Raw genomic sequence first — 70,014 nt, 5'->3', positions numbered from 1 at the left:
ACTGTGGAATTTATTGATTGGATTCCCGTTGAAACACAAATGCCTTCTCATAACCCAGGAGTAGATAATGGCTTGGCAAACAAGTACGTACTGAGTGCACTTGGCTGGAGGTATTTATGTTTTGTCCCAGGGAACTGAATGGAGAGGGAAAGGTGAGGACCCTTTTCGCTCTCCAAGGATGCCCTCTCGTCTGAAGGGGGTGGGCGCATTCCTGGGGGCAACGAGCTGCTCCCCGGTGGGTGTCCCCGTGAGGCAGGACCTCTGTGGCAAAGCCTGCCTGCTCCCAAAGCCCGGGCAGCAGCTTTGGTGGGGACGCTTGGGTTTGAGTTCAGCATCCCCATCAAGCACAAGTCAAGTGCGTCTCTGCTGAATTACTGCTGGTCCTTCTCATTGAAGGGGAGGTGGGAGAATGGCCGAGAGGAGGGAGCTGGGGAGAGGAGCTGCCTATTAGCAGGACTGGTTTCGCTTGTTTTCCTTCCGTCCTTCCAGCACGCGTTTCTGGGGAGGGGGGGGTCTGAGCTTCCGGAGCACGTGGTACCTTGCTCTCCTGTCAGCCAGCATCTCTGCTCTTAGTTCTCTATCGTGAGGGTGTAACAGAAAAACTGGCAATTTTCTTTGAAAAGCCAGCAACTCATGAATCCCATATGGCGGAAAAAAGCTCTATTTATTGGACAAAATTTAGAACTACTTTTTTTTTTTCCAAATGAAAATAATTTCTAGATAGGGAGAGGGGTTTTCCCCCATTTCTGTCTTCTTTTCTGACCGTCCCAGCAAAGTCCCTGGCTCTTGGCAATTTTATATCACTTTCTGCCCAGATTTCCTTGATACGGAGAAGAAAGCATCCATCCAAGAGCGTCCTGAGGCTTCCTGATCCCCCTGGTGCATCTCTGCTGGCCCTCTGGTACTCCAGTTTAAACCAGTTAGCAACTGGAGGAAGCACAGCCGGGAACAGCACTTTTGCTGTTGATTGCCAAGGTTGAGGGCAATGACTTTGTTAGCAAGCGTACAGAGGCACAACGCCAGGCTGGGTGAATTTTCAGGTAAAGCAAGCTTTGCATGCAATGCATGCATCCAAAGGGATTTCCCCCAAAAGTTGCAAGATGGCTGGCTCCTGGGTGTCTGCCTTTCAGGCATGTTCACCCTTTCTCCCCCTCCTTATCTCCATAGAGACACCACTGTCTGCTCATGCCTGCTGCAAGCTATTTTCTTTTTTTTCTTCTCTTTTTTTCTTTTATTTTCTTTTATTTTCTTTATTTTCTTTTTTTTCCCCTCTCCAGTCCGTGCGCTTGCATGCAAATCACCCAAATCTCTGTCTCATTAACACCACCTCTCTAATAGTGGGCAGACCTGGGGCTAGTCGAGAGCATCCCGATGGAAACGCCGCACCCAACATAAACGCATTGGCCGCTCCCAGCTGCCACCAGCAAACCGAGCTGGTCCATGGGAGCAGGTGGAGCCCGGCTCTCCCTGCTGGGCTCTGCCCTCCTGCTTCCCGGGGGCAAACCTCTTCCCATGCCCGCTCCTGGGATGATTCCCACCCTTTGCCAGGAGGTTTTGCAACCCCTTGCCTGCCTTTTGTACAGGCAGGGCTCTCAGGACAGGTGCAGGCAGAACTGGGGGGGGGGGAATAAAGGAGGCAAGACTGACCTTTAAAGTTTTGTTCCAGCTATGTCTTCCTGCTGAAAGCATACTGGCTTACACAAATAACTTTTGACCTCCGGCCCCCTCGCTTGTGTCGCAGCATTGTGCCAGGAGCATTTGTCTCGGGGCTGTGACACATGGCCTTTTTGTCTGGGGGTGCGAGTGAAGGCTGAGGCATTGCGACTGCCTAGGTAGTGAGTTATTAGCATGCCGGCTTCTCCTTTAGCAGACCCTGTGTGGGGATGCAGGAGTAGACAACGGAGAATGCAGCTGTAAGGGAAAGAATTAAAGGGTTATTAAAAAAAAAAGAAGGAAAAAAAAAAAGTTGCATTGCAATTTTTCAGTTCTGGTTGCAGGCAGAGGTCTGGGAGGCGTCCCTGTGGCTGTCCGGTGGCAGAGTTAATGCTTTCATCCCACGGAGTGGGTTTTCAGCAGGGGTAAATTAGTGGGGATGCGGTGACATCCATAGGGGTATGCTGAGTTACACCATTTTACGAGCTGACCCGGGGCCCCGAGGGGGAGCGGTGCCAATTTACACCAGCTGAGGGTCTGCCCTTTCAGCATCGCCGCCGTGAGAGACACCACAAATCAACGTCTAGTGCCTGCACGTCGGGCTCGTCTTATCGAAACACTTGATTTGCCTTGGAAAACATTCCTGGCGTTCGCCGGCATCCTGCATGCAAGCAGCCCATGCCGGGGCGGCTGCTGCAGACAGGAGTTATAGGGCCAATCTCGGTGGGCTGCTGTGATTCATGCCCACCCAGGAGGCGGCTGGAGGCATCCTTGCACAAGAGGAATGTGCCTGTTTTCAAGACAAATACAGTCTTCATAACTCAGGGGGTGTAATAAGATGCTATCGGAGCAGCAGCGGTGTGATTCGGGGGCTGCATCCCCTCCTAAATCCCTAAGCGGGCAGGTGCTGTAGCTACGAAGGAGGAATAAAGGTGCTTGGGAAGCTGATGGGGGAAAGCTGCCTTTCACAGCACGTCCCTTAGGAATGCAAAGGGCTGGGATAAGGCCAGTGTTCTGGAGGGCACATTTCAGCCCTTCAGAAGCGGCAGGAGACGCCGTCTCTCCTCTTGGCTTGCTGAAAGCCGCAGGCATCTCCAAAGGGCTGGAGGAATAGGGGTTTACAGGATTATCCCTAAGCACCTGCAGACCTTTGTGAGCCCGGTCCGTGGCTCAAAATGGTATGATTCATCTGTAACTTACACCCCAATTAGTCGCCAAGTGCTTCTGGTTTTAGCAACAGGGTGGTGGCGTGGCTTCTGGCTTGCACCGCCGGGGACCACAATGCGACTGGGGCACGTGGTCAGCTCGCCTTCGCTCTGCCCCAAGGCAACCCTGCCGCGCGGTGGGTTCCCAGCTCTGCTTCCAGCTGCCCCTCCGCTTGCCTTATCAGACAGACCTTCCTACCTGCTTTTCCCAGGCTGTGCATTATATTTGCTGTTATTTTGCCCTGTCCCTCCTTTCCCGTCTCTTTCCAAAATGAAACGCCACCATCATTTTCAGCCTCTTTATATCAGGGCCCTAATAAGATAACATCAGCTTTAATTTTCCCTGTTCTTCCTTCAGACTCAATATATTCCTCAAGAACCGAACCCACTCTTTCTGAGACCTCCAGGCACTCCGCTGTTGATATAATACTGCCTTTATGAGTTGCTGTGATACATACAGTACCAACCTTACAACATAAGCACATAAGCCTCCTGTTATTTCTCTTTTTTATCCTTCTAAAAGGATTATTTCAAAGCCAATTTTTATAATTGCATCCCAGATAAAGAACATGTCCCCCAGGGGTGTTTAGTGAGGGGAGCGAGGGAAGTATGGCAAGTATCACATGCTCACTCGCCATGGCATTCGGAGCACCCCGCAGCTCTCCCTGCCAGCTTAATAGCCGAGATGATGCCCTGCATTTCCAAAGGCCACCTCCTGCTTCTTGGGATGGCGTCTTGCTAGGTGGTACTTTTGGCCATCTGAAATCCAGAGGAACCCTGCTGCGCAACAGTAAGCAAACATTTCGTTTGAAGGTGTTCCCCCCCCAAAACTCTGAGCCATCGCAGGCCACTGCTTGCATGATGAAGGAAAATAAAGATTATTTCATAAAAGTCAGGCCCGTTTAATTTTATAGCATTTAAGTCAGCGAAAATGCATCGGACAATTATATTGCACTTAATACTTGGATAATGGAACAATGAAAGATGTATGTTTGCATTTTGTAAAATTAAACTGTATGCAGTTATTTATCTTTTACCTTAATTGTTTGAGCTTGTTTCTAATGTAAACTGTTGTAATTTTAAATAAATATAATAGAAAAAACTTTCCTAGGTATCGGAAATCCAGAGTAAATTTACTTTGCAAATAGGCTTTGTTAGGTATGTTTTATGCTGAGGATCTTGAACTGACACTTTCATTCAAAAATATTTTGAATACTTCAGCGGAGGCTCTATCATTCCTGGTAGGCTGTGGAGAGCTTCAGAAGAGGAGAGGACCTGGCTGGGTAAAGGACTGCAGGTGAGATGGACCCCACAGCAGGTCCGGCATGGTCATTGACCGGGAAAGTGCAAAGTGGTGCCGGATCCTGCAAACAGGGAGCCCCGTGCCCGAGGAGGCTGAAGTGAGCTCCTGCAGATGTCTGTAACCCTGATGGTCCTGGGTGCTCCAGCTCTTGACTTATTGACCTTCGCATGGCTCTTCTACAGGAGACGCACAAAAATAGGACCGAGGCATGGTGGGGCCTGTTTTACGGGTCCATGTCATATGGGGTTTGGGTGGTTGAAAGCTAAGGACTCCAGGTCTTTCATCTTCCGTTGCACCACAGCCAAATATTAATGGTTTGGAAAACATGCCCAAGCGCATCTTCGTGATGCCATCGGGTATCCGAACGCTTGCTTCAGTTTGGGCAATGACTTTAGGACTCCCAGCAGCAAGCAATGATGTTAGGATAAGTTTTTCAATGAAGTCTATCATCGTGCCATGTAAAATCCCAATTATCTGTACTGGGAAAGTACAGTTACTGCTTTGTAGCTCTTTGAGGAGTTTTAGAGATGATCTTGGTTAAGCCCAAGATGTTGATTAAGGAGGTGAATGCAACTGTTGACTTAGCCCTAAGGGGTTATTATAAATGTGTCTGTTTGTTTTTCCAGTACCTCGAGGGAAGGCTCCAACAAAGGAAACGCGCTGGGTTGAAAGGTAACTCAAGTGATTAATGACATATACATTCAGCATGACGTCTTTATCACGGGGTGGTCTTATTGATTTCGAGTTGAGCAACCTGGGAAGTGGAAAAAGAGGTTGTAAAAGTGAAAGCCTGGTGAAAATTAATTAATTGCCGAAACAAAAGTGTCAGCCTTCCTCACGTATCTGGAATTCGGCGGGCAGTCCCATCTTGCAGCGTTCTTGCGGTGGCTCTGTAAATCATGACTGATGTTTCTTTTATAGCGTGCAGTGAGTCAAAAAAGGTAAAATAGGAATGCTGGGGTTGGTTTGGGCTTGTTAGTTGCATATGCCAAGAGGATTTTTTTGATGACTGCAGCCCTCTTGACAAAGAGAATTCATGAGGGGGAGTTTAAGCTGGGTCAGAGCACCAGCAGATGTGCCCATGGGTTGACTTGGACTGGTTAGCTCAAAAGCTTTTCTGTGGAGGTCCTGGTTCCCAGTTCCTACACTGTAAGCATCCCTGGTGCTCCAACGAGGATACCGGGGCAGGACTGAGATTGTACCCATTGGGTAGGGGCACTTTCAAAACCTGATCCCAAAGACCTGCATTAAGTCCTCTAGGATCACGACAACTCGGCTTTGGGGTGGATGGCCCTGCTTTGATTGGATCAAGGATCCCAGAGAGTCAGATGTTACCCTTGATTTCCCTGGTATCAGCTATGTACATGATGAAAACGAGAAGGTGCTAGGAGGAAAATACCCTTGAAGGGTATTCCCTTTCTAGGCAATAGGCAAATTCTATGCAAATGACAGCCCCCTTATCTCTAAGGTGGCATGAAACCATCAAACACCCATCAGAAACTTCCTCTGGAAGCTGGGGCCCTGCTGCTGAGCCACCTCACAGCAGCTAAAATGATGCCACCAATCCCTCTGCACCCCCTCGGCAGCAGCTGCTGCTCTTCTTTGCCTTTGGTTCCTTTAGATGGCACCATCCTCCTGCGCTGGTGCTGCGCTGGAGCCCGTCTCAATTAGTATTCACACTGCAAAAAGAGGAAAATTCCTTCATTATGGGGCTGCGGGTAGCACGGCGGTAATTGAGGTGGTGTCAGCAACTCCATTATAAGCCCTGGTTTCCACTGGGGGGGAAGGTTCACGCTTGCGATGCCAAAAGCCCAGAGCAACAGCCTCCCTCCCTTTTATAAGTATCACTGGGCAGGAGGAGGATGCTTCAGATACGACCTTCCTGTATGGTGTGAGCAGCCTACGGGACCGGTCCTGGTTTGGGGAGATCAGTATGAGGTGTGAAAGCCGGTGGGATTATGCTGGCTACAGAGCTGAGCTTTTGGCTGGGAAGAAATGGGAATGGGCAGTGAAGGGCATCCTGGACAGTGGGACCCCATCCGGAGCCCACCGAGGTGCTGGGGGATGTGGTGAGCTGGGCGGTGGGTGCCGGGGGCTTCAGTGAGATGTACCCACCTGCAAGAGGTTGCACCAGGCAGGTTTTGGCAGTGCTCGCCGGCCCCAACCCTTAGATGAGCAAAAGGCTGGATGAGTACCTGGGAGGAGAAGGAGAAGCAGGAGAGAAGGAGGTTTTTGGGCGGCTGGTAAATGCATGTATCCCTCTGCAGAGGCTGGGAACCCACCGTGGCCTGACAGGGTGCTCCAGGGTGGCTTTGGTGTCCTCTGGGGCAGCCCCGAGGGGTGAGGAACACACGGTCTCACGTACACCATGTTCTGGGTGCTCTCTAGAGAGCTGAGGTTTGGCTGGTTCTTCCTCTAGCCGGCTGCTTTGGCGGCAGGCTTTGGGAAAGCCACCTGGGAGTGAGAGGATTAAAGCGGAAGATTTGGACCATCGTGGATGTGGTTGGTCTATAGGGAGCATCCTCACCGGAATTAATGGGCCTTTCTTTGTCAGGCGTCCTCCTGATTCCTGCCCTGGATCTGAACGTCAGCAAAGTCCAAATCCCATCTCATGCTTTGCATTCTGGGAAACAGGGTCTTGCCTTTCCCACTGGGAAAGTAACTCATCTCCGAAGAGCACCTGTAACATCATCATCGCGAGGGCCCGTCTGGCAGAGCCCTCGCTCATACCTTGTCAGATTAAAGCGCAGAAATAGCAGGTATGACATTTTGCCAAGAGGAGAGAGCCATGACGAGTCACCTTCATGAGCCAAGGGGTTCAAAAGGAGGGGAAGCCAAACCTGGGCAGGTTTTGCCCAGGTCACTCAGGCTCAGAGAGAGAGCAACTGAGCGAGCATTGCGCCGAGGTGATTGCCCATCCGAGGAAATCCAGGAAAGAGCTGTGGGTGCTGGTACCTGCATTACTGCAACCTCAAGAAAGCACAGGACCAGCTGTGCCAAGGGAAGAAGAGGAAAGTCAGAGTTTTAGTTCTTTCAAAAACTTCTTTTATCTCTCTTGCGAACAAAAAAAAAATCATAATTTTGAAAACATGAAGAAATAATCTCATTTGTGATTCAAAATTTAGGAAAAATGTGGCCAGCACCAGAGCAGGGAACCCTGGGTCTTTCTCCCTGTAACTTTTTCCCTGTCCTGGGATTTTTTAATTGAAATACATCAGAATCGACAACACGTGACTATTTCTACCCAGCAAAATATGATTTTCCCCAGCTAGGGACGATGCATCCCCTCCTTCCCCCGAAAGGCAAAGTGCCCCCTTCTTGCTAATTCTTGGCTGCCCTGAAACAATGCAGCAGCGGGGAATTCCCGGGGTCAGCCCAAATCCCTTGTTCTCCCAGCCTGCTCCCGGCCCCCAGGAGCTGCAGCCTTGTTCAGGCTTTTAGAAGTGCAAATAATCTCTATAAATGGGGGGAACAGATCAAGCGATGGGGCAGGAGCTCTCCCCGTGCAGCCTGGGAGTGCGCGGGGCTGTCCCGGAGAAGAGCTACCTCTCCCTGCTTTTTCATCTGCTTTGGTTTATTTTTCCTGCTTTTTCTTTTTTTTTTTTTTTTTTCCCTTCTGTTTTCTATCGAGGGGTTAGGCTGACAGCTCTGAAGCAAGCGGTGCATCAGGGCTGTAGCTCCGTACGGTCTCTCTCCCCTATACATCAGGGGTCAAACCCAGGCTGACGGGTCTTGGGGCTCTGCCTCCACACCCGTCCCTGCTCCGTGGCTCCCCGAGGGGGATTGGAACCCTCCCCACATTAGCATCGCAAAGGCTTTTTGGCTTTGCAAGGTTCCCTCCTTAAATCGATGCTCAGCAATTTAAAAAGGGTCCTAAATGCGTTCTGGGCCCAGGTGAATGGTAACTGCAAAATGTTACCGTTACGGCCGTGGTTTGGGCTGTCGTTAAAGCAGGAATCAGCCCCAAATATGTGGTGGGGCTGCCAGAGTCTGGGGGAACTGGTACGCCACCCAGACTTGGCATGTTTTACCCATGTTTACACCGTCTGAGAGCGAAAGGTCCACTCACTTGTGGAGCAGCACCAACCGGAGAACAGTTCCCGCCATCCGGCCCCTGGAAACGCAATTTCTAGGCAGTCAAAATAAGCATTAAAATACAGATATTTTTCCTAACAAATAACCAAGCCCCACTAACAACCCCATCTGCAGCAAGACCAGCGACCCCGCACGAGTCGCCTTTATTTCCCTCTGCCTTTTGTTCCCCTCCAGCCTTTGTCTCTGCCGAGCCCACGCTGCTCCCGGGGCCGACCGGGGCTGCCGACGGAGCAGCCGGTGCCCGGGCTCTGCCAGGAGCAGCCGCCGGCGGTGCTGCCGCCGGGGTACCGAGGATGCTCTGCCCTCCCTGCCTTCCCCAGGCCGGGGGTCCCTCCAGCCTTTACCTTGCCTTTACCTTGCCCGCAGTGGCTACCGAGCCAAATCACCCCCCCTGCTCGCTGCCTGCTCATTTCGGCTCGGTCCTGTGCCTTCCAGGCAGCTCTGCCTTTGGGGAGACAGCCCACAGCATCGTTGGAATCGCCAATTTATTTAGTTACCTGGAAAAATAGATTATGCTTCCTCTTGCCTCTGTGTGTCAGTTCCGATGACTTTCTTATTTATTTGTTCAGTCATTTTCCCTCGTCTCTCTGTTAAATACACAAAGTCATTCATTAAGCATCGCGCTCCGCGTTTTGACCCTTTATTAGGCATCGCCTAGCTGACAGCGGGAGAAAACCTCCGCTGCTTTCTACGTTTATTTTCCTTTTGGATGATTTGATGGAGCAGGGGGGAAAAAAATGCTCAGTGTAGTTTAAATAGCCTGGAAGTATTCCTGTGCCGTGGAAGAATCCCCATTAACCATTAAAGTTTCATATTTCTTCCCTGCAACTACAAACCCCAGGGCAGCAGGAAAGGAAGAAAGGGCTGTTGAATTATGTGTGCAACCTGAAGTGCAGTTATTTGTAGGTGATGTTGAGTAAAGGACGAGTGTAAACTTAAGGAGAGTGAAAGAATAACAGCCAGAAGGTTAAAAAAAATTGTTGAAAAAATCAAAATACCGAATGAAGCATTTTAACATGATTTTGCACAAATAGATTTGCCCTCCCCGCACTAATGACCCCTGCCTGCTGCATCACGGAGTTTGCAACTCCTCGGATTTTCCCTCGAGCTTGCGGCTGGAAGGAGCCGTGATTTAGGGAATGGCCTCAGTGGAGGAAGCTCCTTCCCTTTCCCACCCGCTTGCCGGCTACAAAGCCACGGAGATTTTCATTTCGGAGGCGATCGGAACAATTTTGTCTCGGCGACCCTGCTGTCTAACCCTGTTTGCTGAGTTACGCCGGGTTTGCTGACAACTTCTACTTGAGTAAATTGTATTTAGACAACAATATATTTCATTCAGGTCTTTTGCAATGTCTGGACCAAGGTCAGTTTTATATTCTACTGAAATCATAAAGTGACACTTGAGATAAACAGAATGTTTACTCTCTCCATGTGAGCTGAAGCTGATATGTAAATTTATCCTTATTCTGTCATCAAATTTGCATTTACCCTCTTAGTCAAACACTACAGGGCTCCAAATCAAACAGCTTTAATGGTGGTCAACCCTTTATGACCGATTGCCATATCAGAGAGAAAGAAACGGCAATTTAGATTAAAATGAAAAGAGTAACACAACATAACGAGCGTCATCCGGTTTGCCATAATTGGATAAACTTTTCATACGAGTGCCTGTGTTTGGATGCTTGGCTGCCCGGAAAGCAATCGCCGTATTCTCCCGGTGTTATTCTAGTCCCTTTATCTGCCCCACACAGACCGTACTCACCTGTCATTATTTTTTCCTTCTGATCAAACAAGCCAAGTGCCACTAAACAAATTCTGGCGTGGGTTTTTTTCCCCTTACATTTACATAAAAGAAGGGGACTTGATTCACTGCAACAAGCCATCGGGTTTCCTTCTATCTTTAAGGTTCAGGTCAGGATGGAATAAAACGGGCAGGCTTGGCAGGGCAAATAGGAAACCCGAACGTGGGCTTTCAGGTTCAGTTGCTTTTTAATGAAGGATTACATTATGTTGGTAGGCAGCTCGTTTCCAGGAATCGCAAGCCGTGTGGCGCGAACACGGCCTGACGCCATGGGCATGGGCTGGGGGTAAGGGCCTTGGGCAAGAACTTCTGCAAAGTCTGACCATAAAATAACAGACGGAAAAACACAACCAAGGATGCAGGATGACAATAGAAATCCTCCAGAAAAAAAAAAAAAAGGAAGATACTTAGCACCTGAGCTAAATATGCACATAAATATGGGGTTTATGAACCAAGGACGATGGTTTCTGTGCCCTGAATGCCCCATGGTGCTAAGCTGAGACCCCACAACTTCTTTCACGTGTGACTTGGACCCACACTTTCAGAGGAGGAGGATCACTACTTTATTAAGCCCGAACCCAAAGAAAAAAGGGTTGGTATTTTTTGTCGCAGCTAACATTTTGGAGGGTCCTAATACTTTGGCTGGTCTGAGGAATGAAAGAGCAAAGGGGTTTGAAGCCAACACCCGCGCCGCGGCAGCCTGGACAATGCCACAAGAGTGCCGTCCCCGAAAGGCGCTCCCGGGATCTGCCTCCCGTGCCTGGCAGGAAGAGAAAGAAAGGAAGAAAAGAAAACAGAGGCATGTTCGGCCACAGCTTTCGCTAGGTAACGGCAGGTTTGGTGCCTGGAATGCCGAAGCCGCCGCTGCCGAACGGCTTCATCCAACACCGCTGCCGCACCGGCGCAGGCTGTGCCCAGCTGCAGCCCTCCCCTCCCTCAAACAAAACAACCAGCAAAAAACCCCCCCACAACTAAGGCAAAGAAAGAGGAGAGAGAGAAAAAGAGAAGGGCTAAAAAAAAAAAAAAAAAAGACTAAAAAATTTTCAAGAAAAAAAGCAGGAGGAGAAGGGGGAAAAAAAAAAGTAGAGAGAATTTTCCTTTTCAGCGTGGCTGTCAAATGGATATCTTATAGTGGGAGGGCTGGGAGGGAACAGATATCTGCCTCTCTCCGGAGCCTGCAAGTATTTCTGCCATTCATGAAGCCAAGGGATGCCACACACATTCTGTTTGTTCAACATAAGCAAACAGATTGTAAACTGGCTGATAATTTTTGTACTGACAATGTCATTTACAGCTGTCAGCCTTTTGTCTGTCATGTTTGCTTTATTCAAATATGAACCAAGTGGACCTCCCTTCCACCGCTTTCTTCTGCATTAAAATCACATCAATTCCGTTCCATTCTGTCTTATCTAAAATTCATTGGAGGCCAATCACTTGGATGAATGCTTTGGGGTTTCCATGGAGGCAAGAAGTCTAGTGTGGACTTCAGGGGATTAGGAAGTTTCAGATTTAAAGCCTTGAAGTGCACGTTTCTTTCAGTTCTTTCTTTTGATTGCAGAGGAAGGGGAAGGGGAAAGAAAAAAAGAAAAAAAAAAATCAGGAAATTTCAAGATAATTTTATTTTTCTAAAGCGCCCCAGCACGAAGCAATCCCCCCTTTTGGTGCATGTGCCTGCGTGTCTGGACGCGCTCAGCTGCTGAGCTTTTGCTTAAGCCCAATTTATGGCCATGATCTTTCCAGCTGAGCTAAAAGGAGTATACTGTACCGGCATCTATTCCCCCCCCAGCATCCTCAACAGGATGCTTGCCACCGGCTCCTATAATAAATTCAGGCCCGTCTTCAATTAGATTGATTTGGATCCAGCTGCTTCCCATGGTGCTGCCCGCAGGTCTGGAAGCATCTCCCTTTGTTAATAGAGGTCATGGCACTTTGTGTTAAATAATTCACATCAGACTATCTGTCTGTCTGTCTGTCTGTCTGGGGGCAGCTGCAGATGTTGCCCATTTGTGCAGAGGCTGCAAGCCCCACACTCGCCCACGCACGCACCTGTATAATAGATAGTCAGACGCAGAGGATATTTATTTTATATTTGTTGCTCAAGCGCTGAGCTGATCTAAATCAGGAGGGAGCCAGTGCAAGCGGGATGGATTTATGTTGACTTGTCTTGTTTTTATCTTTGAGCCTTCTGACGTTCTTTTTGGTTTGCGGGTTTGATTTTTGGTGCTGGGCACCATTTTGGAGCTGGTTTTCCTGGGCTGTTTGGGAGCCAGACCCCTGCTGCCAGTCTCGGGTTAAGATAGCCAACAGTGGAAGTAGCCAAATCACAAACTGTGCATAAATAACTTGTTTTTACATATTGTGGGCAGAGAGGGAAAGGAGCTGTTTGCCCAAGGAAAGCCGGGGCTGGGGAGCTCCCCTCCTGGGTGCACCCCCCTTCCTGGCTGTCCCACCAGGGAGAGGACGCAGGTGACAATTAAAGTCATCTTTTTCCCATCTTGCCTCATCTTCCTTTCCCTATGCCCAGTGATTAAGAACCTCGAGTCAAACCTCAAAGAAAAAAAAGCCCCAGACTGGTTTGGTAAGTATGAAATCTTAAAAAAATGTGCCTTTTATTTACCTTCTGGGTCCTGAAACTCGATAAGCGCTCTTGAAGCACAGCTTGGAGCCCCCGCTGCCGCGGCAGGGGTGCGAGCAGCCGGGCTGGGAGGCAGAGCCGAGCTTAGCCACACAGCACTTGTCCCTCGGAGCGGAGGCAATGTGCCTGCCGAGCCGCCCCAGCTCTCCTGGCGCTCCTACGGCAATGGGGCTGGCGACGGTGATGGCGATGGCAATGGCGACAGCAATGGCAATGGCAATGGCTCTAGCGATGGTGACGGCGAAGGTGATGGCGCTGACAAGGATTGTCTCGGGCAGCCCCACAGCTGCTCCCAGCAGCAGAGGTTCCCCTGTGAGCCGGCCCATCACCTGTGTCCTACCCCTTCTCCCAACAGCCCATGGGACAAGACTTGTCAGGTCAATCTGGTGGCGGTTCTGGCCAGGTTTTGGGGAAAGCTGAAGGGTTTCCCTCTGCCAGCCCTGTGCCTGTGGCTTCCTCGAAGCTCCACAAAATACATCTCAGTCAAAACTAATATTGCAGTGACCCTCCTCGCTGATGCAGATTGAGCGGAGAATGTAAATACCATATCTATCAATCCAGCCAGCTTGCTTCTCTTCCTCGATGCCTTCCTATAACCCCACTTATGCGTCAACTTAGCGTTCGGTCAATAAAGCCTACACACACCTACAAATACACAACACACATCAACAAACAAACAAGCCCAAGCAAACAGGCAAACAAAAACTAATCAAGACTTTTCTCCCAGCATCCGGGAAGGAAAGGAAAGACTAGTGTTGCATTTATGATTTCTGCTTGTAAGTACTGCTGAGCGACTCACATACCAGGCGGTGGGATGTGCCCTGGCCAATACTAAAGGTCCTTTCTGGGATTTCTCATGGCCCTTGCCTTCAGCAGCTCCGTGCTCCACCATCCAGCTCTGTGCAGAGGTGATGCATGAGCTGTGGTGGGATCAGACGCTCTTCCCCATCACATTTACAGTTTGCTTATTAATAAACATATTCAGCTAAGATTTATGAAATGACCCAGGAGGGTGAGGCGGTGGGTGTCAAACCCACCTACCCATGCAAATACCCCTCTGTGCTGAAATTTCCAGGCAGCAGCCACACTCAGAGGTGATGCACCACATCAAGGGTAGGTCATGCAAAACCAGGATGGGAGCTCTGGCACTCACACCATCAGGGGTTGCTTCAAGAGGACCAGCTTACAGCAGCAGCAGAAACTTTAGAAGAGGTTGGAACAAATCAGCACTGCAAGGGGAGGCTTCACGGAAAAGTTCCCTGAGACTTACTAGATATTTACAAACTGCTTCTGGTTGGAGAGGTCATTCCTGAAGGCTCGAGGAATATTTGGGAAGGGAACCTCACGTGCTCACCCTCCTCTTCCCGCTGGCGCTGGAGCATCTGCCTCGGGTTGCTGTTGCAGGCGGGGCAGGCTGGGAGGGACCTTAGGTGCGATGCTCGTGGCACCCACCGGGTCTCTCACCCCATGCTGCAGGGAAGGGAGCTGGTAGAGGGGCGGATTTTAGGTGCCTGGGTGTTTTGACAACTTCAAGCTCTTTGGGGCTATTAATGGGGAAGGTAGGGGTAGCAATGAAGTCCTTGTAAAGCTCCTGGTAAATTCATGCCCATCTCGGATCAGATCAAGGTTACTCAGTTGTCAGGCTCCGTTCCAGGTCAAGAGCATGAATAACTGGGCTGAGGGGCTCGGGGACGCAGGGCCCCCGTGAGATCGGGGATCGGCTCATCTCCAGGGGAGCAGCTGCAGAGACCGAGGCAGCACACGCCTTCCTCTGAATGAATTGTCCTAAGAATGAATCTGAAGTTCGAGTCTAAATTCACTTTTCGCATTTGATGCTTCATATTCAGGAATTGTCATTATTTCCCCCTTTTTCTTCCCTTTGCCTCTTTTCCTTTCCACAGCTCCTCAAGCTCAGGGAAACTTTGGAAATGACAGAGATTGTTCCATTGTAACCCTGGTGCATTTAAAGGTTTTAAAATCCCAGTGATGGAGTTGCTGATGGTTTTTGTTCCCTTGCTGCTCTGGCTCATCTTCCTTTCAAGTTGGGGTCTTTTTTCAAAATTACAAAAGGAAAAAAAAGAAAAGGAAAAAGTGGGAAGGAGCTTTTCCCCATCATTTGTCTTGCTGCATATAATAGCAGAAAAGAATGGGGGGAGAGGAGAGGAAACTTTTCCTTTGTTTCAGTAATGTCTCATTTCAATTTGAAACAAAACTCAATATGCGTGTGTGCTGCTTTATAAACTCCAAACCTAAGAGAAAATAACAGAATGGAAATGTCACCCTCTGTGGATGCTAGCTTGAGAAAAGGGCTTTAAACTGGTTCAGTCTGAGCATATAGGTTTGAAGACGATGACTGAGGTATTTCTCCAAGCACGCATTGCTCTGTTTTACCCCAGAACAAGTCAGAAGTCCCAGAAATCATGAAATTCTGTTGCTTCAGTCCAACTCACTGCTCAAATACTGTCTCTTTGGAAAATTCTATTTTGTACCAATTGTACCATTTTGTTTATAATCTTTGTTTCCAGGTACCGCCAAGCTGTTTGGATGTCATGTAATTGGGCAGAGCAGCGCTAGGCACTGGTGTCTGTGCCTCTGGGACCTCCTCGTCTCCATCTTCTGCTCACAGTCTGCCGGGATGCTGCTGCTCTAGCATGCTGGATGCGGTGGCCGTGGTGGGAGCCGCTCCGCTGATGCTCCATGGTCACTGAGGCCAGAAACAGGCCAATAATGTCAATGGGATTCAGGACTGCTGGGGGATGCCATGTGGTCTAACATGCCCCAAAACCTGGCCCCAAAGGCTCTTGTAACCAGCAGGACCCTGCCCGGCGCTTGGTAAGACCCTGCCCTGGCTTTGATGGGCTTTAGGTCAAGACTTCACTCTGATAACGCTTCTCACCATCCTGCCTGCCCAGATTTAAAAGCCTGTCCTCCACTTCAGGTCTTGAAAAGCCTTGGCTTCACTGCTGCAGCAGCTCAGCCTTGGGGAGGGGAATAGATATCTCTGAGCCTTTAAGAAAACCACTGGTTGATTGACGGCTTTCAGCCGGCTGGGTCCTTGATGGCCATGAGTGATCCCACAACCGCAAAGAGTTACAAAATCAACCAAAAATAAAGTTTACTCTTTTTTAAAAATTTTTTTCCTTTCTTTCTTATTTCTTTCTTTTCCAAACAAAACCGCAGCAAACCCTGCTTGGCCGCTGGGACGGGCTGAGGGCTCAGCCACATGCCGTACAATACCGCCCGTACAATCCAGCCCCACAATTCCTGTCCACTCCTGGGATATTTACGACATATCCCACAGTTGTCATGTCAACACGACAAGCAAGGGCGGCCTTAAATCAAGCTGTCAAGGGGCCAGAACAGTACCGCTATGCAAAATAATGCTGCTGACTGACACCAGGCATTGCATCTGTCATTTCGGGAGGTTTGCGGCTGCTCCCTTGCTACGTTTGGGTTGGTCCTTTGGCAGAGGAGTAGGGCAGGGGAAGAATATCAATGAGATGGTGAAGATGGCCTCTTTTTTTTTAGAAAAAAAAAAAGAGGAAAATTAGAGTTTGTTGGCATATCAGGTGGTTATTTTCCTTCGGGTAGGATTTGTTATGTGTAAGCTGTGTGCTGCATGTCTCCCAGAAGTGGTGCAGCCACATCAATAACTCTGCTATCGAGGCTGGAAGATATTTGCCTATAGGTACCACAACTTCACTCAGCCTACGCTCCTTGGACAGCTGCAGTAGGAAGCTCGTCTTCGCCCTCACCCTGCCCAAAGCAATCTTCCTCCCTCACGCCCGAATTTCGTCAAGCGTGTGGGGCAGCAGTTATGAAAGAGCACATTTTTATTGTAGCCAGCTGGCTTCCCTGAGGAAATGGAGCAAATACGCTGATTCGCAGGGCGGCTGCCCATCGGTCCCTGTAATAACTCTGGAGGCAGTAGGGCTCTTGCATAGATCGTTCTCCTTCGAGTTTTGTGCAAATACATTAGCGGGCTGGAGGAGGGGTTTGCCGGGGAGCAGCGGAGAAGCTGCACCGGGGAGAGCATCCCCATCATGAGAGGAGCCGGGAGTCGGTTCCAGGGAGAAGACTGCTTTTCTGTACATTCGTACAGTTTATTCTTAATTTTTTTTCTAAGAAGAAGAAATCCCATCTGCATTTCAAGTCCCCTGCCCCAAAAGAAAAGGCTATCTGGGCAGAATATTTCATTAATGCTTCTGAAGCACAAAGATTAAGGAGGAGCTTGCGAGTTTGCTAAATACATGGGGACATATAAAACCCTTCTGCATTCACCTAGCATGGGAGGTGCTGTATTTTTCGATGCTGGAAATCTACAGTCAGGCTAAGCTTGAAAGTTTGAAAACAGATTTTTTCTGATACATGTAAAAGTACCTGCATAAGTGATGTTTACATTAACTGTGACTGTATTTCTTTCCATTCTATTCATCTTAATGTAATTTCACTCGGAGGGTACTCATACCCTTAAACACTTTATCATACGCTTGAGACTGGCACATGCCCAGGTGCCATGCCGGATCATGGCACCAACCTACACCTAAACCTCTACTTCAGTACACGGGTTTCCTAGACCGGCTGATTATTCCACATCTGCCCATCAGAGTTCCATATATTTTCATATATTTTGCCCTGCAGCATCACTAGGGAAGCGGATGGCGACCCAGGTGGGTAGGAGTTTTGCCTTCGCCAGTGCTATGACCTCTTGCAAGCTCGTCGCTGCTTTGCAGGCAACGCTCACCCCCTTCCCCACAGCTTTGCATTCGCTTATTAAATCGTGGGCAAGCCGAGGAAATCAGCCTGGGCGGTAATTTGCACCATTAGCAGAGGTGATAAACTGAGCAGGGGGGCGAGGGGGGGACAGACAGAAAGGTGTAAAGCAATTAGCGATCTTGTCAGGAGCCCTCTTCCTTATGTTTGTTCCAGGGGAAGGCTTCTCCAGCTGCTGCAGAGGGGAGCAGAGGTCCGAGCACTGCTGCAGCCCCTTGCAGCCCCAAGAGCGAGCAAGGACAGAAGTTGGTCGCCAGCACTTGGGTCAGTCTTCGTGTCGTGCCTGTTTTGGCTTTTGCTGCTGTACTGCCGATAAACAGATGGCTTCATAGGCCATTACAGCTTTGGGTGACTATTTTGCGAGCATGCAAATGGTATTGCTGTGTTGCATAGCGTGGTTATTTACTGCTAATTGCTAAGCTGTCGATCATTATTATATTCTGTGGTGACAGGGTTTGTATTTGCATAGTTTAAGCTATCCATCCTATCTAAAATTAGCATGTGGCTTTTTTTTTTAAAAAAAAAGTTATCAGTGCTAAAAGAAACCATCATGGAATTGACTGGGGTAAAATATCTCGGGGCTTTTTTGTATGCATACACCAACACTTATCTGCGAGGAGGATGAAAACCAGCACGATCTGACTGTGAAGTTTGCAAACAACGTCCCACCCCAGGGTCTGCATCGCATTTCCCTTTGTGTCCTGGCTAAGGGCACGGAGAGGATCACAGACCCCATCCTCGCGCTGTTTACTTTGGGAACAATCAGTAATGTATGAATAATAATGCCACCCTCTGACCATGACTAATTGAATTGCAGCATGCTGCGGAGGCAGGCAGAAAGCTTTGCTCCCCGCTAGTCTATCAGCGTTGTTTTTCAAGTAGCAGCAGACAATGATTGATGCTGATGTGCTTTCAAACAAGTCGCCTTAAACACCTAATGCTAGCACGTATGGACCTGCAGCTTGAGCCCCTATTAAAGGCGAGCCTGGATTTATCCATTTATTTATTTATTCCGTTAAAGGTCCTTCTGGAGGCCGACTTTTCCCCTTGGACAAGGTCCCCTTTGCAGCAGCCTCCCGGTGCAGAGCAGCCCCGGAGCAGTTGGGGTTCACCCCAGCGCTCCCTGCTAGACGGCCCCGTTAGCGTAACAAAGCCCGGGCAGTCAGGCCTGGCTTTCCGTGGGGATATGAGGAAAGGCAGGATGGCACAGCTGCCCCTTCCCAATGGAGAGCAGTCCGGCAGGGCCAGCTCCGGGCATCCTTCAGCTGCGGTGGGAGCAGGGGGAAAGGGAAGGGCTGTGAATTTTGCTTTAATAGCTCCCTGTCTGTCTATCCGAGAGAGGCTGAGAAAACAGTTATCTCGGAAATACAGAGGCGAAACCAGGACTGATGGAAAAAGCCAACCCCAGCCGTTACAGCCACTTAGCACAAAAGGAGCTATCCAGGACTCTAACCTTTCAGCTCAGCACCGAGGGGACCCCGGACTCTAATCTTTCAGCTCAGCACCGAGGGGACCCCGAGAGCGATGCTACCTGTGGCCTCTCTGCTCTGGGAACCCACAAAAAAGTGCCCAGGAGAGCGCAGGAGAGGAGCTCTGCATGGAGCATCGCTGTGCTGGAGGTGGCGTTTTCCCCCTCAGCTCCAAAAAATCCTCATTTCTCCGCCCTCGGCTGGCTCCGTAACAACACACACATAATGCCAAGAGCAGCAAGGCAAGCAATAGCAAACCCCATCTCCCGAGGGCAGCACGGCTCCCCAGGCAGCAGCAGCAGAGGACACGGGTGGGACGTGCATTGCGGCGGCCGTGGTCCCCAGCCTCTCAGTTCTGGGTCCTGCCCCAGGCCCATGGGGCCTGAAAAATGAGGATTTGAGCCCAGGGCGGCTGGCCCCGGGGTTTTATCTGGCTCCCCCCAGCACACACTCTGAGTTGGCTCCCTCGCCGCGCTGGCGAGGCAAATGTCCAGGCTCGGCCCCATGCGGGCAGGATATTTTATTTGATTAAAAGAAGGACGAGAAGTCCATTAAATCCTTTCTTTAGCAATACGATTAAGTGAAACGTTGGTGATTTATTTTCTCCTTCTGTATTTGGGTTCTGAGGGCCCGGGTGCCAGCCACTGGGGTCGGCTCCAAATCTCGAGCGCTGGCCTTGTTTAGGAGTCAACAAAAGCCGTGTTTAGCAACCGAAAGCCAAACGGAAATCTGTACTTTGGACGAAGTCTAATGATTGCTCCTCGACGGGATAACAAGTCTTGTGTCAAAACCTTTCGCTAAGCTTCACCTCGAAGCTTTTTCCAACTGTTTTTTTGGCCGTTGCCATGCAGAAAGCATTGCGTGGCAGCCGGCGGCACGGGCGCAACCACTCACCCCCAGCCCCACCGCGGCATTACCCGCTCAGCATCCTGCCGATGACACCCCCTTGCCTTACACCTTGAGGCACCCCGCCAATGGACCAGCTCCGTGCAGGCTCCTGCATGCAGCCGGGGCAAAACCCTGGGAGAAAAGAGCTTTATTTCCCTCCTGGAGAAGGGGGATGTGGTAAAGTTGCTCTAACTGGGATGTGGAAGATAAGTTCAGTCAGTTGCTGGAGCCCGGTCCGGGAGCATCGCGGTGCAGGAGCATCCTGGGGCCAGGTCCCTGATGCCTCGGGGGAGCCAGGGATGCAGCAGAGCATCTCCATCCCAACCGGGCTTAGCCAAGATCTGCTGTTTGCATTGGAATAATTCGGCTTTAACCCCCCTCCCCGAGAAGGCGTCGCATTTCGGGCTGCAGTGAGCGGCACCCGGGCAGGGGGCTTGGTCCCCAAAGCAGCATCCCTGCCGGCACGGCCCCGCGAAACTCGGCGCAGCGGGGCCCTCGCATCGCCCGCACTATATGTACACTTGGTCAGGCTGTGTAAACTTTGACATGTGGATGTCAATCTTTCTCATATTTGCAGATGGCTTTATCAGAGCGTGATTAGTTTCTAGAACAAATTTGAGCAAAAGAAAACATTACCTACAGTATGTAAGCCAACAGACCAGCTAGTTTTCAGATTTGTCTATTTACATGGGCACTGGGTGTTTTGCTAAGGCTCTCTAAAAGTGATGGTAATTGAACAGTGCCAGTGTGTTAGTAGAAGCTGATGAGTTGTAAAGGTTTTATAAACAACCACGGTGGATTTGGCTATAGCCTTTCGAGTAATGTTTGTTAATCTCGCTGAGCAAGTGTGCACCTAACACAATGTAAATACTCCCGAATTTGGAGGTGTCAATAGTGTAACTTTTACTGTTTGTAAAATCATTCTCTGATATCATCAGTAAGTTTACCAAACGTCCCATGGCCAAATATAATAAAAGCTTAAGTAAGCGCTTGTAGAGGAATAGGGGAAAACATGTTTGCTGTTTTTATTTCCGCTGCCTGTTTGTTAAAGGATCGCAAAGAAAATAGGGTGCTGACGGATAAATACAGTCATTATCCCTATATCTTTGGAGGTATCCGTGGGGCTTCCCGGTCACTTAACAGAGATGGCAGTGCGTTTGGGTAGCTTGGGCTCTGGAGTGGGTGACGTGCCAGACCGGCTCCCGCTTTTCCGGGGGAATCCCTGGGCAAGGCGGGCTCCTGATGAAGCCGTCTCTGCCGTTTTCTTTCTACTCGCTTGCTCAGCAATCACATTATCCAAACACAGTCCAGGCTTTGCCAGGAGGAAGCCACAGCCGCGCACACCGCCACGACCGCAGCACCAGGGAAATGCGGAAATTTCATCCAAAAATGGCATTAACCACTAGAGGGCCCAAAAATTGTCCAGAGCAACACGCCTGCGGCGGGGAGATGGGCTTTTGGGAGGTCTTCTCCCTCTGTGGGGAAGTAACTCTATTTTTCCTTTTTTGCTAATAAAAAGGTGTCTGGAAAGGAGAAGCGCGGTGCGCGTGCGAGGAGCCGACGCTGGCGCCGGGGGTTAATAAACAGCCCCCGTGGCTGGAAGTATTGATGGCAGAGGGAGATGAAATGGCTGTGACATTTAAAGGAGGAATTTGTGAACCACAAATATGAGCATGACTGACACAGCATGGCAGCACATAAAATCAATACAAATAACCTAAACCTTAATACCTTGATCCTGAAGAAGAGCATTGCATTACCAGCGACTCGGAAGAGCGGCAGCCGCCCTGGATGTGCCTGCTGGGTGCTATCGACTGTCTCGCGTGGGGGCAATGACAATTAGGATGCTCTTTAGGAGGGAGGCTTTCCCTTCGCTTTCCCCCCAGTCTTCGGGGTGAAACATGAAAAAGGAGACAGCAGCAGCGGAGCCCAAGGGCTCCCTTTGCTTTTCCTTTTCCCCAAATGCAGGGCTCGCTATTCAGTTCAATATTTAAGGGCAGATTTTCAAAGATCAGCTCCCACTTCATTCCTTAAGCAGTGGGGCCTGGGCAAAGATGAGTGGTTTGTCTTCGGGAAGGAGAGGCTTGATCTCCCTCCAGGTGTTAGAAACACCCAGCCACGAGGACAGCTGTTAAGCCGTGGAAAATCAGACCTCAAGCTGCACCCGAGGCTTTCCACATCTGTTGGTAGCAGTCGTGGCTTCTGCCGAAGCACAATGATGCTGGATGCAGGCATAGCCAGGGCGAGCTGTCTGTCCGTCCGCCTGTGGGTCCAGCCCTCTTGTGTCACCGTGACCATCTGCCTGCAACCCACCCAGCTGCTCTGCAGCCAAGGGTGCAGCACGGGCCAGGGAAGTCTCTGCCCAGCCGCTCAGTTCACGCTCCTCGTCCTTACCGCAGAGCAAACCCGAGCAGCACGTGGCTGACTGCAAGGTCCAAAACCTGCCAAGCAAGCGGGGAAAGGACCCTGCACCGCTCCGTGCTCTGCCGCGGGGTTCCTGTGCATGCTGCCAGCTCTTCAGCTCACCCTGCGTAAACTCTTCTTGACTTTTCTGGACCCGGAGGGACAAAAACCTCCGAGGACGTGTTGACCCCAGGGCTGTGCTCCCCAAGGAGGCTCAACAGGCGGGCGAGAGGTGGCTGGAAGGAGGAGCACTGGCAGCAAGAGCCCTCGGCAACGCAGCCTCCCCGGTGCCGGGAGCCACCGATAACCACCACAATGCCCGGGTAGAAGACGGAGGCAGTGAAAAGGTGAAAGCAGCCATCATCATCATCTGAGCTGTGTTTGTTAATGTGTGTACAGAGGAACTCTGTTTGTTTGTAGGTCCTTAGTAGAAGTGTGTCTAATGTTGACTTTTTGAGTCTAATATTGTTTGAATTTTCTATCACGAGCCGAAGCCACGCTACCCGAGTGCTCTTTCCCTCCCATGTTTGTACGTTCATTACCTTTTAAAAACGTCCTGGAGTAGCAAAGAGACAAGCAGGTCTCCCGGCCACTCCCCGGCATTGGTGGGCTCACCACCCCAGCATGGGTTCGGCTTGCGCTAGCCACCGCTCCTGCAGCCTTTGCCACCCCCCCCCCGAAAGCAGGGGCTCCTGCCAGGTTTAACCTGCACCCGGCTGCAGGCAGGGACCCTGCCCGCGCGCTGCCGGCGTGGGGCTCGTCCCCCCATCAGGTTCAGCCCGGGCCAGGGCCATGCTTGTTTTCACAGTCAACAGAAAACACGCTGTTCTAGCCAATTCTTCACTAATCTTAAAGTAAATAAAAAGCTCGGGCACATCTCTTATCCATCCCCACAGCTCTTTTAAGGTAAAAGTTTACTGTGCCCCCTGATATCTCTATGGCTGGGGGAATATTCCAGCCCTCAAGCCTGGCACGGTGCAACTCTTCAGCTCTGCAGTACTTCTGCGAAATTAGAAATCCCAGCCTCATACGGTGGCAAAACTTCTAACCGCTGTGAAAAAGCTGCCGGGTGCAGGGGGACCCTTCTGCTGGGCACCCACCACCCTGTCCTGCTCCTGAGAGTTGAATTTGCTTTGGAAATGCTTTGCTGCTAACAACCAGTGTTCAGAAAGGACTCCACGAAACTAATACCCAGTGATGGAATGACCTTTAAAAGGACATAATTAAAAAAATCCTGGGTGGGTGTCATTTTTACTTCCCTCCTGGGTTTTGGGTCTGTAAAAAAAAGGGGAAGGGGGGGAATAAATCTTACTTTTCTTCAGGTGAAAGTGAGAGGCTCGCTGTAGAATGACATGACTCTAGAAACCGGCATTTTAAAATAAACAAAGTATGCAAAAAACTGAGCACTGCAATAATTTCTATAGTCACGAGAGCTCCTGCAACTCTTGCACCTCGCATTGATGAACTGAACACCGCGGGGGCCCAAAGAAAAACCACTGCCAGATTTGCACCGTCTTTCATTGCAGGGGAGAAAACACCTATTGGAAAAAAAAAAAAGGGGAGCAAGGAACCCGCGGGGGAGGACGCAGCAGGATAAGGCGGTGAGGGCAGACACGGTTACCAGCTGTACTATGGACTCGCCGGTGCCGGACCCCCCTCCCACCCCGCACCGGGGCAGCACCTGGTGCCCGGAGGCCACCGGCCCCAGGGCCATAAACGTGCCTGGCGCAGGTGGTGCTGCAGGCACGGGTGCCAGGCGAAGCTGTGTGCCCGCATGTAAACATCTATAGGGGAAAAAAAAATAGGGACAGTGCAGGTCCCAAATATGCAATTCTGTTTTCCAAAAAGAAAATGCAGCTTTTTGTGCAAAAGCAGAAAATCAGCACTTTTAGCTCCCAGCACTTAAAGCTGTGTCCATCCCTCCACCTCGCCACTGCCATCCCATATTTAGCTGGCCAAACGATGCCTAGGCAGGAACATTTAAAGCCGAGAGATAGCTGGTATTGCAGGGTCCATCCCCCCAGGGTGGGGGACCTGCAGCTCCTGCATCCCCCAAGCTACTGCCCCCAGCCCCACACGCGTCCTGGCTCTGAAAAACCTGGCTACCCAGAAAGCAAATGCCAGCTGCTCCTGAGGAAGGAGTAGGGGTGTTATTTTTACGCGTCCCTTTGCGGTCTGTGGTCCGGCATCAGGACCGTAACAACGTTAAAATGTCTCACCGGGTTGGTGACAAAGCACAGTCAATAATATATCCCGTGCAAGGAACGGAAGGGGAAAAAACCAAGACAATAGGAATACAGGGATATTTCTTTTTTTGTGTGTCATGCAACAAAAGCTGCTGCCGGTAAATTACTGTTGTGAATAAGAGCCTAAAGCAGGTGCTTAGAGAGCAGCTGTCACATAAAAGCCAATATTTAAAGCCATTATGTTTACATTACAATTATATTTACCTTTAACATCTTCTGGGAGTTATTAATTTCCTCCATTATTGCCCAGTTTAATGTTTTATTTTACATAACGAGACTTTTACCCCACACAGGGTCCCTAAGTGCTCCCCACCACCCCCTCGGTGGGGAAGGTGCAGGAGCAGGCACCCGGGAAGGCATTTTCCCGGGGGCTCCATCACTCCTGGGACAGCGGGATGCAGCGATGCCGGCATTGCAGACCCAGACTGCCCACACACATGGGTCACTGCAGCAAGACAGCAAGGGCCAGCCATGTCCAGGTTTTTGGCCAGGAAACCCTTCGAAGCTGCCGGGAGCCTATATTGAAGCTGATGGGAACCCACCAGGTCTCACCCCAGCCCCTGCACCCACGCACCCGTGGGCTGCCGGAGCCCAAAACTGCAAGTGCCTTGATCCCACTTATGCCGCAGTTGCAGTGCAGGAATAGATAAAAGCATCTGTGCACACGCATGCACAAAAAAAAAAAAAAAAAAAAAAGCAGGCTGAAATGTTTTTGGTCATTGAAGGCGAGTTTTACAAGGGAAAGAAAGCGCTTTGTTAGCCCCCGTCTTTCATAGGCAGAGGGCTGTTTGGTTAAGCACCGCAGACACCTGTGGTACAGCACGCAGGGCTGAGGCAAGAGGGTTTTGTTAGGGTTTGGGTTTTTTTTCTTTAACTGTAGTCTTTCATCTTTCAAGCAGAGAATTTATTGGCTTGCTCTGCCATCCCAGATTATTGAAAACCCCAGCGGTTTGGTGTTTTTTTTCCATGGGAAGAACAATCCTTGGTGAAGGGGAAAGTATCTTAGGAACAAGCCAAGTGGGTAGTTTTGAAAGGAGGAAAAAACACCTCTCCCAAGCTGATGCAAGTCACAATCCAGGTCCCCCAGCCCGGCACGAAGCCACCGGCAGCCCCTGGAGCAGGACTTTGTAGCGACATTTTGCAGAGGGGCATTTTCCCTGTCCTTCCCAGGAGTGCGGGGCCTTTGGGACCTCATCCAGCAGTGCATTTACCCGTGCACACACCATTTAGCTGCTGGGTAATCCCATTAACCTCCTAAAGAAGGGCCCGGAGGGGAAGGTGACCAGTGTCTGGCTGCTGAGTGGGATGGAGCAGGACCGGGCTCTGCAGGGCTGCCTCCCCTCTGCCGGGACGGGACGGGGCGAGTGCTGGGGGTGTGAGAGAAGAGGGGGCTCATAACCCCCCACGATGCCGACATGTCTGAGCTCAGTCCCACAGCGGGCTCGGACGAGGGGTCCCAGCCCCTGGAGAGGAGGCAGCAACGCCTGGCTCCCCCTGCTGCACCAGGCTGCAGGGGCAGGATAGGGAAAATCAGCACCCCAATGAAAAAACATGCCCTAAAACCCTGCGCTCAGGCAAACCCAGGCAGAAACCCCACACGGGCATTAAACAGCCTCAAAGCACCAAAATCTGCTGTTTTCTGATGGCAGGCCAAGCCCGCTGCAGCCAGCTTCACGTGAAACGCCGGCTCGGCCAGGACCAGGGGCCCCGCAGGACCATCCAGCCGCCTCTAAATGCACAATGTAAGTACAGTATATCTCCGTTAAATTATGGGCACTCAGATTAGCATGTCCTTGTCCTTGCTCTGATAAAGGAGCCCAGGGGCTGGGTTAAATTATAGGAGCAAATCAAGCCTTCTTTTGATTCTGACCCTATAGACACAAGAGTCCCAGAGGGTCCCAGTTTTCTTCTGCCCACTTGCCTTTATTTATTGCTAATTTCCCCTACTACAATAAACACGTCCAGGGTCATCTGATCCCCATACTGTTGGCGTTTTGTAGACGACATAAACCATGATCGGCCGGCGGCATTCCTGCTCCCCGGTTGCTGCGAACCAACAGAAAGTCCTTTATGAACTGGATGGGGAGACAGAGGGTGTCAGAAGGAGCAGGGGCTGCTGAATGGATGGCATTTCTTTCTCCCTTTTCAGAGGCCTCCCTGAATAGATTTGTTATGGGACAGCTCGGACTGGGAACAGGGCAGGACAGAGCCAGGAGCGGTATGAAAATACCCGGCAAGAGGCCGGCTAGCCTTATATGTCTGAAAAAACCATGTGTGTTTGGAAACCGGGGGCTTCCAGGCAGCTGGCGTGGTTGTATTTAATCGGGTGGGAGAAACTGCCCTGGGAAGGTTTTTATCGCGGCAGGTGGGGAGGCGGGGATGGGATACCTGCGAGCCAGGGCACACCGGCTCGTGGCACGCAAACCCTGCTGCAGGGCAAAGCACCAACCACCCCCCTTGGTATGCTTCGTACCCCGCCATCCCCTTCGTTTCGGGGCTGGAGTTATTTCAGCTACAGAAGAAAAGTTAGTGTTTGTATCCTTTTCCCCCTTCTACAGGCTGAGGAGGCTCGAAAATGATTGCACGGGACCACCTCCGAAACAGCCTTCTTGAAAAATAACCATGCAGTGACTCTTCCTCTCAAAATGTTGTTCAAAACAACCCTAAACTAGTTTTCCCTTCCCCAAACAGCAAGTAAATCAACTTTCAATCAAAAAACCCCACCTCAAACAAATGGGGCTCTACTTTGAGCTCCACATTGACGTTTTCAGCCCACCTAAATGACTTAGGAGCATAAGTCCTGGTGACTTTCAAGACTCCTAGGGAACCAATTTTAAAAGATATTTACATGCCGAGACGGCCAGTGTCCAGGGAGCATTTCCAGAATACCCTGGCACTGCTGCAGACCCCACTAAAACTCGAGACGCCCTTTAAAAACCTGGCCCCTCACTCACTTTTTAGAATAAAACCTGGGTGCCCAGAAGAATCTGGGTATGTTTTTGACATTTTCTCCTGCGATAACTTAAGGTGGGGTTTTTTGTTTGCTTTGGGGGTTGGTTTTTTTTAAATAAAAAGCCTCTTGGTTTAGCAAATAGCTCCTGCCTGAAACACTGGGAGATTTGGAAAAAACGGGAGACTGGGAGGGAATTGAAAAAAACATTTAAAAAATAGTAGCCTGTTTCCCGTGAAGGTGCTTCAGTACAGCTTCATCTGCTCAGTTGTGGTTTCCCTTTGCCTTTGAGACCAACAAACTCATCGGTAACACATTTCTAGCTGTTGCATGGGTCTCTGCAAGCAATATTCGGGTCACTCCTTGCTCTCCTCTCTGCAGCTCAGGTCCCACTGGGACTGAATTGCCAAGCCTGGTTTGGAGCCCCAGCACCCCAGGCCACCCGGGAGGATGCTCAGGAGGATGTTTGGGATCCAGGTGCTAGCGGTAGAGGCGCATTTATGCAGCCACATCTCAAATTCACTCAAACATTGACCAGGAGGGTCAAAAGTTCACCCAACCAACGCCAACACCATTGAGTTTTGTTGCCTGGTCGGGAAAGCGGGTGAAGGAAGGAACCGAGGAGAAACAAGAAAGAAGAGAGAAATCCAATAAACGCAGGGGTGAGAAGGGAGAGGGGCAGGCGGTGAGAAAAGCAAACAAGGGCTTGCAACAAAAGGAAGAGAAAGGGAACGAGAACCACGGAAAGCAAGAGGACGACAGGTTAGGAGGAGCCGGAGGGGCAGACAAGGGGCACGGGGCTGCTTGCACAAGCATCTGAAAAGCGGCAGCCCCGTATGTGGCAACAACGTCGCGGCGTTTAAGTGTTTGCTGACACTTCCGTCATCGTGAGCCTGTTTTCAGCAGGTGTGACCATGGGCTCTGCTGACCTCCGGGGTGGCCAGCGCAGACCTGAGTCCCCAGCCCCGGGGACACAGCAGGGCGCAGACCCAATTCCCCAGCCCTGGGATGCTGGGGACAGGCCCGTTCACCTTCCTCGGGGTTTTTCGGTTTTCCCATGCGGCAGCTGTTAAGGAACCCGATGTGCAAACGGAAAGGGGTGACCTTACGGGGACAGTCTTGTTACTTTTTGCATGAAATACTGACCTCATCGCTTCCCACTACCCACGTCCTCCCTGCTCCTCCCACCCATGGCCATGCAGGCTGGACCCCTGCAAGGTGTGGGACACCTACCCCCTCCTCTCCATCCACAGGAAGACTTTGCAGCAGCACATCCATGTTCCCAGCATCGCTGGGGGAAGCTCCATGCTTCCTCCCTGGCCCCCCGCCAGCAAGGTGTCCCTTTTTGTACCTCTTCTTGGCACAGCCGCCAGCTGCTCCTCGGGTTTACTGGGACAGGATGGTTCACAAGAGGAGGAGAGCATGCCCCGGCATGCGTGCTGGCTTTAACGAGGCGCTGGTACGTGGGCATGTGCACCTTGGAGGTGGAACAAAGGCTTTACGGCTCTCGCACCGCACACGGCAGAGCCCTGCCGGTGGCCTTCCCCGTGCTCTCCAGTGACCTTGGATCTTTATTGTTTCTGAGAATGGACCCTTTATAGGCTCCAGATGGAAAGTGTAAAATTAATAACCCCTGGTTGGCAAACGCCCATATGTTTTCCACCTTCTCCCGAGATACAAGTTGTTTATAGTGACATTTATTTAATGCAAATTAACATATAAATGAAGATACATGGCTCTTCCTAGAGACTTGCAGAAACTGCTTCGCACTGTGTTGTTAAAGCCCATCATGTATAATGATATAACCGAGGGGAGGGGACTATAAAAGAAATCAAAATATTTTGCTGGGCTGAGTCCCTGGGCTGCCATTCCCAAGCCCCTCCTGCCACCCACTCCAAACCTGCCCGGGGCAGCAGCCCGCTGGCCCAGAAGGTGCACCAGGACCACGCCACAGGGAAGCAAATGAAAGATGTGATTTTTTTTTTTTTTTTTGAGCTTATTAGTGACTTTTCTTCCATTGTCAAGAGGTGACAACAACTTGTTTACCAAAACCTGACTCCTGGCCTAAAGCTGCAAGAAAATAGGGTTTTGTTGCCTGATTCTCAGAAAAAACCCAGCATCTCCAAATCTGTAGGAAAGGTTTCCTTTGAAATAACCTCCGCCTTTTTTTTTTATTCTTTCCAGCCAGGAGGAATTTCACCAGCCTCCTGCGAGGGACCTTTTCTTTAACAATATATACCAAGCCAGCCTGGGAGGTGCTAATTGCTCTTTATCTAAATGGACTGTTTCTCCTCATGCCACCACTGCTTTTGGTGGTGGAAGGAATACAATACATTATCAGGGAGTGAGATACATGTGTACAAAGGGTATTTACTCGTAGGAGGTTAAAGATACCGCACAAAGAAAGCCAGCAGTGCAAGGGTACCCTGTTAACTAGTGATGGATGAACCACCAAAAGAAGAAAGGTCTGAAAGCGGTGAGCCGATAACACCTTCCAGGCCTTATCTGAGCCCATGGGTACCTCCTGGAGGTGCAACCACCAGGACTTGCCAGCAGAGCAGTGGGTTTCTGAGGTCTCAGCACAAAGCAGAAGGCTTGGTGCAACTAGTGATGACCACCCGGGATTGGGGTGGCACCAGGTCCGCCTGCACCTCTTGGGCTGCCATACAAACCAAAGTGCCCGCATGGGTTTGTGACCACTCCAAGGCAGTGATGAACATGGTCTCTGCAAGTCATTTGGGTGCCTTGGGACATTTTAGTCCTCTGCTGTCTGCCTGTGGTGATGTCCTCCTCTCAAACCAGCAAGAAAAGGGCTTGGAGAAAGGCAGGGGACCAGCCTGCATGGTGGGAGCAGAGGGACAGGCTGGGATGAGCCTGACACAGCAACTTCTTAATAAAAAAAAAACCCAAACCACAGTTATATCCCATTTGTCCACCAATGACCTTAGTTAAACCAGTGCAAGTTTCTTAATTCAGAGGCAGCCTAAGCCTTTAAAAACTGTTGACTTTCCAGAAAAGCAGGAAGCGGGTAAACACAGCAATTGGCTGCTCTTTCTACTGCCCACATGTCACCATAAGGCAGGGGAAAAAAAATTCTATTAGGCTTTTATTTAACATGAATTTGAATGTATTCCAGGTCACTGATCACATAAGCAATCATGATATGGGTAATAAAGAAGTTCCTACCATACCTTTATTTGCTTTCTACCTGTAATAAATCTTTATCACACACCGTGCTGATTGCAAGAGTATCACTTCCTTCCCCCCCCCCCCGGTCTTTTTTTACAGAGCAGCAAAAAAATAACTCGATACATCTGCAAGCACACCCCAAACCCTCTGCTTTGCCACGCTGCTGAATAGCTCAGGCTAGGAGAGCACCCTGGGTCACGGTTATTTCCCAAAAGGCTGCTGACGAGGCCGGGGCGGGTGGGGATGTTGCAACACCCAGGGTGACTTTCCCCAGGTCCTTCAGCTGGACCGTGACAACCCTGCGCAGAGCTCAGCGTGCCTCCTCACAGCTCGCCTCACAAGCCGTGCCCATCCCTGGTCCCTCTGGACCCTCCTCTCCAGCTTCTCCATACCCTCCGTCAGGGACACGGATCCTGGAATGAGGCAGAACATCCCCCCCCGTGGGGGTTGGCAGCATCATGCCCCCCCGCCCAGCTCGGTGTCTCCCTCTTTGCCTTCACCTGCAAGAAGCGGTGGGTGCTGCAGGAGCTGCACCCAGCTCGTGCAGGTACCGACACACACAGGCAAGTCCTTTCACATGCGTTGGGAAGTGAAAGCCAGCCACACGCTCCCCCAGCTCTGCCTGCACCAGAGGCAAAGCGCAGTTTTGCTGGAGGATGTTTTGCATTACCTCTCCGTGCCCTCCTGAGGACTGGCTTTGCAAAGAAGAGTCACCCTTGTCCCAAACGAGCTGGGTAGAGATGGGTTCAAACCCAGAAAGGCCCCAGGAACCTCCCCAGGGACTCCGGCTGGGGACAGGGACCAAGCCCCCTTAGTGCCCACAAGCATATAAACTGTCATGGGACAAAGCCGAGAAAACCCCACTCAGAGGGTCTATAGTCACAGGGAACCCAAGAAGAGAGGGGTGATACTTAAAACTGTATCAGCAACCGTTCTACAAGAAGGAAAAATTGGATCTGCTTCATCTTTGCGTGATGCTGGGAAATGTTAAACTGCAAACTTTCTTGGGAAGTGATCACTAAAATGGTTTTATAAAAGATCCAAGTGATGACCCTATGCTAGAGCAGCCCAACACACCCCAGACCCAAGCTTTCCTCCACCAGGAGACTTTCCCCTTCCCATAAACCAAAAGCAGCGGGTCGAAGCAAAATTTAGTCAACAGACTTTCAGAGTCCATCTGATGAAGTGAAGGATTTACAGAGGGAAGAGAACCTGGCACCCACCTCTGTCAAAAGTGCACAGGAGTGAGGTCATGATAGTATTAGAATACAGTCGCGTCACAGATTAGAAAGTGCTTGGCAGAAAAATGAAGAAAGCGAATGGATGGGCACATTTCAGTGGGCTGGAAGATGACAAGCACGTTGCTGCTAAGTTCCGTACCAGCAGCGTGCATCTGTGGTGAGCTGTGGCATAGGCAACGGTAAGATGAGGTCTGCAGCGAGCAGGCTTCTTGTGTTACACTGCACAAGGAAAGGTGGAGGAGCATGTCTTCAACAGGTAGTCACCAAAAACAGTTTAATGGCTGCTAGAATAAAGAAGAACAAAAATATATAAGAAAAAATTCCTAACTAGAAAAAAAAAAAACCAGAGACTGCAACTGTTTAGCTTTGAGAGGGGGCGAAGGAAGGGTTAAACTCTACCTGTGCATCTGTTACAGATGGCAAACCAGAGATTTATCTTGGGCCTCTCCAAACACAGAAATAGGGGGGTAGTCGCTGACACTGGATGGAAATGAGTCTGTAGTGGATAAAAGGAAGTGACTGGGGGGGGGGCGGTTCCCGCTCTGATAATACTGGTAAAAGTAATTTCTATGAATTCTCTCATCAATCCAAAAAACTTACTGTAATTCATAAAAATATCAGACATTGCACTCACTAACAAAGCATCCACAGTCTTGTTAGAAACAACAGTTTCCCAAACTCAGGAATATTCAGCTCTTCAAAAACTGTGCTAAGAACTCAAAAGCCAGAAGTTATGACAAACCACTCCTGTAGATTCTTTTAAATTTTTGCTGGAAAACAGAAAGCTCCAACACCAACAGACTTGGTTTGAGAAGAGAATTGCTTTTAAGCGTCTCCTTCAAGCTTGACTTCCAGGTTGGGAAGGCTCGCAGGGGGAAGCTGTTGGCAGCAGACCCCATCAGGGATGGCACTGGGCTCGGGCTCTGGTCTCCTCAGTTTCCAATGCCCAGAGGTGGAACGTGCCCCCGGCACCCCCGGCTTTAATAGACCCGGAGATCTGGGCTGTCTTGAAGGGGCCAACACCTGCGCACGCAGGACAGAATCTTGCCAGACTCTGTGTCACCATTTCTAACTCCTTCAGCACACACGACCCAAGCAGTTTCCCCACTCTTCCCAGCATTGCGCTTTCCGGATCCCATTTTCCCTTGGCCCCTGTTGCTTAATCTGTCTCATTTGGATGATTTGCATCCAAATCTCCACAATTTTGTCCTTTCGTTCTCAAGCACACAATGTTAGTTCCTACTAATGCAAGGGCATCAATCGCCTTCATCTTTTCCTATTTAATGATATTTATCCACCATCGCATGGGAGAGAAATTGGCTGCAGCTCAATTTGGCAAAATAAATTGGTACCAGTTCAAGCATAATCTCCCTAAATACACAGATTTTAATTTCCCCCCTAAGTGAACTATGTTGCATCTGCAATCATTGTCCTTGGTACGAAATCTGGACACTGGTTTCACACTCCTGCATTTTTCACTGTTTGTAGAAATCCACTTTCTGCCTGAACTGTCTTCTTGCTCGGCGCCATCGGGCATTTGACCTCCAACGCTATTGCAAGGGCAGGTTTGCAGACGCACGGTCGCTCTGCCAGAGCCTCCTGACGGTGCCATCCAGTAGCTGAACCACGGTAACTTTTTGCTTATACAACTTTAATCCACTTTATGCTTAAGTCACTTGATCTGAGACAACGGACACTACCACCATCGGGTTACCCCATGCTTGCCATAGGCTGCGACCGGTCTCAGGGATGCTTACCAGCGCTCGGCTGGCACACGGGACCTTGCCAGGCTCACTGCGCGTTTGCCGCAAAGGCTCAACACAAGCCCGAAGAAAACTATTGGACCTTGCAGATTTGAAACCTCCTCCCTCTGGGGGAGTCATCCCATTTTTGGGGGTCAACCTTTTCTCCACAACGATAAAACTGAGGGAGCTCCAGCTGCGCGACCAGCCTCTGCATTGCACGGCCAACCCCCTATCATCCCATTGCATTTGGCAGCCCCCTAAAGCTGAAGCCCTCGGGGGTCCGCGGGAGCCCGGGCCTGCGTGAATTAGTATAGCCCCTCTCCTGCCATTTGCTGGCAGAGACAGTGGAGGCTGCCATCCGGATTACCGGCCCCTGAAAGGCTGCAAATCCCTCCTTTGGAAAGGCAGGATGCTTTACTCCTCCTTCAAGGGCCTGAAGAGGAGGCAGCATTTAAATTCAATAGCACAGCTTGGGTACGATTTCACCCCTGTTGTTGTTAATTGCTTGAATATCAGACAGGCTGATATAGTGATTATTTGTAGACATTTATACCATCCCAGGCCTTCCTTTTTATAACTTTATTTCATTTTCTGCTGTTTACTCAAAGTACCTTTATCATCGCACGCTGATAGTCTGTTCTTTATTGCCCCACCGTGATTGCAAGGAGTCTGAGCATAGTGCAATAACACACATATATAAATATTTGAACAGGAAAAGAAAGTCTGTCCGACTTGCGCTATGGAAGGAATAAATTAAAACAAATAACACCACTAGAGGGACCTTCACTCTGAACGGCAGGACCGGGGAGGTCACACACAGGGTCCGAGGTGTGACTCCCAGCAAGCGATGGCAGAACCCCCCAGGACCCCCGTGCCCAGCGGCTGCCCAGCCCAGACCCCTTCCCTTCTCCCCCCAGCGACGTGCTGCTCCAGGCTTACTAGAAACCGCAATTGCAGCACCCCGCATATGTTTGCAGGACTTTGTGTTTGCTGAGGATCACGAAAATAATTCCACTTGAGCACAATAAACGCGTTTTGTTTTTGCAGTTAAAGACCCGAGTAGTTTTAATTAGTTTACTCGGGTCTTTTGCATTCGGTCCCCACGCAGCGTTGCGGGTTCAAAGAAGAGCCTTTCTGTGTGTTTTCCCTTTTCTTTTCTTTTCTCTGTCTCTCTCTCTTTTAACGCTGCGTGTGAATAGTTGAAGACAGGAGCGAAAGACGCTGGACTTAGAAAGTAAAATCTCCAGGAAGGAAAAATGGAGGCAAACACAGGAGCTAATTTAGGCAGGCATAGCTGGTGTTGTTTGTGGTTGTCCCTGACAGCGCTGCTGACTCGAAAGCACCTGTGTTTGCTCACTAGCTTTCCCCAATCTGCTAGAAAATGGCCCAAGCATGTCACATGGCAGCGAGATAGTCCAAGCGCCATGGGAATAAAAAAGCCTGAGCTTTTAGCGGAGTTAATCATTAATGCGCCTTTTCTTTGTCCCATTCAGGAGTGCTGACAAGCGCTTTGATATTTCATATTTGCCATCAGGTCAGTGGCAGCCATACCCAGGTACTAATGAACAGCCTGGCTCACGCCTCCCCGTTTCATTGCCCGCCTGCCGGCTGCAGATTTCCTTTCACCTGCCCTCAACTCCCTGTGCATATGCCTATGTGCGTGCATACCCCCGTGCACGTACATATATAACCTCTTTCCCAGCTGGGTCAGGCTCCCAGTAGGTCCAAGCCCATACAGAAGAGCTCCCGTGATTTTCACACCAGCAAGCGTGCAGCTTCCTCTGCTCCAGCCTCAGACTCTTTCGTCCTTCCTTTGGGATAAAATATGGGGCTAGCACATTTGAGACGTCAGCCAGCCCTGAGCAGGCAGCTCCTCCGCTCCATATTGGTCATCTGAATACAGCGCTTTGTATTTCTTAGCAGCTGTCAATTTGTGTGTGTGCGTGCGCTTTGGGGTTGAGCAAATAATCCCTCACGAATAATGTATGGATGGGGAGGAATGCAGACTGCCTCGCTCCTCTTCTCTCCTCCCCCCGGTGTCACCAAGGGGCTTGAATATTTTCTGCATTGCATTTCTTTCTCCAAATTGTTTGCCGAGGGCCTGATTCTTCCAGGTGTTGGGGGAAGCAGGGCACGGGTTTTAAGACCTCACCTCTTCAGGACGTGGTTTAAGGGGAGAGTGAATGGTCTCCCCTCCTGGGCACACTGATAAAGGCACCAGTAGCTGGTTCTGCTTTCTCTGGCTTAGCAAAGAAAATGCATTTGTTTGTGCCAGTTTTGAACAGAAACCCCCATTCCACAGCGTAAAGGACAGGTAGGTCCCCAGGCCCCCATAAAGCTGCTGGGAGAAGGTGATTTGTGCCAGCTTAAACGAGAATCACAGTCAAACTTCAAGGTGCTTGAACTTTTCCCTTGACTCCGTCAAACCCTGACAGCACGCTTTGCTCATCAGCCCCGAAAGCAGAGCCTGCCAAAACCACATGGCGGTGGAGGGAGAACCACACCAAGGGTCTTTTCAGTGCTTTGTCCCTTCCTCTATACCACCCAGATACGGAAATCCAACTGACACACACACACACACACACACACACACACACACACACACACACACACACCACCCCCCCGCCCCGAGCTCCCAGCTGGAAAGCTTTCACCCCGAATGCCTTACTGATTCTGCAGCTGACAGCCACCGATGCAATAGCCACACGAACATTAACGGAACAAATGCTTCCTATTAACTGCAGCTGCATGTGAGAAAGCCCTGATATTGCATTTAAACACAGGCAGGTGGGAAAAGCCCTTGCTCAGCCGGAGCATGGATGAGTGCCCCTTTTCCCTCTGCAGTTACTTCCAAGTTCAGACACTCAAGTACTCTTAAGGGTACCACATGCAAGTGTGGTTTTCCTCTAGCACCCCTGCAGATGAAAAGTGTATCAAATGCCAAATCCTATGAGCAATTAAATTATTCCTCAGCTTTTTGGTCCCTTGTTGCTGAGACATGCTACCTGCATGCCTCTTGGTCTCAGAGGGCTGTCTATGGAAGCTGAATGGAGCACGGTGGGAAAATACAGTGGGTTCCTCTGTTTGCTCCATGGATTTACATGCTGTTTACCCTGGGGTGCCTGTAGCTGAACTGTTGAAAAGGCAACCAGGGCTTGCAGAGCATCCTCCTGACAAGAGGAGACACGGGAGCTGCACTCAGGAGATGCAAGGCAGCCGAGAAGTGTCTTCTCGAGCAGTTCTTGGCCCAGGGAGCCCTGCCATCACGTTCCTCATGAACTTGGCATGCCCCAAAGCCACCAGAGGAATGTGGGGCTGGGCCACCAGCCCCCCCCCCCCCCCCCCCCCCCCCCCCCCCCGCCATGCCAGGGTTTTTTTTTTTCCACAAAGAGGAAACGCCCTTAAACGTCATACATTTGTAAAGGCCAGCTAATGGTGACTCACAGTGATAAAGTTCCCAAGGACATTGAAAGAGCCTGGATGCATTGTTACCGTGGGCTTCCTATGGGACTGAGCTGTGTCTGGAGAAGTTGCCAAGGTCACCAGTATTCAGAGAGCATCCCACCACTGGCTTAGGTCTCTAGTGCCTCATGGGATGAAACACCTCATGTGATGAGGCACCCACACCATTAATTCTGCAGGTGATGGAGGTGTTGGATGTACCACTGGGCTCAGAAGGGGACTTGTAGGCTTAGGTGAAGGAAGAGCACATGTAAAAACATAAGCATCACCCAGTCTGGGCAGACCAGAGGAACAAATAATCCATACCTGGCCTTTCAGTAGTAACTAATAGATAACTAGAGAAGATTAGGACAGGATGCATGCAGTGATATTTTCCATGAGTGCTTATCCTCACACCTAGAGACCCCAATGGCTGAGAGAGGGGAGAGATTTTATATGCAATAACCCCTGTCAATATAACCAAACCCTTTCTAAACACAGGTACCTATAGTGTCCTGCACACGTACTTCAGATTGAAGTATCCCTGGTGTGAGAGCCCTTATGCCATGGTTTGTGTCACACACATGGGAACACGTTCTCAATTCAGAGCAAGTCCAGGGCAGCACCACGGTCCGCAGCCAGCTTTCCTCAAAACCAGGTAAACATTGCAGCCCCAAGGCCACCGAAAGCTTTGATCGCCACCTTGCCTTTTGAAATATCCAAATAGGTACAGCTATTTTGCAACAGGGGTCTAGCAGAACAGTTATAACAAAGAATGCAACTTAAAACACTCCTGCGTAGCTAAGAGCCAGCTTGCATCCCTTGGAGGCAATAAAACCACGCGTGAGGCTACATTTCAGAGGGCTTTTCTGTCCTTGAGAAATGCCTGCACGCTCACGTCACAGCCAAGGGCTCGTTGGCAACACCAATGAAGTTTAGCACACTCAAAGCCACAGTTCCTGCACCACCAGCTTGTGCATAGAGCTAGGTCAGGATCGGGCCCTTTAGTCACTTGGGCTTATTTACTCCTTTCCTTTTAACTTTTTAAAAACAGCCAATTAAACACGAGGATTTTAAAGTCAGGCCACGGGAAGCACCCAGGCACTACACCCCACAGGGCAGGATGGAGAGCCCTGCCACAGAAGACAAAACCAAAACCTGGCACTAGCTGCTACTCACAGTCCCATCTCCCCCCCTTGGGACCACCACACAAGTACCCACCACTGCTGCGTCCCAGGGGATGAGGATGCCCCGGCCCTCTTTGTACGGTGGGGCTCTCCAGGGTTGGCCAGGAGGAGGGTGGGAAGGGCTGGGCCAGTGTTTACACTCCCTTCTGCAAAATCCCAGCACCGTGGAGGTGGGAAGGGGTCTCTGGCCCTCTGCCTGGCCAGCCTGCAGCTCCCCACATCCTCCTGCCCAAAGCTGGCAGTGGTGTCTGATCTGAAGCTCTTGCTTTGCTCAGTTATTGAGGTGCTGCAGCTTGCTCTGCTCGGAGTTAAAGCTTTCGGAGAGCTAGAGGAAGGATTTTCATTGCTTTCTGTAGGCTTTAGCTTGGAGCCGGCTATGTCTTCCAGCTGAGGTTGCAGAGCTGGGCTCTGCTGCAGGGGAGAGCCATGAGGTTAATGCAAGGCTGGAACAAGGAGCCAATGTGCGTTGCAGGCAGGGACCGGGGCTCGCCATCAAGCTGCTCAGAAACACTGAGAAATGAGTTGGCTGTGGTGTAGGATCAGCCCCCCAGGGAGAAAATCCAGGGTGCTAAAAGGCTCTTTAATCTGGTGGGGAGAAGATAAATGGGAACCAGTCGGCAGGACCAGCTCCCAGGCATACCCACACTGGAAGCGGAGCACAGCTTTCTAGTAGCACAAGTGATTAATGAGCACAGCAGACTAATTATGGTCCTCTCTGGCCACAAAGCTCTAATCTAAGAGGCGTTCTTAATGAACTCCTGAGGCTGCGATTGGCCTTCTAGGGTAAATCACTTACATTTTAACACAGACGTAGGAAACTGCTCTCCGAGTTAGCAACCAAAGCTCATTCATAATTGCTTGTTTAAATATTTTTCCTTCTTCATCGCTGCAGTCAATTTGCCGTGTGCATCCTATGCAGAGGCGAAGCCAGCCAAAAAGGAAGCTTTCCTGGAAAAATAACAAAGGTACTTTCAGCCACAGAAATCCCCATCTCAAATCCAAACAGGGAAGCCTCTGTCCCTTGCCAGTGTAGGCAGGGTTTCCGCCTGCCTGTTATTTGACATAGCAGAAGAGTTAGCTTAGGCAGGGGAAGGGGAAGGGGCCGCTTCTCCTGCTGCGGGGTGGAAATCCTTGTCTTTCTAAGTGCTCTTTCCAAGCTCAAGTCTCGCGCTCCATGCTGACGGGCTATTTATTAGTCCCTGCGTTTCCTTGTGAGGGTGGATAATAGCTGAAGGCAATGCAAACACCTGGGCAGAACAGGCAGCCCCTGCCTGGCAATGGTGTGTTGCATGGAAAAGCCGGGTCACCCCTATTAGCTGCTTCATTTTGAGTGGAGGAATGAAAAGCCTGGCTCCTGAAGCTGGGGGCTCAGTCGCAATCGTCCGGTTGTTTGCAGTGAATGTGTGGTTATTTCATGCAAGTTTGGGGCGCAAAGGGAAGGGATGTGAGGATGTTCAGCTTGCCCCTCCTGCTCGCCCACGCATGGTGCGCTGCATCCAACCTGCCAGAGCAAACCAGGGGCACGCAAGGGAGAGGGGATGTCCTGCCCAGCTCGGGAAGAGACGTGTCCGTAGCATCCTCGGGATCAGTCCCTCAGCACCAAAATGATGCCGAGCCAACAAATGAATCTGAACCCTTCCTAGCATTGTTAATGACCTTCTCGGTGACCCAGAGCCACTTGGTTAACCTCTCATGATAATGAGATAATGAGAGCCTCCGATGGGTAAATATGCAATTACAGGGGCTGCTTCAAGAGGGCAGGGGTGGCCGGGCAGCGGCCGCTGCAGCCCATCACGCGCGCAGGTAGTCCTGGGCACCCTCCAGCTCAATTAATGGGGAAGAAAAGCATCTTTGCTCCCATGGCAAGGCAGGGCAGAAGGAGCCACGCGCTCAGATGAGTGCACAGCAGGTACATCTGAGTGGGTCAGCGGGCCAGGCATGTTTGCTTTCCTATCTTCTATTATTAATAAGGAGCTGGACATTTCCCACAGCACTCATTACAGCCAAGAGAGAGGAGAGGGCGAGTGGCACAGACGTGCTGCAGGAATGCCCTGGTTTTGCTCAAATAAAGGTTTTAAGCTCCTTTCTGCACTGGAAGGAGATGTATGTGACATCACTGAGATCAGGGGGCTTCAGTAACAGGGGGAGTCATGCAGTCACAGCTGCCCCCTCCGTCCCGCAGCACCCTGAGCTGATTCCCACCCGCCTGTTGGGACCTCCAGATCCCCATGTGTCCCCTCACCTTCACCCCACTGAGTCTGGGAAGAAAGGCCTTGGCTCGCTTTCAGGAAACCCAGGCAGGCATCGGTCGTCTTTATGAGTAGCACCAACATTTTCACGGCAGACCCCTTTCAGAGGGCATGTTTCCCAGGCTCAAGAGGATGCAGAGCTGGTGTGTCAATGCTGGGGCATCTCTAGGTGATGCTTGTGACCCTGTCATGAGGCCTGGGCAGTGCAAATAAAACAAGTCAGGTACGGGTTTCGAAAGAACACGGCGCTTGGTGCTTGTGTGGGTCTCAGTGCCACGAGATCCGGCTGCAATCAGAGGTATGACTGACCTTCTGTAACGCTTGCAATGAGGCAAGTCATGGAGAGAGCTCCATCAAGGATGGTTGAGCACCAGGAGACTCCAACATCTTGTTAAAAAGCCTACAGCAGCACACAACATAGCTTAGAGACCCCCCTTGGCACACGGGGGTAGAAGGGACTGGAGCTGGGGGGTCTTTTGTGGGTGCTGACCACCCTCCCTCCCCACCAGGGCGGCTGGCTCCCTGCTGCGCAAACACGGCTGGGCGAGATAAGGTGTGTGTGCACAGCACTCCGCCAGGAATTTGGGGCCCGGCCCCCTGCCACGGCTGCCTTCCCGCCGGCCACCTTTGCCCGGCTCGCTCCCCACACCCTTCCATGCAGCAGGGCTGGCCTTGTGCCCCCTTGCTCTTCAGATAGATACCCATCAGGGTCGCACAGAGGTGCTCCCGCCGCAGCATCCCTGCCACGAGCCGTCGTGCTGGGGTGATGCAGGAGATGACATGGGACACGCAGCTTCCCCCCCCCCAAAAAAGCCGATGAGAACACGAGCGTCCGCAGAGCGGGAGGGAGTCAGGATTCACCACGCCGCGTTTGGTTTTTAGCACGGTAACGGAGATGAGTCACGCTGGCGGCGGGCAAACCCAGAGCCCGGCTTCCCCATCAGCGGCAGAAATGCTTCCTCGCCCTCCCGCTGCCCCGGTGGAGGACTCGGAATAATAAAGGCCGGTTTGTAAAATTAATATAGTGATACCTAGGAGATTAATCTTCCCGATAAGCAGACAGCAGCATGACTGAATAGGCCTGTGGTTCAAACAAAGGTTTCTGTTGAGGACGACCAGGTAAAAGACGGATGGTTTGTTAAACATTGCCAGCATACCTTGCTAGTGCCATTCCCCGGTCACAGCTAATGGCAGCCGGGGCATTGTGCGGCAGATGCAGTTGCTAATTTCAGCCAACTTAAATGCTATTTCTTATCTTTGTTGGTCTTGCGGAGATGAAGGTGGTTTCAGGATTTTGAATGCACTACACTCGTGCATGGAAAACATTCCTGACAGTCTCAAGATGTAAAAAAAAGACCCACCCAGTGTGGCTGGCCAGAGAGGAGCAGAGCGGGGTGTGCTGGCCCAGGGTCTCCCCAGCTTTCACAGCAGAAGCAATTTGGGGGTGGCGGCGCTGCCCTTCGCTTCACCTTCCCCCCCCCTTCCAAATGCATTGGACAAGGTCCAAGGAGTGCCCAAAATGTGTTGAGCAATTTGGACTTTGCCCCAGCCTCTCGACAAGGGTTGTTCGTCCTCCCCAGGTAGCTGCTGCGCCTTTTACCCAGGGGCCCAACCCATGGAGGCAATTCTCCCTAAAAGCTGGAAAAAACCACAGGACCAGAACTGGCTCTGCAGACAAAATCACCCTGCAACCTCTTTCTTATTTCCCCAGCAGTTCTGCAAGCGAAAGTGCTTGCTGGCTCTGCCCAGGGAGGCTTGGACCGCAAAATCAGGGCACATCACATCAACTTCCCTGCTTCTTCATCAACTTCTCTGCTTCTTCCTTCCCAACGTCGCCCACCAGAAATTAAAACACTAAAGAATGGCGTGTCAGGGCCACTCGGGTGCTCTTCAGCATCAATTATCATCACTCCAAAGGTCTCTGCGGCTCGCACCTATGTAAGAGCCCCATCTATTTTGATTTCCACCCAGACGGGGTTTCTGGTGTCGCCCTGTCTGTGCATCCCTCCCTTCCTAACCCTTGAACTCCTTGGCTGGTTTCAATCAGATTTGTCAAGACAATAGCCGTCTGGAAGCTCATTAAGTCCTTAGGGGGGTTTGTGGACATAGGCATCTGTGTGCAGGCAAGAGGCTGGGGGATGGCCGCAGGGTAAAATCCCCACAGCCGGGACTCCTCTTCCTTCCTGGGAGAGCAGGAGCACATCGCCCCACCACCTGAGATGCTCCCCAGGTTTTTCCCCTCACTTTTGGGGGGAGTTTTCCCCCTCCTTTGAATCATTCTCCGTGGTTTTCCCCAAACTGGGCACTTGCAATATCTCTTTTTTGTGTAGCAGGGCAGCCGGTATATCTGGGGAGGATAATTAATGGCATTATAACACTTTTTATTACTCTTTCAGGCATCTTAACAATGCTGAGTCACACCGGGGGATTAGGACAGCTACAGGAATATGAAATCCTTTGCAGGGCTGGGCCAGCAGACTCTGCCAGAGGCAGCAGGCAGGCAGGCAGGCAGGCAGATTTCTGGAGGCTGGGACAAGGCCAGGAGCCGGAGGTGTCTTGTGGGAGGCATCCCTGCCAGGCAGGACCTACCCGGGATAACACAAGTCCAATCATGCGCAGTGTGGGATGTTTCCTGCATTGCACAGTAATGCACAGAAGAGATGCATGACCTGTCCTGACTCCCTTAGGTATTTCCTCTGCACCCCCCTGCACCTCGGGCCAGATCCAGGGTGCCTAAACTTCACACGAGCCCAGTGGTGCCTCCGGCTCAGGCACCTCAGATGCTTGGAGGCAGCCAGTAATTGAACGTAGGCTGTCCAAAAATCCCAGGAAAAAGATTTCTTTTTCCCCAAAGGTTAGTTGATATTATTATTATTATTATTATTATTATTATTATTATTATTATCATTATTATTATTATTATTATTATTATTATTATTATCATCATCATTATCATTATCATTATCATTATCATTATCATTATCATTATGTTACTATTATTGTTATGTTATTATTATTATGTTACTATTATTATTATTATTATTTGTTACTACTATTATTATTATTATTTTGGTATTGGAGCAGAAGCCCCTCAATATGGACATAAATTTAACATTGTTTGCATTTTGTCAGAGGGATTTGACTCCTCCAAAATGGCTGATACCTGTGGCCATCTGCCCCTGGGTGCAAGGGGCTGGGTGATGAGGAGCAATGACCCAGCTCAGCCGTGGCACGGGCTGCTTCCACTTCTCAGCTATTGGCTTCAATTTCTAGTAGGGAAGAGGAGAACGAAGCTTAACTGAACTACGTGCACGTGTATGGACACACATCACAGCCCACTGTTCTGGGCTGGCCAGCTCGTCTCGTGTCATTGTTGCGTGAAGCATCTGTGGTTGGTTAACACCAACACCTCTGGAAGAAAAAAGGAAAGTATCTGACAAGGGTCTTTTCTCCCCGTCTTCTCCACCATTCATCCCAGCTATGCTTCTTGGGGACAGTGGGTGGAGGCAAAGCAATCCGTGCTTGCTCTAGCCCTGCCCCAGCGCCATCTGCAAAGAGGATGCATGGGTTGGCTTGATCATAGAATCATAGAATCGTTTAGGTTGGAAAAGACCTTGAAGATCACCGAGTCCAACCGTCAACGCAACACCCCCATGCCCACTAAACCACGTCCTGAAGTGCCACGTCTACGTGTTTTGATGGCAAAGAGCGGTTGATGCTATTTCAGTACATCCTCTTCATCACGGCCTGCTTCTCCCACCGGTTCCACCACCCATCGCGTTCACAGGTGCTGCCTGAGCCGCAGGGACGAGCCCTCCAGGAGCAAGGCGACCCGAGGAAAGAAGCAGCATGCCCCAGCGCAAGCTCTGCCCTGGCTCGGCGAAGCCTGTCCCCAGCCCCAGGAGAGGGGTCCGCAGGGGCCGGGGCCAGGTCCCAGTAGCCAGCCGGGCTGCGGCCACCCCGGTTTGGCAGGGGAACGAGCCCTGGCATCGTTCGAGCGGTGGTGGAGATGGTGCCTTACGCCAAGGCACCTTATCTCGTGGCAGAGAAACTGGCGGCAGAGCCATGCTGGCAGCGTGTTCCTGCCAGAGGCATTATATTTGCTTTGAAAAAAAGACAGAAGAATTCAATTGCCAAATATATTGTTCCCGTAACTGTAACAGAAATGACTCTGGGTCTTGCCAGGTTACAAAGCTCCTGTTAAGTAGCTCCGGCCGTGTTGCAGTTAATGCCTATTGTTATTGCAGAGCGCCCATGCTCCCGTTCAGGATCAACCCGCTTTGAAGTAGATGAGGCGGGCTCCGCTTTTTCCTCTTTGCTTTTTTTCTTTCTCCCCCCCACCCAAGCCCCAAGTCTATGGTTTAGACTGGAAGCAGAGCCTTCGAAAGTGGTGGGGAAATTCCGCAGGCCTCAACAGACACCCCCCCCCCCCAGAATTCCTGCTGCACAGGCATGACTGGGGGACAAGTAGTGTTGGCTCCAGTTAGAGAAGCTCTGGGGTTGGATTGTTGGGGTTATGTCATATTTTGGGTGACCCAGGGAGGGGTGGAGAGTGCCTGTGCTACCACGAAATGTCAATGCGATGGATGTAGGAGGGTCTGAGAGCTGTCGAGTTTCAGAGCAGGGGCTTAGCCAGGTTGGGCAGTCTGCAGGGGGCCATGGGGATGCTCTCCCCACCCCTCTCCAGGTGAGGAAGACTCCTGAGCCAGGGTTTCTAGTCTCTGCCCTGGGGTGGATCTCCCCTCCAAGCCGTTGCACGCCTGTCCCTTGAGCCCAGGTACCCCTCCTGCACCCAGGGCATCCCTCGGGAAGGAGGTGGGGCAGAGCCGGTCCACGGTCCGCAGCCGAGCCCGCGGACTTTCTCTCTTATGCTCCTTCTCCCAGCTTATGGATTTTATCCAATTTAAATGGCAAGGATTTAAAATGCCACCTGAGTTAAAAGGACCTGATTAAAACCGTAGCCTCATCATATTTCTTAAACATGCAGTTGCATTGCTGTATTTACATTAGTGTCAACTTTAATTTAAATTCTGCATAACTATATTTGCTCCCCTAAATTCATTCGCCAGGAACACAGCGCAAATTACTCTGCACTAACTGCACTTTCTCTTTGTCTATGGCGGAGTGGTTTGGAAATTAGCACCGTAAGTGAGTGGTGGGAAGTGTCATTCCGCCTCTTTAATGTCTCATTAATTAACCCGTCTGGGCCGGGAGCAGGTCGATGCCCGGAGGCGGGCAGGGGCAGAGGGGCTGCCTGGCTGCCGGCCACTGGGATCACTCTGCTTTGCCTGCTTGTAGGGCTGCTCCAGCTGAGCCTCCGGGCTTACTCCTCACCCTTTCGGGTGGTGGGTTGGGCTAGGTTTGGGCAGGTTTGTCCCATCCAAGGGGCTTTAGGGGCTGCTCTGTAGCTGTCGGGTATGAGGTTCAAGCTGTCGATGAAGTGGCAGAGCCTGGGTGCCCTAAAATGAACACCAGCATCAGTTTTTCTTCAGCGCTGTGCCTTCAAAATGGAAATCAAATCGGACTCAATGATCCTTATGGGTCCCTTCCAACTTGAGGTATTCTATGGAATACAAATACAATTAAATAAAATAGAGTACCCCAACCGTAAGGGGTGATAAGGCACTGCTTGGGCATAAAAATACTGCCGCTGTGAAGTCATAAAAACTCTTTTCTTGAGGGATTGCATGGCCAGACACCTCTGGACCGCTATCATTTCCTTGCGATGGGTTCATCCCATCGATGCAGGGCTGCAGCATCCCCGGGCGCAAGGGACAGCCAGGTGCTCGGCAACTTCAGGGACACGTGGGGTCAGCTCTTAAGGCAGCACAGAGACAATAGGAGCCCTCCTGCTTTTCAGCCCGTCCTCCTGACCACCCACCAGGGAAGAAGGGGGGAAAAGTGAAAAAAAAAACAACAAAAAAAAGCCCCATCAGTTTCTCAGATTTTTTGTGACACAAGCAGTGTTTAAACTCGGCGTTTCCTGCAGGTGTGCTCTGTGACTACAAACGTTGAATGTGATCTCAGCCAGGCAGGCATTTTCTTTAGTCCTCAGCGTTTTGCCTTTTCACCTCGTAAAACCCTTTCAAGCTAAATAAACCTTATTACAACAGAACCGCACGGTGCTGCCCGGCTCCCAAAACCAACAGCCTGGGGTAGGACAAAGAGTAAAAATAGCAAAGCATCCCCATCGGCATCAGCGCTTAGCTCAGACAGTAAGACCAGCCTGCGCCGTAGCGTCCGACCTTGCTATGTATTTATTTTTAATTACAGCATTTGCCTGCCCGATCAGCAATGACATTGTTAAAGCAAAACAAGTGGTGGCCTGGGCGGATTAGAGGAGGGAGGGTGATCTTCAGGGACGCCGGGCACAGGGAGGGAAGGGGAATGGAGGCAGCTGCCTGAATGCAGCAGGACCTGCCCCTGCAAGGATATTGCCATCAGCGCTTGCCATCGCTTATATCCAGGTCGGAGGAGATAGATCCCACCGCTGCACTGCAAGGACAATGCATGCTTATGCTAGTAAAACACTCGAGGCTGGTTGTGCCTTATAGAAATGTGAAATAGGATATTTTGTAGCTCTGTGTCTCCAGCCCGCGATGGCAATGTCCTTTATCTTTCGGAGCATGGCACTTCTGCAGCTGGGACTGCTTGCCCTGAACGAGGATGCGATTGCATGCGTGCGCGTAGGGGTGGACGGGGACAGACGCAAGGACACGCGTGCAAGGGTGCACGGCTGGTGCCTTGGTTTCTTTCCCAGCCGAGCAGCCCGGTGTGACTCGGTGGGAGAAGGGAGACCTGAGCAGGGGACATAGTGGCAACGGTGGCTGCCCCGAAAGGGTTTCCTAGCCATCCGCGAAGAAGCAAAAGCAAGCTGTGGGGGCTGAATTGCCCCTGAGCATTGGCGAGTGGCCCCGGGGGCGAATACAGCATCCGATACACCGGGGAGAGCGTTTTGTGGGTGGAAATACAGTAAAGGGGACGCGAGATTTGGGTGGATAAGTAGAAGGCCTGACTTAGCCGCGACGCCGCAGCTGTGCTCTTATCTGGCCGGAGGAAGAGGCTGAACAACAAAAGGGGCTAAGAAGCCGGGTTGATGCATGGGAAAGCCATTGGCCGAGCATTGTGGCTGCCCTTCTGCTGAGCAAATAGTTCAAACTGTTCATTCCCATCTCCTATTCTCTCCCTGGTACATTGTTTGTGTCCTTGCATTTCATTCTGCGAGGAAGATTGCTCTCTGGGCCTATAAGCAAACAGTCCAGAAAAGAGCCAACTATCCTCTCCTTTTCCCTGGAGAACTAGCATTTTTATTTCAGCTCCAAGCTGTCAAAGAGCTGGAGAGTTTATGTCAGTATCCTGAATTAATTGCTTTAAGCTGGAGCAGCCTATACCAGCCACCAAATGTCCAGAAGATGTTTATTAATAATGTTTCCTCTAGGTTTTTTGGTGGTTTTTTTGTTCCAAGCTGTGCTCTCACATACAGTGCCCTCTATTCACCGCCGAGGCGGCGCGCCTGACGCCGGGCGAGGGTGGCGAAATGAAAGCCGCTTATAGGGAATTAATAAAAGCTCCCGAGGTATTGTCAGCCCCGGCGCTCAACATGTCGGCGCGGCGGGCACGGCCGGCGGCTCGGAAATCTCCCGTTAGGACTTTTCGGGCGACGGGAACGAGAGGAGGAAGATGAATTGCTGGAGGGATCGAGAAGGAGCGAGCCCTTGTTTAAACACAAATATCTTTGGTAATTAACAAAAGTCGCGAGGAAATTACTGATGGAAAAAAAACACATGAAAGGTAAATGGTTTTGTGTTTAAACATGATATATTTTAAAGTGTTTCCCCAGTGTGAAAGTCCCTGTTTAAGGGAATGAAGTAATAAACCAATTTATATACCAATAGAAAGTCGAGATCCTGAGTGCCTTTGTGTAAATTTTCCACTTGACTTTTCATTATCTACCTGAACAAAATCAATCTATATGTATGGGATCAACATGCAATATGAGAGATAAAAGACGAAATAAATGTGCTTTGCATATCCCGCAGATAAAAGCCACCGGGCTCCAGGCGCTGCCTCCTTTCCAGGCAGATGCATTTTAGAAAATAAATCATTTTGCAAAGGAAAAGAGAGCAAAGCGGAGTGGTGCTTCTTAAGTGTTTACTCCCTCGCTTGAAATATTGATCCTGTCAAATGAACAGTGGTTAATAAGTAACTCAGGAAAAATATGCCGTCTCTCTCTTTGCTCCTTGCTGTAGCAAGGACCCATCTCTCGTCCCTCTCCGGCTCCCAGGCAGCAGAGCCCCGGAGCGTCCTCGCTGCAGGCTGGACCTCTGGGCAGCACCCGGACACGCTTGCGGGGCCCTTTGCAGGGTGGAGCAGATTAAAAGGAAGGCGACAGCGGCAGCAGAGTGGGGACAGATCCCCCGCACCCCACAAGCAGCCCTGAAACCTCAGGGCATGTTGGCTTCTCAAGACCTTCCGCATCCCAAACCCCGCCGCACCCCAAACCCTGCCGCACCCAAACCCTGCTGCATCCCAGACCCTGCTGCATCCCAAACTGTGCCACATCCCAAATTCTGCCACATCCCAAATTCTGCCACATCCCAAACCCTGCCATGTCCCAGCCGCCCTTGCTCATTCCTCATGGCCTTGCCTGCAAACAGACATGGCATCCCATCTCATCGGCCGCTTACACACTGAGATGGCTTGCCCTTGCCTCACCCCAGCAGGAGCCATTCCTGACCCAAGATATCCCCGGTTTCATCTGAAGGAAGAGTATTGCTGTCAGGTGGGGGATCAGCTCTACTAAGTTGGGTTAATGTGCAAACCGGAGTAACGTTGCTGGGGTGTGGGAGCAGGTGACACAGTGGAGCACCAGGAAAATGCTCCCAATTTTTATAAAAATGCATCACTGAGTACAGATTTTGCTCAAGCAGCCTCGGCACCTGCAGTGAAAATACCTGTCCCTGCAGTGTTATAACCCAGAGCTCGGAGTGAGTGCCACAACCTGTCGCCGCAGCTTGGGTGCCTTCTCCCTCCACCCACCCCCTTCTCCTCCCCTCTCCCTCTCCTGGGACCTGGCTGGCGCTTGGCTTTTTTCTACAACAAAGCTCATCTGGTTTCATGGATCCCAACATCTTGGAGACCTGGGTAATAGCATCCTCTCTTTTTTTTTTTCTTTTTTTTTTTTTTTTTATGGTTAGGTCAAGAGGCAGGAACTCCTCGTGGGTTTTTTTTCCCTTTAGTAACAGGATATAGAAAAGGTTAAGAGGCACTTCAGCAGATACAACCTCCTCCTGGGCACAGGGGTGTTCTTATTTCTGCGGAAACCCCAGCCCCGTTTCTCCAGCAGCAGAGCCTGTCACCCTGGTTGATGTATTCCTCCTCCTAGCATCCTCGTGCCAGCCCCGCTCAGGCCGACGGGCAGGGAAGCACCTGCCTCCCACTGATTTTATTTCTTTGAGGGTCTCTACATGTTTCCTGGCTCTGGCAGCCGTGCTGTGGGGTTGGACATGGGCATTTTTCCAGGTCAGGCATCGGATTTTTGCCTTTCCTTCTGCAAAAGGCCCTTTCCAGCCTTTTTCCTTCTTCCCCACCTAAAAATCCAGATAGGAGAGAAGAGATGGGGGGAAGGTGGGCAAGGAGATGACACAAAGAGAAAAGCAAGGGCGAGCTGATGACTTTCCAAACCAAAGAATTTGTCAGGATGCTCCCGAGAAGCGTGCTCTGCCATCGGCTCAACATCTGCAGCTATTTTATTAGTTTGCCAGTGATGTCTTGGATAGGACCCAGGGGTGACAGAAAGTCCTGGCAACCCCTTTCGAAATGAGCCTCACCTTCTGCCCCGTGTCCCGCTGCCTTCCCCTGCCAGGGCCGCTGGGTTTGTCCCCCACCATGTCCCAGGCCATCAGCTGGGTTCACGTATCCACACACCCAGCCCTTCCCATGGGACACCCGTTTCCTTGCCACTAGGGATAGAAATATCCATGCCGTGTACAATGAGTTATGTGGTGTGGAGGAAGCGGGGGGAGCTCCAAGGTAGAAAAACTTTGGCATAGGAAGGGGTTTAATCATCACTTTGGGGGTATTTTTGGCTGTCGGAGTTTGTTCTCCTCTCCAAAACCCTTCCTGAGCTAGCTCTTAGCATAGCACCAACGTGCATCCCTCAAAGAGCTCCACAAATTAATTAACTCCTCAACTTTCTCAAGGTGCTGTTATGATTTTTTTTTTTTTTCCCCACTTCCTTGAAGCCTAAAAGGATCCATCCTGGCAAAGCACCTTCTTCAGCTTCCTCCAGGCCCAGGATAATGCTTCTTCCCATTCCTGTCAGGAATTACTGGAGCATGACATAGGTATCGCACACAAGTACAGACACAAAGAGGCAATCGGAGATGGGAATCTGTGGCTTTAATAAGAGACGCATACACGGCAGCAGCAAACTCGGCAAAGCCCAGAAGTTTGCCCCAGCTATCCCTGACACTGATTCCTTGTGCCATTATTAAAATAAATAAAGGAGAGTGAAGGGGAGTGCAAGCACGGGCAGCCAGCGAAACACGGTGCGGCCGCTTTGCTGCATGCAGAAGGCTGTCAGTGACAAGCAAAGCGTTTCAAGGTCTCCGAAATCCTTCAATAGTGAAGCTTTCAGTACTGGGGTGAGAAGTAAAATCAGCACATTTACACTCCTTCTTGCTGTTGGCACTTGGTAGCTGTTTTCGAGCCGCGGAGGGATGAGGCTTATTCTTTTTACTGCTTGTGTGAGTCAAAAAACCTGTAGAAAGCCACTACTTCCCCAGCCAGGAGTGAGCACCTTGCTCTGGCTTTACATGGATGGTGCTGGCAGTGACGGACTGTTTGGCCAGCAGCAAGGATCTGGCTGCAGAAATCCGCAGCAAGCGGTATGTCGAGGGCTTTTCTGCCTCCATGGTTTATAAAAAAACCCCAGCCCCTGGCAGGTGGGGAGGTAGCAGAAGGGACCCACCGCCGTGGTCCTCACCCAGTGCCCATCCCCGTGGCAGCAGGGCTGCCCACAGCCTCATGTGGCTGCTCTGTGCCTTTCCCCTGCCTAGAAAGGGGCTCTGTGGCTGGGGGGAACCAGAGAGGGTGGAGGGGGAGTGAGGTGGGCTGTGAGGAGAGGTGTACTGTTGGCATTGCAGGGGGGAAAGGGAAAGAAAGGGGAAAAAAGGAAAGAAAGGGAAAAAGGGGAAAAGAAAGGGGGAAAAGGGGAAGAAACTGAAGAAATGGAAAGAAAGGGGGGAAAGGGGAAGAAACTGAAAAAATGGAAAGAAAGGGGGGAGAGGGGAAGAAACTGAAAAAAGGGGAAAGAAAGGTGGAAAAGGGGAAGACTGGGAAAAAAGGAAACTGGGAAAAAAAAGTCGAAATAAAGAAAGTGAAAAAAAATAAACTTAAAATTTCTAAAGAATAAAATAATGAAACGAAATGGGTAAAAGAAGAAATTAAAATTAAAAAAGGAAAAAGAATTAAAAAAGGAAATTGTGAAATAAATGAAAGAAAGTAAAGGAAATAAATATAAAAATGTAAAAGAAAGAAGAAAAAATGGAAAGTTAAATTTAATGGAAAAATAAATAAATAAATTAAGGACTAAAAGTCTGCTCGCACCCCGGCAGGGCTGCCGCAGCCCCTTTGCGGGACGCTGCCCGGCGCACCAGCGCACACGCGTGTGCAAACGAACGCCCCCCCCCTCACCCCCGATCCCGGGCGGGGTAGGGTGGGAGCAGACGCCCCCTCCCCGGCCCCGAGCCGCCTCCGCGTCATTTGCGGTTTTTAAAAACTTTTTTCTTTTTTTTTCTCCTTTTTTTTTTTTACATGCAATTTCACGCCCGGCTGCACCTGCAAACATAACGGCCCGCCGGAGCCACCGCCCCCGGCCCCCCCCCGCCGCTGCCGCCGCGCCGAGCCGCTGCCCCGCCGGCAGCCGAGCCCCGCGCTCTCCCGCCGGCTTCCCGGGCCCTTCGGGGGCCCTTTTCGTTAGCCCTGCCCGTGCCGCTGCCGCGGGGGGCCAGGCTCTACGGGCAGCAGCGGCCGAGCACAGCCCTGTCCGTCTTTCCATCCATCCATCCCTCCCTCCATTAAACCAACCATCATCCATTTCTCCATCCATCCTTTCCTCTGTCCATCCACCCATCCATCCATCCACCCGCCAATCCTTCCGTGGATCCCTGCATCCATCCCTCCATCCCTCCATGGATCCCCGCATCCCTCCCTCCATCTCTCCATCCGTTCACCCGCCCAAAAAACCGTCCCGGGCTTGATGCAGCTTTTCCCGTCCTCACGGACCCCATCCGCACCCCCCGGCTCTGCCCGGGTATCCCCCCCTCACCACCCCCACCCCGCTAGGGCTGGGTGGGCGCCCTGTGCCCCCCCCGGTGTCCGCGGCTGCTCAGGTGCACGGCAGAATGGCGGGTCAAGCCTCTCCGACGCCCCAAAAACCCCTCTCCCCGTTGTTTAGAGCCGAGCCCCCGGTTTATAGGGGCGCTCCGCAGACCCTGTGTCTCTGTGTCCGCAGACCGCCCGGGACACAAGTGCTCCTTAAAGAATAATTGGGGGAAAAAACCCTGATTGCCGTGCCCGGCCGCGGCTGCGAGCGGACTTGTTTGTTGGTTTGGAGTTTTTTTTGTTGTTTTGGTGTGGGAGTTTTGGGGTTTTTTTTTCCTTTTGGTTTTTGGTTTTGTTTTGCTTTGCTTTGTTTTGTTTTGTTTTGTTTTGTTTTGTCTTTTTGTTTTTCCCAATAAAAATAACTACCTACCAAATTCACCTTTCCCCCCGGCCGCCCCCCCCCCCCCGTCCCGCCCGGCTCCGTCGGGAACGGATAAATATTGCGCTCGCCACCGTGGGAGCCCGAGACTGAAAAACGACCGCAGCGAGAGCGCGAAAAAAATAAACCCCAACTCCTCTCCTCCCGAAACCCGCCGGCCCCACAGCCCCGGTTTTAGCTCCATTGGCGGCGAAGCTGTCCCGTAAATAACGAGCCGGCAGACTCAGCATCATCCTTTAATATTTACTCTTTTGAAGGTTAGGCAGGGCAGAGGTAACAAACTTTGAACGATTTTTTTTTTTTCCTCCTCCCGTTTTCCATCCTCTTCCCTACCTGGTTTTATGTGGTTTCTGGATTAATCTAGTGCGGAGCAGAAGCGGACTTTCCCCGGCCGAAATATAGGATTAGGACTATTTCTAGAAGAAAGAGGATAGTGTGAACTGCCTTTAGCCTGCAATAGTCTAAAGCAGAATTACAGCTTGTAAAATAGGTCTCCATCAGTTTCCCAGGAGACGAGTTAAGCCCTACTTGGGTGTTCCAGCTCTTTTTAGAACCGGCAATAATTAGACTCATCTCATCCCCCGAGTTGTCCGGTGTTGGGTTTTGGGTTTGGTTTTTTTTTTCGTTTTGTTTTGTTTTGTTTTGTTTTGTTTTTTAAGATCATCAATAAACGCACTTTTGCCTACAATCTTGCCGGCGGACGCGGGCTGGGCAGGCACGGCCGGCCGCTGCCCGCACTGCCGTTATCTTGGGGCGGGGGGGAGAGGGCAGCGAGCCCTCCTTTGCCCAGCGTGGCAGCGCCGGGTTTCCCCATCAAACTGCTGGTTGTGCCATCTTCTTTGTGCTTGCATGTCTTTTGAGCCAGCGCTGCATGTCATTAGGGGCCCGAACAATTAAAAGAAGTGCCTTTCCTCCCCCCCGCTTCTCGCGGGTGGGAAGTCAGGAAAATAAATAAAAATTTAAATATATATATATACACATATATATATGAGAATAACTGGGGAAGGCGAGCGGCGGGTCAGGGCTGATTTGGGTGCTCAGGCCGGCGGCTCCCGTCGCCGCGCAGCTGCCCGGACCGCGATCCCCCCCCAGTCCTCCCCCCGCCGCTGCCCGCAGCCTCCCTGTCCGATCCGGCTCAGCCTTCACAAACGCGGGCGGGCGCCGTCGGATGTCACTCGGTCCCCCCCGAAAAATAAAGCTGGGTTGGGGCGGGGGGTTGTTAATGGCCGAAACGGAGCGCTCTGCCCCGCTATTAGCCGGGGAAACGCAAGTCGGGGGCGGGGGGCTTGAGGAGTCTGGGGACGCTCGGCTACAGGGATAGGGGAAAAAATAGGCAGGGGTCGCGGGCAGAGAGGCAGTGTCCGTCCGTCTGTCCGCAGGGAGCGGTGCACCGGGAGAGGGGGACACGGCCCGGCCGCGGGGCTGTCTCGTTAGGGCCGGGGACAGCGCGGCCCCCCACCCCCAACCGGGGCGGGATGCTCCGGGATGCCGCTGGGCCGGAGCTGGGTCCTTCCCTTCCCACTCGCGTCCCCCTCCCCGCGCGGGCGACAGGCGTTTAATGAGAAGTAATTGGCGAGCGCGGAGAGCTGCATTACGAGCGGGCCGGGCTGTTATGAATTATTGAGAGCCCATTAACCGCCGTGCGCCTTCCCCTCTCGACGGGGAGATGGAACCTGTCACAGCAGCGCGGGGCCGGGGACACACGCACCCACGCACCCACCCGCTCCTGCCCTCGCCTTCCCGGGCTCGGGTATCCCGGCCGTCGGCTGCGGCCGGAGCGAGGAGCCGGTCCCGGGGCCGTGTCCCCTCCCAGGGCCCTACAGCCCCCGCGGGAAGGGTCCCGGTGACCGCCGCCCCGCTCCTTCCCAGCGTGGGTCATGCCACTCGTGTCCGTGTCGGGTGCGAGGCGTGGAGAGCGGGCGAACCTCGGGAAGAGCCGCCGTCCCCGCCAAAACTCCCATTTTCCCCTATATCGAGGAAATACGGATGGGGGAAACACCCCCCCCCCCGTTTTTGCCCACGCGGGTGCAGGTAGCCGGGCCGGGTCCTGCCCGCCGGTACCGGCAGCGGCACCGGCAGCGGTGCTTTTCCCGGTGTCACGGACACGGGAGAAATGTCCCTCTGCGGGGGCGGACAAGGCGTGGTGGCTTCCAGCCCGAAACAAAAGAGTGTCACACACCTGAGAAAAAAAACAAAAAAGGAGTGGGGGAGCAGAAGGGAAAAAAAAAAAAAAGGAGTGGGGGGCAATAAAAGAAAAAAGAATTAAAAGAATAAAAAGTAAAAAACGAGGCGCCCGGCTCAGAGGAGCGGGAGAAGGGCGGGAGTCTGGCCCCGCACGTCCCCGTCCCTCCCCCCCCCGAGCCAGCCACAACGACTCACCCCCTCGGCTAGGGGCTTTGGGGCCGAAACGAGCAGAAACGGCGCTCCGAGCCCCCCGGCCCCCGCCGCAACCCGCTCCTGCACGGCCTGCCCCCCCCCAAAAAAAACCCCACCACCCCTTTTCTCCCCTCCCCAGATCGGCACGGCGCTTTTCCCAACTCGGTTGGGAGAGGGGTGGTGGGGTCAGGACCCCCCCCCTCTCCAAAACCCCGTGGAGCATCCATCCCCCCCGCGCCCCGCTCTCCCCGCCGGCTCTAAGGCGAGCTGGGGAGGAGGAGGAGGAGGAGGGAGGGAGGGATAGAAGAGAAGCTGAAGGTGGGAGTTAAAATCGAAGGAGAAGCAGGAGAAGGAGCGGCGGGTGTCACCTACCTGCGCCCCGGCCGCCGGCCCGGCCCGCCGCGCCCCGGCTCTGCCGGAGCTGGAAGCATCCCGGCATTTATTGGAGCTGAAACGGTGCTACTGTTGACTTTAGCACAAAGCAAAGATTTCGCTGCCCGCTAGTTTAAAAATGAATATTTTACCAAGATATCGATCAGCTTTATAAAATTCAGTTAAGCACAATGGCTCAAAAGGAGGGGGGGGGGGAAAGGAAAGGGACGCAATATAATATCTGTGTAAATTTGCTGAAGTATGACGTGGTGTTGAAAGTTTACCCTCCTGGAATTTGGATCTAGATTCCCCCCCCCCCTTTTTTTTTTTTTTTGTTTACTGACTTTGTTTATTCACTGATCACGGTTGCTTAAACCGGCAGGAGAAGAATGCACTTGCAGTAAGGCTGGGGGCGGGCGAGTTGGGGGGGGGGGGGGGAAATGCCAGGGGGTGTAAAGAAAAAGAAATAACGTCTAGCGTGGGGATTCCCCCCCCCCCCCAAGTCCCCACCCTTGCATTTCAGCGTGAAGAAGGCCAGAGGAAGGGGAAAAGAGAACAAAAAATAAATGTATATATGGGGGGGGAAGACCTGCCTCTGGAGCGGGCATCCAAACGGCACCTTGCCGGGCCGGTGCCGGGCCGGAGCAGCGGCCCGGGGGGGGGGGGGGGGGGGGGGGGCGAGGGGGGGGGGGGAGTGAGGGGGGGCAGCGGCACGGCCCGCCGCCCCTCTCCCCAAACCGACGGCACCCCCGCGCCCGTGCTCCTTCCCCGCGGGAGCCTTTTATGTGCTAATGAAACACATTGCATGCCTTAGTTCACAACGTGTGTGTCCTTGCCGTATAGAGACGGACAGATTTCTGGCTGGATCCCTGTTTTGTTTTTGGGACGGTTTTTTTTTTTGGTGGGTTTTTTTTTTTCCCCTCTCCCCCCCCCCCCCCCCGCCCTCTCCCCTTTTCTCTTTCCGCGGACAATGCGGAATTTTAAGAAGGATTTGAATGTTATTTCGGAAAGCAACATCTATGACTGCCGTAAACGCGTGGGAAAAACAACAAGTGGTCGGGAAGACGGGCAGGGTATTTACGGAGGGGAAGGGGGGGGAATAAATGAAAACCAGCCCGGTCGGGCTGCCCGGGGGGGCGGTGGGGCGGCCGGGGGCTTCCGCCGCCGAGGCCGGGCCGGGAGGTGTCGAAAGGCAAACCAAAAAGCTCTCAGTTTTTTCACCGCCGGTTTAGCCCCCCCGACGGAGGTAGCGGGGCTCCCCCCACGCCTCCCGCCCCGGGAAGGGCAGGGCAGGGCAGGGATGCGCTGCCCCTCCGAGCCCCAATTCCCCCCCCCCCCCCCCCCCCAGTTAGCACTGCCCGGTAATTGCTTCCGCGGCTCCGTTGTTTCACCCACGGTCCCCGCTCCCGACCCCGAGGCTTTGCGGGGGACGACGACGACGACACCGGCTCCCCGACTCCCGGGCCGCCCCTCTCTGCCTTCCCCCCCCCGCCCAGGGCTGGCTCCGCATCGGGCCGAGCCCCCCCGAAGGAAACGGGGTCGGCACCGCCGCGCCGTCGGGGCAGCCCGGCCGGGGATGGCGGGGTTGGCGGTGGCCGGGGGCGGGGGGGGGGCGGCGGGCCGGGCCGGCGGCGGAGACGGGCGAGTCCCGGCGGAACAGAGATGCAGGGGAAAAAAACCGCCAATAACACTTTAATAGAGTTCTGTGAAAATCTGGCTAGTCGCTACCAGAATACACATTTATAAGCCATAAATAAAGCATACAGAAACGATAAATTAATCAGATCCAAGTAGTTTACTCTCCCGGTAACATCAAGCGTTTGTTTCAATTACAACGATCTATCCTGACTTTTTTTTTTTTTAAGATTTTTTTTCGTAGTTTTTTTTCTCTCCCCCCCCCCCCCTTTCCCCCTTTTTACAACGTTACAAGACTTTTGGTCCTCGGATTCAAAACTAGCATGGGTTTCACAATGAAAGAGGGTTTCGTTTTGTTTGTGGTTTGTTTTTTTTTCCCCGTCACTTCCACACAAAAAAATAGATATATTTATACCTCCTTGCGACGACGACAACGAAAAAAAAAAGCCCAACAGAAACCCCCCTCTCCCCGTCCCCTCGCCCCCAACCCGCCCCTCCCCATCAAATCAAACCACCCCACAAGGCAAACCAAGGGAATCGCAGCCCCCCCCGGGCACGGGTGGCTTTGGGCCGGGGGCGGGGGGGATGACCAACACGCCTGCCCTCGGCACGGGCCGAGATGCTTGCAGGACACACAGCTGCTGTTTCCTGAACCGATGCAAACATCTGGAGCCAACGGAAAAAAAAATAGATATATATATATATATATGTACCGTGCTCGACAGCGTTCATAGTCCATCGCGCTGCTAGGGGGCTGCGGGGGGGTGCGGGGGGTTTCCCCCCTCGCCAGGGGAGGTTTTCCCCTCGTCCCTTTTAGGAGGAGTTCATGATGGGCCGAGAATACACACCTTGGTAGTAAGAAGTCTCTCCGGCTAAAGGGGAGGACTCTAAGCCGTTTTTGTTCGTTACGGGCCCCATGGCCAGGCTGCCGGGCATGGGCGAGGCGTAGCCCGAGTAGTGCATCACCTGCTCGTAGGCCTTCAGGTCCATTTTGTGGTGGTGGTGGTGGTGGTGGTGAGGGTGGTGGTGCTGCTGCTCGGAGGAGGACATCAGGTTGTTGATGGAGAAGGGGTGGTTGAAGGCGTAGTGGTGCTCGGGCTTGAGGTGGGCATCGTGGGGCAGGCCGGCGTGGGGGGGGGCTAGGAGGTGCTGGGCCGGCGAGGCCGCCGGCTCCCCGGGGCTCAGCCCCGGCGTGCCCTTCAGGTCGGCCAGGGCGCGCTTGTGGTCCTGGCACGGCGAGGCGCTGGCTGGGGACTCGGCGCCGGCCGAGCCCTCGGAGCCCCCTGAGGAGCTGCCTTCCCCCAGGGGCTGGCTGGGGGGCTGCCCGGGCCCCTTCTTGCCCCCGCCGCCCGCCCCGCCGCCCGCCCCGCCGCTGTCCTTGGCAGCCAGCTGCTTCTCGCACTTGAAGCGCTTCTGGCGGCGCAGGTAGCAGCCGTTCTCAAACATGTTGCCCGAATCGGGGTGCAGCGTCCAGAAGGAGCCTTTGCCCGGCTTGTCCGGGGAGCGGGGCACCTTGAGGAAGCAGTCGTTGAAGGAGAGCGAGTGGCGGATGCTGTTCTGCCAGCGCTGCTGGTTCTGGCGGTAGAAGGGGAAGAGGTCCATGATCCACTGGTAGATCTCGCTCAGCGTCAGCATCTTGTTGGGCGACTGCTGGATGGCCATGGTGATGAGGGAGATGTAGGAGTAGGGCGGCTTGGCGTGCGTGTAGCTCCGCCGGTAGGTCTTGGGGTCCCGCGAGCGGTTGAGGTTGGATTGCCCGTAGATGGGGCTCATGGAGTTCATGTTGGTGTAGGGGGCCAGGGCGTTCATGGAGCCCGCTTGGCCCCCCATGGGGCTCATGCTGGGGCTCAGGTGGGCGCCCATACCCGCCACGCCGGCTGAGCCCATGCCGGGCATGGCCCCCGCGCCTGGGGACATGCCGGTGAGCGAGGGGCTCATGCCCGTGTTGGCGTAGGACATGTTCATGGAGGTGGCAGCCGTCATGTTGGCCGTAGTGCTCATGGCCGACATGGTCATGTACGTGTTCATGCTGTTCATGCCCAGCCCCGCGTTCATGTTGCTCACGGAGGAATAGCTCTGCAGGGGCAAGCGAGAGAAAGGAGGGAGGTTGGGGGGGGGGACGGACGGGGAGGAGGCAGGTGGGTAGCCCCGTCGGGGACGAGGGCAGCCCGGCGAGCGGGGAGCGGTGGGGGGACACCCCCAGCCCAGCCCGCACCGCCGCCGGCAAACGCCTTTGCAGCTCCGGGGCTCCGTGCCCCGCGGGCCGGGAAGGGTTAAATCCCGGGGCGGGGGGGTTGTTTTTCTCGTTAATGAAAAACAAATATATATATATAGAGAGAGATAGATTAAAAAAGAGACGGGATGGCAGCAGGATCGGCGGATCCTGCAAAGGTTGGAGGAAGGGGAAGGGACATCCCCGCCCGGAGCGAGAAAAATACCGGAGGAGAGGCGGGGGGGGGAATAGCTGAACGGCCGCCCGGCAGCACCCCGCTGCCCCGCGCCCCCCCCCGGGCCCCCCCAGCCGCGCTGCCGCCGCGCCCCTGCCCGCGCCCGGCGCAGCCCTGCCCGCAGCAGGCAGCCAGCCCCGGCTCGGGATTTGATGCCAAAGTTAATTTTGTCCCGGGGTTGGCACGGCCGGGGGACCCCGGCCGGGACCGGGGCGGGCCGGGGCGGGGGGCGGCGGAACCCCCGCTCCCTTCCTTACCTCGGGCTCCCCGTAGTAGTTGCTCCAGTCCGTGTGCTCATGGCCTTCCATTTTCACCGCTCCCAGCATACTGGAAGTGGAGTGCATGGCAGTTTAAAATTTAACAGCCACAACAAACGACGACAGAGAGCAACCCAAAAAAAAAAAAAAAAAAAAAAAAAAAGTCCCCAGCCCTCCCTCCCCTCCGTCGGAGCCTCTGGAGGAGGAGGAAGAGGAGGGAGGGAGGAAGGGGGGGGGGGGGATCGAGCGGCGCTGGGGCTGGGGTTTCTTTTTCGCTGCTGCTCCTTGGGTGGGTTTTCGCAGCGCTTCGCGGCGAAGAGTCGCCCGGAGGCGATGGAGGAGCCGGAGGAGGAGGAGGGAGGAGGGAGGAAGAAGAGGAGGAGGAGGAAGAGGAGGACAAGTGCTGCAGTGACGTGGGTGCCCGAGTGATATAGCACGGAGCGGCCGGGCGAGCCTCCAATCCCCAGGTCCTCGGCTGCCCATTTGAATAATCAGCTCACACCTAGGCGGGAGAGGCTCCTCCGCGGCCCCCCGCGCACCTATCCGCACCCCGCCGCCCAACCCGGGGGGCCCGGCAGCACCCCGGGGCGCCGGGACGACACCCCCCCCCTGTACCCCGCTTCCCCCCGACTTTGCAGGGGGATCCTGTGGGACCCGATTTCCATCACACACACACACACACACACACACACACACCCCCCCCGCCCCGGGCAGCCCCGACGGGAGCCGACTTCCCCCCCCCCCCCCCCCGCAGCCCCGACGGGAGCCGTTTCCCCTCCCCGCAGCCCCGACGGGAGGCAGCTCCCAGCCCCACGCACCTTTTCTCCCCGCGGCTGCTCGGCGGAGCCCCCGGCCCCGGGGCTCAGGCCGCCGCCCGCCCGGCCGTGCCCCGGCTCTGCCCCATCGGCGGGCCCGGCAGCCGCCGCTCTGGCTCTTCCCCGGGCTCCGGCTCAGGTACCTACAACAAATTCGTAACTAAAACAAACAGGGAGGGCAGGGGAAGGGGGGTTGGGGGGGGCGCGGCGGCGCGGCGGGCGGTGCGGGAGAAGCGTCGTCGGGGAGCCGGCCCCCCCACACACTCCTCGGCGCCGGGCCGGCCGGTGCGGGGTCCCGGTGGGCGCCGTCGGGGCAGCTCCGCCGCTCCCGCTGCCGAAACGCCCCGGCAACCTCGGATGGGGGGAAAGAAGGAAGGAAGGAAGGACAGACGGACGACAAAAAATCACCCGGCTCCGAAACCCACCCGGCTCCGCCGCCCGCCCCATCGGCGCTGCGGGCACGGCGGCTCCCGGCGGGGTCCAGCCGGCGGAGGGGGACCGAGCGCGGCTCTTTCCCGGGCAGGAGGGAGCGGGGGGGGCTTCCCTCCACCTCCACACAACCCCCCCGGGCTGGGGCCGTGCCTCCCCCGGCAGCATCCCTGCCTGCCCCCCCCCCCCCCCCCCCGGCGCCGAGGTACGGCGCTCGGCCCCGGCCTCCTCCCCCGTTCCCGGGGGTTTGGTTTTGCCTGTTTCATTGATCCCCACCTATATCTCCCCACCTTCAAAAAAAAAAAAAAAAAAAAAACCCCAACCAGAAACCGCCGGGTTTGTTTATTTATTTATCTATTTCTTTATCTATCTATTTCTTTATCTATCTATCTATTTATTTATTTATAGCTCCCGGGGGTGGTGGGGGGGAACCAAACCATCGATGGGCGAAGGCTGGCGATAGTTTTTAAACATCCAACATAAACCCACCAGAGAGCAGGATTTCACCTCGCCGCGGGTCTCACGCACTGGGAGGACACCCCCCCCCCCCCCCCCCCCCCGCAGGACTCCAGCACCCTCAGGTCTCATCGCCAGACGGAAACAACCCCACCGCCTCCAGGAGGGCACGCTCCTATCGCGATAGCCGCGCCGACAGCGGCAGCCCGCCTCCCTCCCACCCCAGCCCTTTCCTACCCCTGCTTAGGGGATTTGGGAGGTTGGTTGGTTGGGGTATGACCCGAGGAGGGCTGTCCGCGCCTGGGAGAGGGGGTACCCCCAAAAGCGCGGGGAGCGGCCCTGCCCCCCCCGCCGGGAGGGGCCCCTCCCGCCGTCCCGGCGGCTAAAAGCGGTGGTGGGGCGCCCCCTGTCGCCTGCTGGGGGTCCGCAGGGCCGGGGGGGGGGACACACGACACCCCGGGGGACCCTCCGGGGCCGCCGTGTGGGTGCTGCATCCCCCCCGGGGCGGGGGTCTCACTCCAAATGGCTCGGGTACGCTCCTCTTTGCAAGAGGCGAAAGAGACTTCTCCCCCCGGGGGGGGGGGGCACCCCACCTGCGCCAGCTGCTTTATATTCACCCCCAAATCAGCCGCCCTGGGTCACGGCTGAAGGGGGGGGCTCCTGGGTGAGCTGCACTCCGGGGCTGACTTAAGACCGGACTCTCCGACCTAAGACATCTCCGCAGAGGTTTTTGCTCCTTTGGAGCACAGTCAGAAAGCTCGGGAAGGGAGGATTTGGGGACAATTCAGTAAAATTAGTGACGTGGCTACTGGACATGGCGAAGATCATCAGTTCGAAGGTGCCATCTGCTCAGCTTCCCGCTCGCAGCTGGCTTCAGCCGTTTAGGGTAAGGTGTGGTTAGCTTTACCATCATTTTTTCCCCTCTGCACACGAGGTGCGGGAGGTAAGTGTATGGTTTCAGCGTGGTTGGCTTTGGTACTGAAGTTCCCAGCGAGTTCCGCGGGAGGAGGAGAGAGGCCATAATGAGAATTTCCCCCGTGCAGTAAACTTCACCCACCTTCAGGCCTTCATCCTGCAGTGGCACAGGCGTTAGCGTGCTCTGAGCACAGCTGGCACCTCGGCACGAGGAGTGGCTGGAGGCTCCGGCACACGCAGGGCTCTGCGGGTCCCAGTCTCACGCCGCCTTTTATGAAGTGACCCCTTGGGTCAGCAGGACTTGGGATTTTGTTGCCACCAAAGATGAGGTTTTTCTACCTCCTGTCACCCCCCGCCACGTGTGGACTGGAAGCTGCGGAGCGGCAAAGGAGAGTTGCTTTCACGAGAGTCCTGTTCACTTGGGTTTTGACCCAAAATGTTCACTTGAGGCCACTCCTCAGCTACAGAGGATGTTCCTACTGTTGTTGCTCCAGCCCTGACACTTAAATCCAGTTTTGCCGCCTTGGTCTGTTATTGCATCCTTCACTGTCTGTCCCACAATCAAAGTCTCTCGCCCTGCCCGGAACATGAAGGACCTTCCATGCAGCAGGTGTTGGAGGAGGAGAAGCTCTCCTCCTCCAACACATCCCCCGTCTCGCAAGGAACGGGGGCATCCCTCCCAGCACGCGCCCCCAGAGCATCATTGGCGTGCAGATCTTGGGGACACGGTGCCGAGGGCGAACTACAGCGACCACGTCCTCCCGCTCAGACAAAGGCTTTGTCTCTGTAACACAAGGACGCACACTTTCTGAGCTACGCAAGCATTTGCATTCATAAACGTGGGCCTACAAAGACAGCGGCTCATCTGAAGGTGGCTGGATGTGGGATCAACCCAGCGGGCAGCAACGGGAATCTCTGCTCCTGTGAATAACCTGGGTCCCGCAGCCTCCACCTCCTTCTCCCTTCTCTCACAAGGGCAGCCTTCCACACCTCTGGCCTGAGGAAACCTGCTAAAATTAGGATCTCTTAAGAGAATAGAAAAAGCAGCGGTAAAATATATATATGCTTGCCTTGTAAGAAACATTTCTAAAAATACCTAGAATGATAAAAATTGAACATTTTCAGTGGTGTCTTATTTAAATATACCTGGTTGGGTTACTGAGAAACACACCGGCCATTTAAAAATTATTTCTTCTCTTTAATATTTAACTAATATTTATTTTAAATTTAATTTTTAAATTACGTTCTTATTTGCATTAGAAGCCATGACTGGAGGAGCCGTCTCTCCCTTCCCAGGGGTAGGAGGCCAGTGACTGGCGCAAAGCTTTGCCAGGAGTTGGGGCGCTTTTCGGCCATCTCCATCACTTGCAGCAACGATGACGGCAGCAAGCGCATCCCGCTCCCTCTTTCCCCACGCTCCCAGGGACGGGCACTTGCCCGGTGCAGCTGCCTGGGCTGCAATGGCAATTTCGTGTAAGGACCAGGGCAATGCAGGGCATTTGCTGGGAGGGGAAGGATGCTCTGAGCCAAGACCCACGTCCAGGCTTTGGTGGCAAGCGAGCAGGTGAGCACGTAACCGCAGCTGGAGGCCGAGCGGCGATGAACGACATGCCCTAAGGTGGGAGAGGGTGAAGCCCTGGTGCTGGCATCCACCTCCCCTGTGCCCCCTGCACTGCATAGCCAAGCTACTTTGTGGAAAAGAAAATAATAATTAAAAAAAAAAAAAGAACCCCTTACCTTGTTCTTGACAACAAACAGGGGTAATTATCTCCCTTCTACTGATAATTATCATAATTAATCCAATATAATGAACTCTCCCAATTGCACTGCTGTTTCAAAATAAATGCGTTGGCTTTTTTTTTTTCTTTAATTGAGGAAGGGGCTCTCCTGTGAGATAGAAGCAGTCGTTGCCCTCAAGAAGAGAGGCATTCCAATAACAAGAAGCAGAAGGAGTCCGCGCAGCTGCAGATCTTGTTAGAGACAAAAGGCAGCCGGCCTGCCAGGAAGGGAGACGGCCCGGTGTGCTAGTACAGTGCCACCGCAATTACCCTCAGCATTTATTGAGGCCTTTCCCTGATAAGACATGAAAATTGTGGATGAATCGATGCACAGAGGTACTTGAGGAAGAGGTGGGAGCGGTTGGGTCTGAGCCGGGGAGAGGGAAAGGCGAAGGTGAAGCTGGGGCAGGGGACCTGCCATCGCCCCTGTGCCACATGCTGCCGGCAGCACTCCCTCTCGCCAGCTTTATTCCCAGTTTCTTCCTTTAGGATCCCTGGAAGGAGCTCTTTGTAAGGTCAAGGGGCTCTGCTGGGCTGAGAGCATCCCCAGGAGCTTTCACTCAAACAAGAAGAATGGACAACTGGAGGAGGAGGAGGAGGAGATGGAGGAGGATTCGCATTTCTGGACCGGGGAAACAGGCTGGAGAGAGGTTGAGCAGCTTCGCCAAAGCTCTCTGGGTAGTCCTGTGGCAGAGCTAGAAAGAGCCCGGCTCTCCAGCATGGCCTGATCCCAAGGTCAGGATCAGTGTTGGTTCGCTAAGGTGCACCAGGGTCCCGCTCCTGAGGACGCCTCCGCAGGTCCTGCAATTTCTGTGGGGCACGTCAGGAAACAATATCCTCTGCTCATTCAAGGATTCAGATGGGAACCATTGAAATAAGTGACATTCCGTGGCGGGGAGAGATTTTCCCCCATCCACGGAGTTACCTACGCACTAAAACAGGCCATCGTCAGCTGCGGCACCGCCAGGGAATTACCACAATTACACCGTATAATATTGACTTAACTATTTGAAGAACTCTACAGCCAAGTCTCTCCTAATTAGATTCAACATTTAATGGGCCTTCTTAATTCATGAAAATATTTTCCAAGGCTTTAACAAGTCTAACAAAGGAAGAGTCAGGAGTATGCAAAATTTTTATAATTTTTATATCTGCTCAAGACCCCAAGGATATCTCCCTTTTTAATACTGGAATGATATCCCCAGGTTCTCAGGGACTCCATCACAGACAAACTCACTTCATCCACAAGCATACCCGAGGATCTGGCCAGTCAGGACATGGCTGGCGTCCCTATTTTTGGCATATTCAGTCCTCCAGGTGCTATTTTAACGTTCCTCCCCACTCTGTAATTATTCAACATGCCAGTGAAGGTAACGAGTTGCTGGAATCAGTGGTTGGCACCACAAAGTAAAATAAAACCCTGGAAGTGCCTGAAGAATGTGATGGGGTGGGGGCAATAAAGTCCCATTACTGTCCCCCTCAGGGATGGAGGAGGTCCCCCCGGCTCACCGGCGTCGGCGGGATGCTCGGTGAGCACCGGTCCCGCTACCAATGGGGATAACAAGCTCCCGAGAGGCAACTGGGAAACCCGAGAGCATTTGCTAATGACCCTTGCTGGTCCACAGCACCCCGGCATGGTGTGATGGGCGCTGGCGGGACCACGGCTGCTGCTGAGCCCCGGCAGGGCTGCCAGCAGCGGGCATCTGCCACCGCGTAGGATGCGGGTATGGGCAAAAGGCCCCTCTGAGGAGCCCACCAGCAAAAGGGTGCCTTCTGGAAAGGCTCTGAAGCAAAATAAACAGAGTGCATCTGCTGGCTGTTTACCATGGCCCACGTGATGCCCCGGCGCTGGTTTTCTCCACGAGCACATTTTGCTGGGTAAACAAGATGCGCAGGCATCTGGAATGATGTCTGGGGGAGAAGGCTTGGTGTGAAAAACCTGGAGTTAGCGGACTCATCCCAGTGCTTGGGGTGCGCGGGGCCGCTCCAGCTCCCCTGCTTTCACACGGCGGAGGGAGAAGGAGGTGCTGATGGAGATGTCTAGCGATGCTGGCTTTCCAGATCAAAAAAGAGAAGAAGAAAAGAAAGTCTTCCTCACTTCGCAGGCAAGTTCTGCCATGGACATTTTCGTTAGCTTCATCCCCAAAGGCCCTGGCAGACAGGGGCACTTTTACCTGGCTGACCAAAGTATTCAGGTCTTGGTTTCATTCAGAGGAAATATTTTTTATGTTTAATTATCAGTTTCTGAAAACTGAAATGTCTTTGGTTTTACAATAAGAAAACAAACAGAAAAATTGAATATAGAGACTCCTCCCCAAAACCTCTGCTTTAAAAACTCCCTGTTATTTCCTAACAAAACCCCTTTCTGCTGGAAACCTTCCAGCCTGGCGTCGTCTGAAGGTGCTTCAGTTCCCACAAGGGCTGAGGGAGGAGGAACGCAGTGGTTTTCGCTACTGAGTGGGATAAAGCAATGCCAGTGCGGCCCAAGGCGGTCCAACGCATTGCCAAGGTCCAGCTCATCGTCCCCATCACCTTAAATGGGGACCCAGTTACAAAAGACTTAACGCATCCCATAAAACCGAAGAGATGTGACCACCCAAACCAGTCACTGGGGCATCCCATTGTGCCCGAGCCCATCGGGAGCTCATGATGCTCAACCAGCTGCAGGGATGCAGCTGTGCAGCCTCTGGCTGGAGAAGGGAGACAGGGCATCCGCAGGGCCCGTGCCCATACAGAGCCCAAGATAACCGTGAAGGAACTGCGTCTGCGAACCCCCGGGTCATGGGCAAAGGGAGTTTGAAGGGGTGCTGCTGTTGGAGCCGGGGGACAGGAGCGTGCACGGGCTGCCCGGGCTTTTGCAGCGCAACGGAAGGCTGCTTGCCGAGGAGATCAATCCCCGACAGCTTCGCTGAGGACTCTGATGGACATTTATAGCCCTCTGAGTCATTACCGGCCTTGTTTAAACCAGTTATACCTGGCCAAGACCTTTAAAATAGCTTCATTTATACAGAAAGGCTCCTCTCGCGCGCAGCAGGTATAAATAGCAGGGCGAACCACTCGCCGAGCGCGATGGCTCCTCTGAGCTTGGGGAGTGAGGCGGCACGCTTTGCTCGGAGCCTCTGCATCACCCCCTTCTGTGTCACCCCCCCATCCACCCCCCAGGTGCCGGGGGTGGGATACAGGAGGCCGGGGGAGCCCGCTGCTCCCAGGGGACTCCGTCTCCCCGGGTGCCCCATCCGGAGCCGTCGGCTCGCGGGAACGAGGTGTCCCTGGCAGAACTGCCAGCAAAACAGCCGGAGCGGAGATTTCTGCTCCGAAAAAAACACAGGAGCTTGCCTGGGACTCAGACCCTGTCTGTGAGTCTGCGGTTCCTTGACCACTAATAGCAGCCCCGGATCACCCAATAAATCTGCTCAGGGTCGGCTGCGGGCGCACAAGCCCATTCCTGTGCCACGGGTGCGAGCGAGACGCAGAGCCTGCCCCAGGGCAAGGGGTGGGTGCCACCCCAGGGGGGTGAGCTTGGTGCTGCCAGGGCACCTGTATCCCTGCCGCCTTGAGCCAGATTACGGAGGTGGGTTTGGTCCAAGATGGGCACCCCATCCCAGGGGCATCCACCTCTGCCATGGGCCAGCAACACCCATCGCTAGATGTACGAATTGCTGCCACCTGCAACGATATTTTAATTCCACTCCACTCATTTCCAGGCAAAAAAATTCATCTTGACCTGTGCTGTTAGGATCTGGGAAAGCTTTGTCTGCATGACTGGTGTAACTTTTGCCCAACATTCATCTGGCTCAGTAGTCCTTTCTTTCTGCTAAAAAAAAAAAATCTCCGATGAAAAAAACCCACCTCAACTTGAGGACAAGCATTCGGCACCTGCTCTCAGCCCCAAAAATGGCTGCAACGAGGCTGGTGGGAAATGGGGTGTTTTTAGGAAGAGGCAGCCCAAGAGCTGAGGCTGCCTGTCCCAGGCGGGACACGCTGACCGAGCTGCGATGCCCACTGGCACGGCTCATCCCAGCCAGGCTTTCTCCCAGGGGCTGGCTCCTGCATGCTGCCGAGACCCTTTCTCGCCCACAAAACTAAGCCAGTGTTTCACTCCCGGTAAAACTCGCATTCTTGCATCCTTGGGGGAAAAGCGTGGAGGCAGCAGAAGCATCCCCACCAAGGACCAGCATCTTAGCCAAGTCCGCAGCAGACGATCTGGTTTTGCCCCCTGCAATGGCAGCACGTACCAGGCAGCAGGCTGCTAAATAAAGTGCATTTAGGCTGCTAAATAAAGTGCATTTCCAAGGGAGAGCCGTTCTGCAGCGGGGATGGAAAAGCTCTGCTGAAGGCAGCGGCTCTGGCTCTCTCCAAACATCTCTCCCGCCTCGCTCTGATCTTTTTTTTTCAGAGGAAACATTGCCCAAATCAACACATGCCCGAGGAATGATTTTACATGGGTCGGACAGCACTTTCTGCTGGAAAAACTTCCAATCAGCTGCATTCACAAGCTGGGTTTATTTTTCACAGTTTTCTGAGTACGTTTTGTTTTGGTGCCAGAGTAAAGACCCGGAGGTACATATTTCAGCCCAGCCTGTAACACCATCATCGTCACTGGATTTCAGTGAGGAGAGGGCTTTGACCTACATTCGCAGCCCAGCCTGGGAAGGAGCCGGGACATCCCTTAACATCCCTGGAGCTGCCCCGCTTTGCAACACGCAGGACCCTGCTTCTCCTCCCCTCCCGTGGGACGTGCTGCTGGGCAGGGGGGTTTGAGCATCCCAGGCAGACGGGAAACCATCTGCGTGTCCCCCCCGCCCCGAGCAGCCGCCGGGTGTTTTGCAGCCTCTAAAGCCCCGCTCTAGAGGGGGACGGCCAGGGTGGAACAAACTTAACCAGAGCTTTTTAAAGCTCTCCCACCTTCGCCTCCTCTCTTCCTCCGGGTAGGTGTCCCGGCGGCGGCAGAACAAGACGGCTACAGAGGGCTGCTGGAAGCCGTCAGCGCGAAATACACTGGGAGGCCTTTTTTTGCTTGGAAAATATTTCCTCGCCGCAGGCTGCGGTGACAGCAAACATTCCTGCCGGGGCTGGCGTGGGGAGGCATCACCCAGCGGCGTGGCTGGGGCGCCCGGGGCCGGCTCCGGGGCTGCCACCACCCACCGGCCCTTCGCCGGGCTGCAGCAGCACCCGCCTGCTCACGGTCGCTGGCTGCCTCTCCCAGGGGAGCAGGGACCTCTGCAGACAAAGGCCTTTTATGCTTATAGGATTTGGGTTTGTTTTTTTGAAAGGGGAGATGAGAGCGGCTCGCGT

The 70,014-nt window shown here is 52.8% G+C and overlaps 1 protein-coding gene and 2 long non-coding RNA genes across 4 annotated transcripts; all 3 read right to left on the bottom strand.

The window, feature by feature from the left end:
- Window positions 1-30,514: 30,514 nt before the first annotated feature.
- On the bottom strand, window positions 30,515-32,341 carry LOC115345190. Its single transcript, XR_003924749.2, has 2 exons — window positions 32,251-32,341; window positions 30,515-32,132 (listed from the first exon to the last, which is right to left on the bottom strand). It is a non-coding gene; the product is annotated as an uncharacterized LOC115345190 (long non-coding RNA).
- A 10,492-nt stretch (window positions 32,342-42,833) lies between these two features.
- On the bottom strand, window positions 42,834-56,168 carry LOC115345189. Of its 2 annotated transcripts, none has more exons than XR_003924747.2 (3): window positions 55,988-56,168; window positions 43,637-43,884; window positions 42,834-43,058 (listed from the first exon to the last, which is right to left on the bottom strand). It is a non-coding gene; the product is annotated as an uncharacterized LOC115345189 (long non-coding RNA). The 2 variants fall into 2 exon arrangements; XR_003924748.2 differs by having other exon boundaries at window positions 43,637-43,742.
- A 1,951-nt stretch (window positions 56,169-58,119) lies between these two features.
- FOXA2 (forkhead box A2) lies at window positions 58,120-60,589 on the bottom strand. The gene is made up of 2 exons (XM_030023678.2): window positions 60,327-60,589; window positions 58,120-59,698 (listed from the first exon to the last, which is right to left on the bottom strand). The coding sequence occupies exons 1-2, from the start codon at window positions 60,411-60,413 to the stop codon at window positions 58,436-58,438; spliced, it is 1,350 nt and encodes a 449-aa protein (XP_029879538.1). The 5' UTR covers window positions 60,414-60,589; the 3' UTR covers window positions 58,120-58,435.
- Window positions 60,590-70,014: the final 9,425 nt, after the last annotated feature.

The sequence above is a fragment of the Aquila chrysaetos genome, chromosome 8 (assembly GCF_900496995.4).
Source record: "Aquila chrysaetos chrysaetos chromosome 8, bAquChr1.4, whole genome shotgun sequence".
Lineage (NCBI taxonomy): Eukaryota > Metazoa > Chordata > Aves > Accipitriformes > Accipitridae > Aquila > Aquila chrysaetos.
This window is presented reverse-complemented; position numbering and strand designations above follow the sequence as displayed.

Excerpts from the sequence above, each read along its gene's own strand:
- FOXA2 (XM_030023678.2), bottom strand. The coding sequence starts at position 60,413 with ATGCACTCCACTTCCAGTATGCTGGGAGCGGTGAAAATGGAAGGCCAT. Across the intron at positions 59,699-60,326 it reads ACTACTACGGGGAGCCCGAG|AGCTATTCCTCCGTGAGCAA; the intron begins GTAAGGAAGGGA and ends TTGCCCCTGCAG.